The sequence below is a fragment of the Rhododendron vialii genome, chromosome 6a (genome assembly GCF_030253575.1).
Source record: "Rhododendron vialii isolate Sample 1 chromosome 6a, ASM3025357v1".
NCBI classification, from domain to species: domain Eukaryota; kingdom Viridiplantae; phylum Streptophyta; class Magnoliopsida; order Ericales; family Ericaceae; genus Rhododendron; species Rhododendron vialii.
Genome location: NC_080562.1, coordinates 2,800,088 through 2,872,176, shown reverse-complemented (window position 1 = coordinate 2,872,176; position 72,089 = coordinate 2,800,088). Strand labels below are relative to the sequence as shown.

Genomic DNA, 72,089 nt, shown 5'->3' with positions numbered 1-72,089 from the left:
ACGTGTATTCTTAGGAATTTGATTAAAGTCCTCTTTTTTAAGTATTGTTATTAATTCGTGCACGATGAATTTTGATTTTTTTTTGATCCGCGCACGATGAATATCAATCCTTGATCTTTTCATCCGCAGTAGTACAAATGAAATAAAAAAGAAAGCAAATTAAGACACGCAAATTAAAGAGCTCTTACTGTAAATATATTCACTCCATTGTGATTCAAACAAACAAAACGATACTAATATGGAGTCTTGGGTCAAGCCCTGTTGGTGGTTGAATTGGCCCACGAATTGTACGGCTGTGGAATGTGGAATGGGCTCTGATTTCCCCAACATGTTTACTAGACCACTTCGGGGCTTAAAAGGCCGTTCTGGCGCGGAATGGGTCTCTGATATTTCCCAAATGTTTGTTGGGAGAGTTTGTTCTTTTGGGTCTCATAGCCTTCTCCGTCTCTCTGTACACAATTTCCAAGGATGGAGCCAACGAGAAAAGCTGCGGCGGCTGCCAATATTGGAAAAAATTTGTAAGCCCCAAACCATATAGACCCGCCAATAAAATCCCAACCCAAGAATATAAATGTAGTGCCACTACCGTGCAATCGTGGGGCTGTCCATTGCCGTGCAAGATCGTTGGGTTTAGGACTAGTGACTGGTGTATGTTCAAGCATTTGATTCGATCCCAAACCTGAATCATCCCAAAAAAGTTGGCTTTTTTTTTTCCTGGTAAGGTTCACCCTTATGAATTCATGATCTACGAGTCTATGACCTCATACCAATCAAACCAAAACACTAACGACTAATTTTAATATTATATTACCATGTTTTGTACGTTCTATCATTCATGTTTTCAAGTTTTTCTATTATTCATGTTTCCTTGTTAGGTTGGGTCTCTTAGTCACCAAATATTATATCCTATGCAAAGGCATGTTAGTGTTATGTTTTTTATACAATGAAAAATAAATCATCTGTTAATAAGCAATATAATATATCATCCAACTTTTGGTTCGATCCCCTTTCCCCTTTTCCATTTTTAATATAATTTCATCTTTTGCCGAAAAAAAAATACAATATATCATCTGTTAAAAACCAAGTCTTGCTTGCATAGAGGCCACTTGTTATAGTCCGCATCACTAACTGTGTTAAGGAAAATAGAATCTCACATTGCTTGATAATGAAATGAGTGATCACTTAATAACATAATGGACTTCTCCACTCATTGCCGATTGGCTTTGAATTGAATATAAAGTTCTCACATAGTATTAGAGTAGCACTCATTTGACTCCACACTTTAAAAGTTTACAATCCGTACATCCCATGATGACAGACCAAGAGCTCAAACGCGGCTGCACATGAGGATGTTAAAGAAATAGAGTCTCAGCACATTGCTTAGGAGTGAAATGGGTAATCACTTAATAATATAAGGGATCTCTTCACCTGCACATGGATGTTATTCCCTTTGTATTATTTTTTTCCTCTAATGGGGCTTGGTTGGGTTGGGCTTACGGTGATTGTGAAATTGTTTGGGTTGCTTTTCTTCCTAATGGTTTTCAGTTTAATATAGTTCTGATGCTTGTACAGTGTACTCTCCTACCGCTAGACAAAAATAAAAAAAGAAAATGAAGACCAATGACGTGTTTTGATAATTAATACCCGCTAAGGACATGCTGAGAATATTTGTTAATACTAAAAATGTTCTTAACGAATATTAATTATCAAAACACGTCTTGACCGTCATTTTTCCAAATAAAAAATGGAAGGAGTAAAACGACTGTCCAAACCACCAACTTCTTTAATATGGACTTTCAATCTTGGGTCAAGGCCTGTTTCTCTAAAGCCCAACACTGTTTTTGTGAGGATTGGGCACTGAAACCCTCACATTTTTTGTTGGGCCATTTTGTTCTGGTGCTGAATTAGCTCCAACTTTCCCACATGTTTGTGTTTGTTTTTTGCTTTTTTGCCAATATTGTATACATCAATGGATGTTAGTGAGGTGTTAGTATATCAGTCCACGAGAGGTTTAGAGGCTGTTCATAGCCCTAAACCTCAAACTACCTCTCGCGGGATTCGAATCATGCCTCCATTGAGGAACCAACTGAGCTAAGAGCTCATTGGTCTCTCTTACATGTTTGTTGGGCTTTGATTTCCATCGTACTCCTGATAAATTTGATTTTAATTTTCACACCACTCTTTTACCTTCTGACTTCTTCTTTTTTTGGCCTTGTTCGTATTATATTTTTTAATTCTCGTTTTACAGACTGAACAAATATTTTGGGATGGAGAGAATACAAAACTATATGCCCTTCTTAATTCACCGTTCACGTCTGTAACGTAATTTTGTCATTTCACATAGAAAAATAGTGCAAAGATGTAAAATAGGAGTGCAAAAAAAAAAAATCCGGTATTATAATTGTTTTTTTGATCGGCTTCCCATAATATAATTGGTAGAGCTTTTTTTCTTTTACCATTCGTTAAACCAAATCTACTCTATCCTATACTAGATTGGCAATTTGGCATTAATGGTAATGGTGTGAACACTGAATACGGGGAGAACTTTTGCTCTTTAATATTTTTTGAATAAAGAGCAAGAATAAAACTTGTTTAAAGTCCTGTTTTCCCGATGAGGATCCCCCATTGTCACTCTATGCATCTCTCCACTGCTATTTATCAGTTGCTGGAAATAAAAAAGAAAGAACGGAATTTTTTTAGTAGACGAGATCAAAAGAAAAAGAAAAAATCTAGAACAACCCAAAACAACCGAGATAGAGCAATCTTCGGGCCGGAACGAAACGCGACATGGTGCTGAGTACCTCCGAGGTACGTACCGAATAAGGTACGATATTCGTAACACTGATATGGACCCCGTCAGTTTTAGAATAGCATGTGACAAATATATATGAATTGGATGCAACTAATTTTTTGGTTCTTTTTTTGGAATTCCTGCAACTTTTCGATTGATTATGTCTTGTAATCTATAAGGTTTCAATTTAATATCCGATTATGATAGAATGAGAGACTAAAAAATGGACACGAAAAGAGTACTAGTACTATTTTGATTCATGTGGGACCTTCGTTGAATAGTAGGGGTGCATGCCACGGCAGCCCTAGTTTCTGACTCGATCCTATTTTTGCAACACTTCAATTTAACATCTTACTTAATTGGCACCAAGAAATAGCAATTTGTCTTGGGAAAATTGTTTCTTGCCTTTGGAGCACCGTCACGCAGTACTACAGGTGTCTTCTCCAACACACATTTATATGTTCTCTAGTTACGCTGGTCACTCTCTCCCACTCTTTCCTCTTATAATAAAAAAAAAACATACAAACCGTGTCCCTCTCTCTCCAAACTTTCTCCCACTCTTTAAACTTTCTCTCTTCTCCGTGCTTAATTACATGAATATGTACGGTAAGTTGAATTCTTCGGTGAAGTTAGAAAGCAAATTCATTAACTTGATGATGGTGGGAGAGAGATCTTACAATTCGCAAACAATCATACAGTTACCAGTCAGAAATTAATTCACAACAAAATTTCGCTCTTCTCAAACAAATTCATTTTGGTGGGTTTCTCTCTCTAACTCTTCTCCCTCCCTCTCTCTCTCTCACTTGTATACATCGCATCTATGTACAGTAAGTTGAATTCTTCGGTGAAGTTAGAAAGCATATTCATTCACCTGATGATGGTGGAAGAGAGATCTTACAATTCGCACACAATCATACAGTTACGACTCAGAAATTAATTTACAACAAAATTTCGCTCTAGCTTCTCAAACAAATTCATTTAGTGGGTTTCTCTCTCTAACTCTTCTCCCTCTCTCTCTCTCTCTATCTCTCTCTCTCGGTGGCCATGGGGGAGGGGAGCACCAAGGCAGCCGCCTACACCTGAATCCGTAAAAAGAGATAGTTTGGCTTTCATTGAAGTTCATAATCCCTTCTCCCTATAAATTACTCTATTACTACTACCGTTTATCCATTTTTAAGAAAGAATTATTGCTATTTATCCGTACGTATTTAATTAGTTGAATTTGTTCAGTAAGTTAAATATTAAGAGAGAGTAAATTCATTCACTGATAGATCGTAAGAGAGAGAATTAATATTCCCACACAGTCATACAATAAAGTGTCACTCTTCTCGAATAAAACCCATCTTGTGGGTTTCTCTCTCTAACTCTTCTCCCTCTCTCTCCGGTTTCTTTCTCACACTAGCTAGTACATCCCACCATACATATTTGTAAACAAATTATATAATCAAGAAACAACTAGCTATAGTAATCAACCACACAATTATTGCACAACACCCTCTAACTATGTACCACATTCAAAACATCAATTCGGGCGCTTCCTCTCGTTTCTTGGGAAAGTTTGGAAATTTCTATATCATATCACTCGACGAAGCTGGTCAATCTTCCACCACAGCATAATTCGCTTCATTATATATCCATACCCCAACTTCACTTGGAGCATTTTGAAAGGAACTAATGGGGATGCTTACATAATTTTCATCCATCTCTAGCCAGTGAGGGGAATGTTTGAGGGTACTGGCACAAATAGGGCAGCCAAGAAGAGTCTTCGTAGAGTGTATCTCATCACACACTTTTAAGGTCAAGAAATGAGTGCTTTGTTTACAGTACATAAAAAATCTGTGGTGGTCGTGGGATTTCCAGATCAGCCTGTAGAAACCAAAGACTAATGCAAAGACAAGGGAAAAGATGGAGAATTTTATAGGGAACGATATACGAAGACAATTGAGCAAAACTTGTAGACCAGAAATTATCACCTGTAAAATTGCCGCTGTTAATCCTAAAAACTCAAGAAAGCCAATCCTCATTTTCTTCTTCTTCATCCATGAAAACTCCCGAATTGTGAACCCAATTGCCACTATAGCACATCCAAATGCGGCGAATATATAAATGAATCTGTCCTCGGCCACTTGCTCAAGCGTAGCACTTACACATTCGCACATGACATTCAAAATAGCACACACAAGATCAATCTTCATCTTCCTCAAAATTTTGAAAATACAAAGAAGAGTGGCCGGACCCCTTCGGCGAAGGCAATTGTGCACTGGATTTCGACCTACCATGCTCGCGGCTCTATTTTGGTCAGCTGATCCGGTTCAGATAATTAGGGTATCTAAAACAAAGATAGTTGATTTAGGAAGAGAGAGAGAGAGAGAGAGAGAGAGAGAGAGAGAGAGAGAGGGAGGGAGGGAGGGAGGAGGAAGAGGTGGTGGTGGTGGAGGAGGTGGATGTGGTGGGTTATCCAAAACAAAGAGAGTTGATTGAGAGAGAGAGAGGATGGGCTATCTCTAAAACGGACAGCCTTGCTATGTGGAATTGATATCAAGGCGGTAGAGAAAGAGAGAGGAGGAGGAGAAGGGGAGGGCTATGGCTGGGTGAGTATGGGCATGTAAATCAACGATCTGCTCCTCATTCACTGACGTGTCAAGATGAAAACTCTATTAAGACTGATACTATACGTAAAAGTGTCCATGAAAAGAAACATGAAAGAAAAATAAACGATTTAAATTCATCCATTAGAGATTGACACGGTACACAAAAATGTTCATAAAAAAATAAAAAAGAAATGAACAATCTAGAGTTTAAACCGTTCATTTCTCTTTCATGTCTCATTTCATGGACATTTTCTTGTACCTAAGCATTTTCCACATCTGTTTGATGAAGAATGCGTGGACAGGCTCAGTGTTTATTATTTCGGTAAAAAAGTTCGTTGACAACGACTCGTACTTTTAACGCAAGAAATTTCTTACGCAATCTAAACTGCCAACCCGCGGGAGAGTTTAGAACGACAGAATGACAAGAAGATTTGTGGCTGTGGAGCGTTGGAGAGAGTTTCTGTTTTTTTTTCCTTTTTTTGGATCCGCTGTGGGGAAAATTTAGAATGAAGATAAGGAGGGTTAAGATTAGGGATGGATATCGTATCATGTTCATGTCATATCATTTCGTGTTTGTGTCCGAATTCTCTCAATCTTAATCCGATTTGTTTAGCTTTTTGTGTAATCGTGTCGTGTCGTATTTATGTTTTGTGTCAAAAATAACTGACTCTAACATACTAACTTTGTGTTCGGTTCGTGTCGTGTTATCGTGTCCGTTCATAAATTTTCATCCTGTGTTATGTCGTGTCGTTTCATCTCGGGTTCGTGTCAAAATTCTCTTAACCCTAACTTAATTTGTTTAACTTTTCATGTTATCGTGTCGTGTCATATTCGTATTTATGTCAAAAATACGACAAACGTTGAGGTTAAGTGTAGGTGGAAAATATATAATTACGAAATTTTTTTTTAAAGCAAAAGAAAAGATGTATTTTAGATAAAGCAGGGTATTTCAGGTCAGTTTGCATGCACGTCAGATAAATTCTTTCAACCCCTTCCATCCTAAAAGTTAATGGCGATGAGAATCGAACCTGAGAGCATATGAAGAAACAAACTTCTGAGTCTTAAGCCAAAATTACTCGGTCAACCCGTTGGATCCCGTTCGTTTAAGAATTTTAAATTTTGAATTCTAATCATTATCTTATTTCTCTCGAATTATTATTCTCATTTTTCTCTATATATTCATTACCTACAAATTCTAAATTCTAAAACGAACGAGATCTTAGAGTTTGTGAAAGAAAGAATTTGTAAATCATTGAATAATGTTATTCCCGTTTCACTACGATAAGGTTTCGATAGATTGAACATTATTCACATTGTTCGGAGCCGGAGCCGGAGCCGCGCGTGACGTGATGAGTCCAACTGGTGCTAACTGGTGCTGACTTGGAGCAGTAGCGGATCAAAAAAAAAAAAAACGCGATGAAGTCCAACTGGTGCTAACTTGGAGCAGTAGCGGATCAAAAAAAAAAAAAAACGTGATGAAGTCCAACCGGTGCTAACTTGGAGCAGTAGCGGATCAACAAAAAAAAAACGCGGTGAAGTCCAACTGGTGCTAAATTGTAACAGTAGCGGACCAACAAAAAATAAAAACTTGGAGCGGTCAAAAGAGACGGGAGACCCCACTTGTACCACTCAAAAATATCGTCATCATTTTTGTCAGTAACTGAAGCTAGGAAATATCAAGAGCAGCTTCCCTCAGTTCGGAAAGTTTCCTTCTCAGATTCCGTCTTTAGAAGAGGAAAATTCAACAAACGAGCAAAAAGTAGTAAGGGGTGTTTGGAAGTTTATTTTTTAACTTTTTATTTTTAATTTTTTAGTTTTTTGGTTTTTTTTGATTAATGATCAGAATGTATTTTGAATCTGATAGAGTGTTTAAATAGTATATGTACAGAATATATTTTGTAGCATGAGTAGTGTTTAGAAAATATGTAATAAAAATGAATTATTGGATGATTTTTTAATAGTTGAATGCTGACTGGGTATTGCAATATCGGTGTAAAGAAACAAAACAGAGGATTCACTGTTCTTTTCTTTTTTTGGTCACTTTTCTGCCTTTCATTGCACTATGTTCTCACTTGCAAACTTCAAACCATGCGTGCGACTTCCTCCGGCAATAGAACACGACGGCGTTTGCACCAATGAGATCGTCTCCTCGATGCGCACAAAACCCAACTCTTAAAACTGATTTCTAAGCAGCTTCGTTCTCGGCAGATCTGAACAAAACCAGTACTTTAACGATCGTGCAGAGTCTGCGGACCATTTCTTGGTTGGACTGCGATTGCTGTTCTGAGATCGTCAAGGAGAGACGAACAAGACTTTGTGCTACAAATCGATTTTTGAGCTGTTTCAAAAATCTGACCAGAACGAATAGTGAACGTCAATTGCGGGTTCCATTAGTGGTGTTCCCTGTTTTCCAGTCGGCAGCTCCGGCTCTCTCTTGTCGTTTGTTTGGTGGAAGATGATGTGAGTAATGGACGAGAGGATAAATGTTCAAGACTGATTAGGGTTTTGTGGAATTATCCCAAAACATTGAGGGCATGGATGTCTTTTCACGTGGCTAATGCAAGAAAATAGAAGAATGGGAATGGGAAAAGCTCCTCCGGAGCAGTTTTTGGCTTTTTTTCTCCATCTTCAAAATCAAGAAATGAGGTTTGAAAACGAATAATCGGATACCCAAAATGAAAAAATGGGATTGTGAAAATGCAAAAACTACCTTGCCAGACACCCCCTAAGTAATCAACCCTTCATTTGAGTTAGTTACAAAAAAAAAAAACTTAATTTGAGTACTTTTCGAAACAATATTTTTCCAGTTTATTACTCCGTACCATTTAACAGTGATTATATCAATTTTCTATTCGGATTTTTTTTTAAAAATGTAAGGAGAATGCTGACTGGGTTTTGCAATATCGGTGTAAAGAAACAAAATAAAGGATTCACTGTTCTGTTTTTTTTTTTGGTCACTTTTCTTCCTTCCGTTGCACCACGATCTCACGCACAAACTTCAAATCGTGCGTGCGACTTCCTCCGGCAACAGAACACGACAGCGTTTGCACCACTGAGATCGTCTCCTCAATGCGCACAAAACCCAACTCTTAAAACTGATTTCTGAGCAGCTTCGTTCTCAGCAGATCAGAACAGAACCAGTGCTTTAACGACCGTGCAGAGTCTGCGGACCATTTCTTGGTTGGACTGCGATTGCTGTTCTGAGATCGTCAGGGAGAGACAAGCAAAACTTTGTGCTGCAAATCAATTTTTGAGCTGTTTCAAAAATCTGACCAGAACGAATAGGGAACGTCAATTGCCGATTCCATTAGTGGTTCTCTCTGTTTTCCGGTCGGCAGCTCCGGCTCTCTCTCGTCGTTTGTCTGGTGGAAGATGATGTGAGTAATGGAGGAGAGGATTAGGGTTTTGTGGAATTATCCAAAAACATTAAGGGTATGGATGTCTTTTCACGTGGCTAGTGCCAGAAAATAGAAAAATAGGAATGGGAAATGCTCCTCCGGAGCAGTTTTTAGCTTTTTTTCTCCATCTTCAAAATCAAGGAATAAGGTTTGACAATGAATAACCAAACACCCAAAATAAAAAAATGGGAATGTGAAAATGCAAAAACTACCTTGCCAAACACCCCATCAACCCTTCATTTGAGTTAGTTACAAAAAAAAAAAAAAAAAAAAAACTTCATTTGAGTACTATTCGAAACAATAACTTTTTCCAGTTTATTACTCTGTACCATATAACAGTGATTATATTAAATTTCTATTCGGATTTTTGTTTAAAAATGTAAGGAGAATGCTGACTGGGTTTTGCAATATCGGTGTTTTGGTGTAAAGAAACAAAACAGAGGATTCACTGTTCTTTTTTTTTTTTGGTCACTTTTCTTCCTTCCGTTGCACCACATTCTCACGCACAAACTTCAACCGTGCGTGCGACTTCCTCCGGCAACAGAACAAGACGACGTTTGCACCAATGAGATCGTCTCCTCGATGCGCACAAAACCCAACTCTTAAAACTGATTTCTGAGCAACTTCGTTCTCGGCAGATCTGAACAGAACCAGTATTTTAACGACCATGCGGAGTCTGCGGACCATTTCTTAGTTGGATGGCAACTGCAATTGTTGTTCTGAGATCGTCAAGGAGAGACGAACAAGACTTTGTGTTGCAAATCGATTTTTGGGCTGTTTAAAAAATCTGACCAGAACGAATAGTGAACGTCAATTGTGGATTCCATTAGTGGTGCCCCCTGTTTTCCAGTCGGCAGCTCCGGCTCTCTCTTGTCGTTTGTCTGGTGGAAGATGATGTGAGTAATGGAGGAGAGGATAAATGTTCAAGACTGGTTAGGGTTTTGTGGAATTATCCCAAAACATTGAGGGTAGGGATGTTTTTTCAAATGGCTGGTGCCAGAAAATAGAAAAATGGGAATGGAAAAAGCTCCTCCGGAGCAGTTTTTAGCTTTTTTTCTCCATCTTCAAAATCAGGGAATAAGGGTTGAAAATGAAGAACCAAACACCCAAAATGAAAAAATGGAAATGTGAAAATGTGAAAATGCAAAAACTACCTTGCCAAACACCCCCTAAGTAATCAACCCTTCATTTGAGTTAGTTACCCAAAAAAAAAACTTCATTTGAGTACTTTTCGAAACAATAACTTTTTCCAGTTTATTACCATTTAACAGTGATTATATTAAATTTCTATTCACATTTTTTTTTTAAATGTAAGGAAGGAATCGGCGTTTGGGTACGTCTCAGAATAATCCGTCAACCAGCCAAATCCAACGGCAGTGGAGGAACGAGGATCGATCTCTTACGACGGACGAGGATCGATCTCTTACGACGGACGAGGATTTGTTACTGGAAAATTCTAGGTTTGTGTACGCTTGCGCAACATACATAAACATTGAGAAAATTAAGATTGTGGCACCCTCTTACCAGGTAAAATGCCTGGGTTCAAGTCTTATCGCTACGAATTGCAGCGCCCTTTCCCCTATCCCCTCTTATCGATTGACCAAAAAAAAAAAAAAAACTATAGTTACCCCTTGCCGGTGAACCTGAAGAATTAATTGTGTTCTCAGGATTTTGATTAAAGTCCTCTTTAAAGTATATATTTGAATTCGTGCACGATGACTATCAATCCCTCTTGTTCTTTTTATCCGTAATACAAAAAAAAAAAAAAAAAAGAAGTAAATTAAGACACACAAATTAAAGAGCTCTACTGTAAATACTCATTCCTATTCTCTAATCCCTTTTGGGAGTCTGTGCCACTTTTTAATTGATTATATCTTGCAATTTATAATCTTTTAGGTAATTTTGAAAACACCGTTTAAAAGAATTCATTGAGATCTATAAAAAAAAAATTCATATTGCATATAAATAGTATTACCAATTAAAAGTTATAATTAATTTTTTATCCGATTGAAATAAGACGAGAGACGAAAGAATGGAGACGGAAAGAGCATATTCACTCCATTGTGATTCAAACAAACAGAACGATACTAATATGGAGTCTTGGGTCAAGGCCTGTTGGTGGTTGAATTGGCCCACTGATTGTACTGGTGTGGAATATGGAATGGGCTCTGATTGCCCCACTAGACCACTTCGGCTTAAAAGGCCGGTTCTGGTGCGGAATGAGCTCTGATCTTCCCACATGTTTGTTGGGAGAGTTTGCTCTATTGGGTCTCATAGCCTTCTCCATCTCTCTCTGGTTTCCAAGGATGGAGCCAAGGAGAAAAGCCGCCGCGGCTGCCAATATTGGAAAAAATTTGTAAGCCCCAAACCATATAGACCCGCCAGTAAAAATCCCAACCCAAGAATATAAATATAGCGCCCCTACCGTGCAATCGTGGGACAGTCCATTACCGTGCAAGATCGGTGGGCTTAGGACTAGAAAGTGGTGTATGTTCAGCAGTCCAGGCATATGATTTTTCATTGTCTGTCTGTGTCTTACTGAACTGTCCTCTCTACTATTGGTCAGTCTCACAAACAATTAAACCTGAATCACCCCCAAAAAGCTGTTATTTTTTTCCCGATAAGGTTCACCCTTATGAATCCATGATCTATGAGTCTATGATCTCATACCAATCAAAACAAAACATTGATGGCTGCAATATTTTTAATATTTTCTCTCTATTGAACAAATCATGATCGTAACGGAACCTTATTGATATGACGATCTCAAATTCACAATCAACACTCACTACTACAATAAACCATAAAGATCACAGCTATTAGTCGTGATTGTAAGTTTTCCATCACACTCCTGCTGTGATGGATTTGGGTGTGATTGTAAGTCACTCTCTTTTATCACGGTTATAAACCGTGATTGAAAAAGATAAACAATCACGGCCAAAAGGTGTGATCGTTTCTCTTTTATCACTGTTATGAACCGTGATTGTTTCTCTTAGGCGTGATCATTTATCTTTTCTGAGTGTGATTGTATGTCACTTTAGATCACGGTTTATAACCGTGATTGAAAGTTCCAAAATGATCACACCACCATAAACTAAGATAAAAAATCATTGCACGTGATCTTTTCTTTGTATCACTAGACTATCTTTTCTTGTCATTGCCAATTTTTGAACTCATGCACCCTTAGTTGATTTCTCATGCCCTTACCACTAAGCTAGCCAAGAACTTCTGTTACATTAAGAAAACAAAAATATTTATACTTACTTCCTAAATTGAGAAAACTTTTTCTTTTTCTTAAAATTTGCTAAATTTTTTGAAATGCAATTAACATGATATTAAAATATATAAAAATACATATATAAACATTGTTTTAAAAAATTTTAAAATATGACAATAGATCTTTTGTCAATCAAAATTAGTTGTTGGTCATTAAAAGATTTTCTTAGGGCGAAAAATTTAGTTTTAGCTAATAAATTTAGTAGACAATAGTATTTTTTGTTGTAGTGTGTGCTTTGTATTTTTATGAAAATTATCACAACCTATAGATTGTAACATTATAGACAAATTTTAGATTTTTTTTTTATAAACTAACCATTTCACATGGATTTTGAGTTTATATTGAATTTCAATTTCAATGGTGGCTTCTCAATTGGATTTTAATCATTTTCAAATAAGGCTAAGCCATAATAATATAATTACTTTTTTACTTAATGTGTTAAACGTATACTTGGAAGACATCCGAAATAACTAAATTTCACTACTACAATAAATCATAAAGATCACGGATCGCCCATGTGAAAATCGGGCACTAGTGGAATAGTTCGCCCATCATCGAAGAAACAATTGGACACTGATGGAACCCAGTTGTGGGATTTGCCTTCTCTCTCTCTCTCAATTTTTTTGAGTGTGAAGATGCAGATGAAACATAATTTTTTTTTGGGATGAGTGTAATTAGAATTTATCTTCTTACCTTTTGTAAAAAAGAAAAAAAAGGACTTTTCAAAGTTCGTAAACGACATCGCTTTTCTCACATAACTTTTCAAAGTCTGCCTAAATGAGTACTAGCCCGTCCACGTGAAAATTTAGACTGCGCGCCTAAATAGTTAGGCTTTTTATGTCACTGCAAGAGTGAGATCATTTATCTCACTTTTTTCCGCGTTAAATTGTTTTATCACGCTGCAAGAGTGAGGTCATTTCTCTTTTATCTCGTCACAAGGGCGAGATCTTTTATCTCATTTTTTTCCGCCCTAAAATCTTTTATCACGCCACAAAGGTGAGGTCTTTCCTTTTTTTATCACGCCACAAGTATGAGATCTTTTCTCTTTTATCTCGCCACAAGAGCGAGATCTTTTATTTCATTTTTTTTCGCCCTAAAATCTTTTATCACGCCGCAAGAGTGAGATTATTTTTCTTCTATCTCGCCGCAAGAGTGAGGTCTTTTATTTCGCGCTAAAACCCACTCTTTATCTCAGCTTTGGACTTAAACTGAGATAAAAAAATTTAACCACCACTCTTTATCACGCTTTCACTGAAAACTGTGATCTTTGTGAATCTCCTTAGTGTGACGCATATCTATTATTGTAGTAATGACTTACCTATCAACAGTGCTACTTGCACATATTTTTTTGCACATATCATGCACGTACATACATTTTTGTGAGGCCCATATCGGGATTCCACAAAATAATCCGAACCGCTCATCTTTTTTAAAATATTTTTTGAAGGGTTCTTATAAAAAATCAATACCAACAGATATCAGTAAGAGCTTTCTTAGAAATCGTAGGGCAAAACAAAATGATTCACCCTACGATTTCTGAGAAAGCCCTTACTGATATCCGTTGGAGTTAATTTTTTACGGAAACTCTCCAAAAAATATTTTAAAAAAATGAGCGGTTTGAATCATTTTGTTCCCACAAAAATATATGTGCATGCTATGTGCACAAAAATCTGTGTGGAAATCATTACTGCTTACCTATAGGGATTACTATGAGAAGTTTATACTATTATCTATGGAATTTCTGTCTTGGTATTGATTTCTTAGAGAGAAAATGTGTGTGTGTGTGTTTTGGTATCGGATTTGGAATAAATTCAAGCAAAGTTTCCGCCTCCGTTAGTATAGAAAAATAATATGTAGGGATTGTTCAATCAACGTGAAATGGATTTTTCTTTGGGATAAGTCCACCAGAGGTCACTTCTGCTAGGGGAAGAAATGGGACCGAGAGGGGCATTGAACCTGACTTTCTTGACTAATGGGAAGGTCTTCGTTACAGGGAGGAAATGGTTTCCAACTGGTTTGCTTGACATCGCCAAACGCCTACACTTCAGAAGCATCTTTGCATCAGTGATGTTTGCGCTTTGAGGGTGATTTCCTGAATTTCCTTCAGTGATGAGGCTGACAGCCACAAGCGAATCAAATTCAATGAACACATTCGCCTACACTTCCCATTAATGACAAACAAGGTTGTCAACGTACAAATTTAATGATGTTCTCCCCATGACATTCACCACTCAGCAAACTAACCTCTCCCACACGGCTGGGCTGACTCATGACCAGTACTCACCCGATCGAACCCCACCCGCCACGCCCCTAGCATCCTTCCCATCTTCTCTACCACTATGTCCTTCCTCTCTGGAAAAACATACATCCTTCCATAAATACATATACATGCATTCTAGCGCCATTGGCAATGATGGTTTTAGCCAGGGAGGGATAATGGTTAGGGTTAACATTACACACCCTGGGGTTACTCCAGTTCGAGCGGATGCTTAGGTTTTGGAAGTACTTCTCAAGGTTTGAGATTCGATTTTTCACCGGAAAAATACCCTGAAGTAAGTGGAGGGCCGTGACTGATGCAGACGCATTAGCTCCCCCGGAGGTTCGGATTGCGCAAGTGGGTCCATTTAGTGGTCTGAATGTAGTACGTTGTTCCTCCTTTACAAAAAAATAATGGTTAGGGTTAGGGTTTGAGTTGGGGTAAGGGGTACTGTTCCGAAGGTGGAGTGGTTGTGCTAGCTGTATCCAAAGGCAAAGCCGGTCTTGAGCTAAAGCTTTGTATTGCGGTTGGTCTAGGCCTCCAAAAAAATTTCAATTTCAGGAGTCCCTTGTTTTTTCACCCCTTATAGATCCAACGAAAGGGCCTCATTTTTTAATTTTTGCTCTTAAGGTCCTGAAAAGTCAAGATCAGCTCAATCCAAAGGTGCATGCCGGCATGTTAATTAAGGGGAAAAGGATACCGCGATATGCCAACGGAATCTACTGGCTTTCATTCAAGTTTATAATCAAATGACCCTTAAATCTCCCAAATTATTACACCCTTTTTGTCATTTTTGGCGGCAACATGATGGGGTGCTCCAAGTTGAATTTGTTCTACATACACTATCTTATTCTACTTCACCATCCACTACATCTTTTGTGGGGTTCACTCTGAGTCCCACAAAAATACAAAAAAAATACCCATAAATTTTAAAATATTATTTTATGAGGTCCTATAAAAAATCAGCTCTAGCGGACATCGGTAAATATTATTTCTGAATTCGTAGGGGCGAAATGGCGAAACTGTGCAGTTGAACAGTTTTGTCCCTTCGAATCTGGAAAAAATAATTACCTATATCCGTTAGAGCTAATTTTTTACAGGGCCTTATAAAATATTATTTCAAAATTTATGGATATTTTTTCATATTTTTGTGGATGGTGTAGTGGAATGAGATAGTGTATGTAGCATTTCGGAAGTTAAATAGTCCTAGTAGATAGGCGAAGTTTAAGAGAAAGAAAATTCATTCAGATGATGGTGGAAAAGATAAATTGCCATTAATCGAATTTACAACAAAATTTCACTCTTGTTGAACAAACCCATGTAGGGTTTCTCTCTCTAAATCTTCTCCCTCCTCAAAGCATGTACATCAAGGGATATGTACTTTAAATATTCAATAGTGCATTTTTTCTATTTTATCTACTCAAATCCCTTTCAACCTCACACTAATCCTCTCTATTATTATCTCTATTTTTATAAAATAGTATAAAATATTACTTCTTTCTCTCTCTCATTCTCACACACACACAGATTGAGAGGAGAGAGAAACGTGTATGAGTGAAACATAATAATAAATTATTGTTTACCTAGTGCACAATTGCTCGGTAGATCTACCGAGGTACCATTCATCAAGCAATAATTTTTACCTTTTATCGAGACTGGTGCACAGCTGTTTTTAAGTTCTCAGTCGGTATTATAGCTAAAAAGTGCAATTTACCTCACCTTGTATACATGCTCTCAGTCCTCTCTCACACTATTACATCACACGATACACACACACACACACACATATATATATATATATATATATATATATATATATATATTTATAACTGGACTACACAATCAACATGCAACTAATTAACCAACCTCCCAATCATCTCACAACTCTACCTGGCTTCCACGTCCAAATCACCAATTCGGACTCTTCCTCTTGGGAAAGTTCTGAAATTTCACTCACTGGATGGAGGTGAAGGTGAATCTTATGCCACATCTTTATTCACTACATTATATATCCATACCCCAACTTCACTTGGAGCATCTTGTAAGGAACTAATGGGGATGCTTACATAATTGTCATCCATCTCTAGCCAGTGAACCGCATGTTTGTGGGTACCGGCACAAATAGGGCAGCCAAGGAGAGTTTTCGTGGGGTGTATCTGATCGCACATTTTCAAGGGAAAGAAATGAGTGCTTTCTTTGCAATACATAAAACATGTGTGGTGGTGGTGGTGGGGTTTCCAGATCAGCCTGTTGAAACCAAAGACTATTGCAAAGACGAGGGAAAAGATGGAGAATTTTATGGGGAACGATATACGAAGACGATTGAGAAAAACTTGTAGACCAGAAATTATAACCTGTAAAATTGCCGCAATTAATCCTAATAAATCGGAAAAGCCAATCCTCATTTTCTTCTTCTTCATCCATTGTAAATCCCCAATAGTGAACCCAATTGCCACTATAGCACATCCAAACCCGGTGCATATATACATTAATCTGTCCTTGGCCACTTGCCCAAGCATAGCACTCACACATTCACACATGATATCCAAAATAGCGCACAAAACACCAATCTCCATCTTACTCAAAAATTTGAAAACACAAAGAATAAGAGTGGCCGGACCACTTTGGCAAAGGCCATTGTGCACCCGATTTTGACCCACCATGATCTCGGCTCTATTTTGATCTCTGATCCGGTCGTGGTAATTTGGGTATCCAAAAATACTTGTGGAGAGAGAGAGAGAGAGAGAGAGGTGGGCTGTATTTTCCTTGCTCTATTACTAACCGGGAATGTGAATTACACTAGTCCCCATTAAAACCACGAATGGTTACACGCTTCTTGGAGGTTTTGACCCCTGCAAGAGATTTTGGACAGAGAAGTGGAAGGATACCCCTGCGTTTAAAAGGGTGCCTTATTTGCAGGGCATGCAGGAAGTTTCATTTGGAACAAAACCTAACTTTAAGTCGGTCTCTGTGTGGGTGTTGGGTGGGGGGGGGGGGGGGGGGGGGGGGGCCGCATGTGGGTATTTCATGCACATGCAGATTGAGAGGGGTATAACCAGACGACAGAACTATCTTGCGCGTATCTCAATTAATTTTGGGGGTTTAAAATTAACGACCGAGCAGACCTCCAATATCCCAAATTTTAAAACGATTTAGCTTCCATAAAAATGAAACATGTGATTTCATGAAAGACACTTATTGCTTTCTGATAATCACTTCTCATATTATGAGAATTTTTGGTTACCTTCTCTTAGATGCTCAAGGGGAGACCGGTGGGCCCTAGTAGCCATATACGTGTGAGGAATTTTCACCTAACTATTTTTTGTTGTTGATAGGCATGCATGTGTTCACATATCAGTGTCTATAAGTACAGGATATTCTGTGCACGATAGGTTGATGACAATTGCCTTCGCAAAGACATTGACGCTCTATGTCTGCTGGCCTCAACTTCGGAAGCCGGCGGCTTTTGTGAGCAAAATATAATGGCGTGCTTTAACGCACAATTTTATAGTTCAAAAGTGTTTTAAACCGATCCTGAAATCTGAAAGAAAAAAAATAAAAGACTGGATCGATGACCTACACATATCGGATTGAGCTAATTTTTCACAAGCCCACTCAGTTTCTTTTTGAAATTATGGAACAACTCGAATCATCCATGCGGAACCCGAAATGAACCCCGCGTGTACCTGTCGGTACCGAATAGAACGCCTCTAACTTATATATATATTCTATAATATAAAATAGAGTGATTTTTTGTTGAAAATGTCTAGTAAACATATAAACGAGAACAAGCTCTACAACCGCTAGATCAATTCATGTTAAATTTATAGTCATCGAATCATTTCTTTTTTAATAGATACATAAAATATTCTCCTAATTAATCTATCTCTTTGTCTATCATCACTTTTTAGGCGATGTATGTCCATATAAAATGATATTGCCTTATATGATCAAATAAAAAAATGTCTCAAAATGATAACTGATGCTTTATGAAGATTACAACTATTTCCGTAGAGCAATTGGATAGTACAAGCAATTTATTTAAGTTGTAGACTATGATATATTCTGACGAGCATCCTCTAGCATAATAATAATACGTATACTTACGCGGTATCCATAATTTGGATCATGATTGAATAGTCCATGATAATATGCAGTCTTGGGTCGGGGCCTGTTGCTTCCTGAAGGCCCACTGGTTTGGATTGGGCTTTGATTTTGATTTTCCCTCATGTTTACTAGTCCACTTCGGCTTGAAAGGCCACCACTATTCTGGTGCGAAATGGGCTCCGATCTTGCAAACATGTTTGTCGGTCCGGGTTTGTTCTCTGGGCTCTCAGAGCCTTCTCCCTTCCGAACTTTAAAAAATTTCTCACCATTTATTAGCATATTTCTTTCTACTCATTACTCCAAAACTCTCTCCCGAAGCCCAAAAAACAAACCACGAAACTTTAGATAAATCTGATTTCCATAAGTGAAATGGTTTTTGCACTCTTGCATTCTTTTTTCGTATTTGTACTCATGTGAAGTTACAAAACTATCCGTACTTTTTGATTCACTTTTCACAAAGGAAATCTAGTTTTTTCTCACGTAAATAAAGATTAGCCCTTACCAAACTAAACCAAATAAAGCAAAGTCTAGTGTCTCAATCAATTAGGATTGGCTACATAAATCATGTTTTTTCATTGAGCTGTTTAGGGTTACCTCTTTACTTAGAGTTAGTAAACCTAAGTCATTTCATATCACGGTATCTAAAGTCAATTCAAATTATTTTAAATTTAATAAACAACTCGGATTGTTTATTTGAGACCCGTAGCGGGCCTCACATCACGATCTTTGTAGAATCCTTGCGTATAACGTCTACACAGACTTTTCACAAAAAAAATTGAGCTCGTTCATTTTGGGACTTTAAACTCAAATTTTTCTTTCTATGCACGATTTTCAATAAACTTTTTCTCACATTTCTCGATCAATTTTTTTCCACTCATTCTCCAAAATCCAAATCCAAATTTAAAATCCCAACACGAAAGTGCGATATTAATAGATACTCCGTATTAGAGCATTACGTAAGTAACGGTGTCCAATGGCCACCCAATAATTTTCCGTAATTAAGCACGTCGTCATCTCGCAGCAAGTACTACCGTGTTTCGTAGGGTCTTAGCATTAGACAGATAATGAAAACAAAGGCGAAACAGAGGGAGAGAACCCTAGGGTTTCTTGACTAGGGTTTACTTTGATCCCCTCGTGTACATATATATATATATTTGTTTTCGTCATCGATTGATCTCCGTCATCGCGTTTTCCACCTGTTAGATCGTCTTAGAATGGAAAAATCTAGCGGTTAATTTCCTGCTTTGACTGATTGTTGCGGTTGCTTGCTTCATCGATAAGTATTAGATTTGAAAAATACATATATATTCACAACAATCAAATCTGTATTTGTAAATATGCGAGGACTGCAGAAACCAAAAAAGGTTTATTGGGCTTCAGATGTAAATCTTTGTCAGGTAAAATCTTAGCAAATCTCCAACCTTTGCACTCTATCTTCTGCTGTTTTCGCTTCGTTTATAGTGACCGGTGAATTTAATTTCTTAAATTGAATTAATACTCTCGTGGAAAAAGTTGTAGCCGCCACCAGTTTATTGGTTTTTTCCGCCTATTTCGTGTCATTGTTTGGTTGTGTTCAAGTTGTTGATTTGGGGTAATGTGACTAATTCGTTGGGGTTTCATCGAACGGTAATATGGAATATGAATGAGCTCATACGGTCAAGCGTAACCTTAAAAACAAGGCGAATCATTTACTTGCAAGCCAATTCATCACATTCAGGCATTCAGTTTATTGGGTTTTTCCTTCCTCCTATTTTGTGTCATGTTTTGGTTATGATCGAGTTGTTGATTTGGCGTAATGTAACTAATTCCTTGTGGTTTCATCAAACGGTAATAAGGATTTTAAATGAGCTCGTTTAGTGAAGTGTAGCGTGAAAACAAGGAAAATCACTTAATTGCAAGCCAATTCCTTGAGCTCAGGCATTTGATGGCCGCTGTGGTTTCTTGGTTCGACATGGAGTTTGATGGTAGTTGAGGCTCAAGATCTTAAGAACTCATGAAAATAATAGGTGGAACAGAGGATAAGTTGTTTTTACTTAAGGGGCTCTCTACCAGTGAATAAGTTTGTTAAATTGGACTAAAACACTCGAGAGAAAGTTGTTGCTGCCATCCAGTCTATTGGGGTTTTCCTTACACTTATTTTGTGTCAGTTTTCGGTTATGTTCAAGTTGTTGATTAGGGGTAATTTTGACTATTTCATATGGAGTTGCATTGAACTGTGATAAACTTTTTTTCCCAGGTTTTTCTTTGGCATTGTATTTCATTGCTTAAGGATGCATCAGATAGCTCATCACGTATTATCCAAGAAGAGAAGATAAAGGGAAGGGGAATAAATTTTTGAATATCTGAAGCAATTTTAGTAGTGGCAATGGAAGCAATTTATTCACTTTAAACTGCTTGGAGAAAACAGAATTGATACAACTTCTATGCTGGTTAAGGAAAAGGATTATTTATAAGGAACAAAAAAGAAATGAGAAATTGCATTATTAGGTTTGATGGTTAAATAATGTATAGCTCTGAAGGACTGAAACCAATATAAGTAGAACGGATTAAGCAAAATATAATTAATTTAATGGCAGTGCTAGCTTGCAACATTGCAACACAATGTGGCCGCTGTAACGAAATACTCAATAAGTTAATAGATGAACCGTTGGAATTGCTTGGTTTCTGAGGCGCACTGGAAATATTTAGAACCATGTCAACTGCTCCCTCACCACCATGCAAAAAGAAAATAAAAAGCTGTAGGAGTAGAATCTTTAAATGGAAATCTCACTCTTATTGATTAATTCATATTAAATCAAGAAAATGTGCTGGTTTCTATATTGGCAGAGTGTGACATATGTTTCTAAAAAACTTAATATTGCAATTACTGGATACTCCCTCGCAGAAAACTGACTACTTTATGACCTATTATACACTAGTGCTGTAACACTTTACCAAGGGATGTACTTCAAAATTGTGCCTTCTTGACGGTTCAAGGTGGCATTGAAAATATCCAAGGATAGCCATCAATTGTGGAAGTAAGAATCTTGGGATGAATAAGTAGCATTTCAGGGGAAGGCAGAGTTAAAGATGAAGTCATGTGGGAGTAGATATGAAGGGACAATAGTAGAATACTCAACAAGGAAGGGACAACATTGAAGATCACTGCCGGTGTTTTCTTGGTGGATGGAGAGGGTCGATTGGGTCGCTTCCACTTAAATGATGTATTCCTATTTGGGGTTAAGTTGCGACAGGGTATTGAGACAGATTTGGTTGCCATAAAAAAAGAAAGAAAGATTGAATGATGGTGAATCAATGTTGAAAGAACTTATTGGAGGAAGAATGGAAATTTAGTGGACTTGTGTTGATGTACATGGTTTAACACTGACATGAAAGGATATTTTCCAAACTGCATAGTTTGTACATCATTATTGATTTCGACATTTCTAATTTTGTAAGTGTTAGAACCGTAGGTCTGAGACATAGCTATCAAATGTGCTTCTACTTTGTCAAAATATCTTTTGGGGAAAGAAACATTATTGTTTGCTCTTTGCAACGCATGTATGTAGACACATATCTTCACACAACAGATATATAGTAACATGTACATTAACCAAAATATGAACCTCGTTATGCATTTATACATCCTCATATATGGAGTCCCGGCTGTGTCACTTTTTGTTTTGATTGTAAGGGTTTTCTATATTGCTTTGTCTTTCTATTTGCCTTTGTACAAGGGTGATGCCCCTTTGGAATTCCTTGTGAATGTTATCACCAAGTTGCTCATGTTATGGCTAATCTGCAATTTTTTCCTATCATCATTTTTTCGTGAACAAGAAAGGTTTAGGGAAGTTGAATGCAACCTTAGATCTTACTTCTTAGGCTGTGAATATTAGAGCCTTAGACATGACCAGCTTTTGAGAAGGTATGTACGCATTGGATGGTATAGCTCATTGGCCAACGTCTGACCAAGTGCACAGAGAATCGTAGCACCTATTCTATAATCGTAGCACAGAGAATCGTAGCACCTAAAGGTGCATCTCTAGTTGATTAGTTATTATTGCAACTTGCAAGATGAAAATTCTGTTCTCATCACCCCTCCTTCATTTCCAGCTTTCCTTAATCCCAGGTGGTGCAAGAATTCCACACAAAGTGATGTTCTAGCTTTCTTTTGGCTACTGGAACTTAACTTCTCTTTTCGTGAATAGTTAGCATTCACAAGTTTATTGCTTCTGGTTTAGTGAACATATAGGTGGTTTACTTTCAATTCTGTCATTTGCTCATATGTCAAGTAAGCTAGAGCTACTTAATTAACTCATTGTGGTTGTTGCCTGTTGGTCATATTGTCTTATTTTAAGTGTACACTTTCTTCTCAACCTTCCTTGAAACCTGATGAATGGCTCAATGCGTTTGCATTAAACTACATTATTAATTTATTACCTTTTCTTCAACTTTGAGGGAGTGGAGGCAACATGATGGGGTGCTCTGTGTTAAGTACTTGAATTTGTTCAGTGAGTCAAATTGTTAGGTGAAGTTTAAGAGATAGCAAATTTGTTCCGTTGATACCTCAGCCCCTCTTTGGTAGATGGATATACATGAGATAGTGGAAGTGTTTTCTTGAGTTTGCACTTCACTGAGTTAGTTGCTTTGTCTGTCTCAAGTGAACTTCATTAACAAAAACTGCCTGCGGTGACTTCTTAGTTGTTATTTTCGTCACAGTTGATCAACCTATCTTTTGTCATGGGGTAGACTAAATAGTAAGTAGTTCTTTATGAGATTTCAGAAGTTCGAGCTTATATCTTTCACTGTTTTTTTTCTTCCTTGTTATCAGTTTTTTGTTTGGTGAAAGATCTTTACTCGTCCTTCTTTCTCTGATGTGCTTCCACAATTCGTGTCTCACTTCTTAATTCTTAGAAAGCTCATTTGTAAACAGGTTAATTTGAAAGGGGTAGAGAAGGTTGGGTCCTAAGTGGCCCTGCCTTGAAGGGATTCCACAACATCAAGAACTAGTGGATTTTATCTGTTTGCTTAATGGGGATGGTGTAAAATAAATCTAAGATCAGGCATTGCGTTATGTTGCACGTTCAGATTGGTATGGTAGACTAAGAGGGTGTTCTTAAATAGGTGAGGTTATTTCTCTCAGACGAGTCTCCTTCCCAAATTGGGTTTGGTACTCAGGATCATCTCCAAGCAAAGGCATCATGGCTGCCATCACCAACAGCAATTGGAGCTGATGACAATTTACCACCTGGCTTTGAAGGAGCTCAGCCTGCCAATCTATGGAGGAACAAGTTATCCCAAATCCCTCTCGTGAAATGGAGATGTCCACTCAGAGTAAGTTACTGCTTTTGTTGAATGCTTTGTGTTAGTCTGTCCTGTTGCAAAAATGTACTCCAACGGAATGAAGTTGTGATTGAAATCGAGGCCAACTCTATGGTACACATCCCGTAAAAGGTGTGTACCATATGTTTATGGGATATGTAAAAAGTACTGTGCTTATGCTCTAGTTATGACGTAAAATTTTCTTGGTTACGGGAAAAAAGAAGAAGAAAGAGCTCTTAGTGAATGCAGTTGTCAAACGAAATAGGGAATCCTATAGTCAACTCAAAGTAGGTACCGCTTCATTACGAGGCTAGTTGGTGTTAGTTTTTCTGCAAAGTAGTGATTTTGTTATGACTCAATTGGACTTGGTTACGAGTCGGCTCATAATTGTCTTGTTTATGAACCAAAGTAGCTGGAAATTTGGGTGCAGACGTAAACACCCTTCTGTGGCTGCATACTGTAGTCTTTCCTAAAATAAAATGCTGAGATAAATGTTTGTATGGATAAGTTTGGAAAAATCATTTTTGCATTTCATGTCGGTTGAATTTTTAGAGAAATCAGCATGGAAACACAATGGAAGTTTGAAACGACATATGGGATAAAGTGAATAAGAGGCTAATTCTTTGATTTTTTGTTTGGATGCATTTGAAAACATGAGATATTTGTCAATTTAAGTTTTATCCCGTTCAGCTAATGGGAAAAAGGGATTTGTATATCAACCATCAGACCCTTATCAGATATGTTTAATCAGTGATAATATGTAAGGGTGAATTGTTTTTCACCCATGTAGTTCTGAAACTTTCACGAAAGATATGACTATTGCTTAGTGGTCAAAATTTTACTGTAGTAACCTCTAGATTGTGGATTTGATAATGAAGATGGACACTTTTGTGTGTTTAATACCAAAGGTTAGGTATGTATGAAATTCTACCGTCACAGTCACTCGTTAATAGGTACACCTAAATGGGCTTACTTTTATAATAAGATTAAGGAGGTTGTTTTTTCTTTCTTTCTGTGTGTGTGTGTGTGTGAGAGAGAGAGAGAGAGAGAGAGAGAGAGAGAGAGAGAGAGAGAGAGAGAGAGAGAGAGCTAGAAATCTAGGAGACATTGTATTAGACAGAATTCCCGTGTGGTTTAGAACTTTGGAGTTCATTTCAGTGCAAAATAGTTGGCTCGTCAATTCTTGGAGGTATGTAAAGCAACTTGTGGTGAAAAAAAGCTAGGGATGTTGCAATTCTGAACTATTTCCACCTAGCTTGCTACTTTTCCCTTTATATTTTTTGAACCGTTTCTCAGTATGATGGTGAAAACCTCCTGACATGCGTGAGAAGTGAGAACTCTGGTTCAAGCCTGACGCCAGCAAATTTTTACAATTTATATTTCGAAGGTTAGATTTTTAAGTGACTTCGGTTATAGTCTAAAATAGGACTTCGTACCATATAGTCCATTGAATATCTGATGCAGTAGATCATCATAAAAGTTTTGGCTCTGATCCATGGTGAAAGCTGAAGTATAGTTTAACTTATTATACTTGCTTTCCTCTGATGTTGACAGTTTGTGTTGGACTTCAAGTGGCAAGTGGTTGCTGGGGAAGAAAGCAAAGAAGTAGAAATACAGAACCAGCGAGAGATGAGAGTGCTTGAGGCGGTTTATCCTCGCCCATCTGCCATTCCTCCAAAGTATGATGCCTCTTTCTCAAGGAAAACTTATTTTCTATGAATCTTTCGGAGAACAGTCCATTTTTGAGTAATCACCTTAAAGATGTTTTCAAATTCTCAAAAACTGTTTGTGGAAACAGATGTGATATGAGAATGTAGTGACTTTCTAATCAAGGTTTCTTTTTCAAGAACTTCCAAAAAAGACAAGTTAAAAGAACTTTCAAGCAAATAAGTTTCTGAAAAATTGAGTTTTAAAACTGTAACAGAACTGGTTCAAAGAAGTGCTGCCAAACATTTCTTCTTATCTTGATGCAGCCCTTCTGTGTTAACGGGCATTGAAGACTCTCGTGACAACGATCTTTCCACTCCTCTGATCCCCATCACTCCAGTTGAAGATGAAGATACAGTAGCGGACACGGCAGTTGATCCCCCAGAGGAAAGTACCATTCCCATGAACTCACTGTCCTCTGCTATTCCTCCTGCATTGCAGAGTGGTGCTCCTAATCATCCAAACTCTTCAGCCAATGGAAATGCCGCTACGGGAATCTTCCCCGGGGTGGAAGCAGACGTGGCAGCGGCTGCATATGCTGCCTTAACTGCAATTATGGCAAGCAATGACCAAGGAAGCCTGATCGACCAGGACTTGCTCATAAAAATCCTCAGCGACCGGGACTCGATTGAAAAATTAATTGCAAATCACAAAGCCGTGACTAACCCTCAGGCCATGCCCATGTCAAGGCCGCTGCCAGGGGTAATGTTATCGGACCCACCTCCAGTTCAGACCACTTGGGTAGAAGGTCTTGCACCACCACCGCCCCCACCCCCCTCATTGGTTGCTCCTCCAAATGGACCGTTTTATTCTCCACCACACAGGGTGGGATTGGTTCCCAATCCACGACCTCCTCCTCCTCCTCCTATGCCGGAGGCTATTTCGGTTCCCTCTCTTACTGCCGGAGCTCCGGTGGCCACGAAGGACATTAACTACTATAAGAGCTTGATCCAGCAACACGGGGGAGAAAGACAAGACAACCCTTCACAGTTTGGTAGAGCAAACTTACAGGATTCTATATATAGCCCTACACCAAGGGAGTTGAAACCCAAGATAATGAAACCCTGCATCTATTTTAACAGTTCTAGGGGGTGTCGACACGGAGCCAACTGTTCGTATCAGCACGACGTGTTGGCCCAGCAGCGGGCCAGTAGCATGCCGGAGGCCCAAAGTGCGAAGAGGATGAAGTTGGATAGGGAGATTACGGGTGCATAATGTTATGCAGCTTACCATCACTCTCTGTATATGTATATTTCTTTTTTTTCCAAGAGGAATTTGCGTAATTTCTGCCCCCGGCCTTTTTGTTTGCTCTCCTCTTTATTGGTTTTTCCAGGAAGAAGAACCAATTCAATTTATTTAATTTTTCATGTATGGAATGTTGCCTTGCTACTCATAAGTTGTGGGCGAGAGAGCCTTGATATCTATGTCATTCGTCGCACTAAAACGAAATTGCTCCAATTTTTCCTGTCAAGAAGTTTGATTTATCTGTTCAATTTGATGTCTGATCACGCTGGTATTTTTTGAGGTAAATAAAGTTGGTAGTATTTCTTAAGAGTGAAGTGGAAAAGAAACTGAATATCCAAAAATTGGCATTTGCTTAAATTCTGAAAGAGTTTGTTCTACAGTGTATTGTTTATCCAGATTGCTCTGTCAAATTTCTAAAAGGCAAAGCATATATTACCTCCATATGATTTAAGCGTTTGGCACACCACCTCCCTAACATTTACAAATGACCAATTCACCTCTTTGTGGTTTCGAACTAAAGTGTCATCCTAATTCCTAACATCGTTAAACGGAAGATGTCATCCTATGTGTACTATACATGTTTTTTCTTTTCTTTTTTATACTCTAACCAACACCCTTAAACTGCCTTTTAAACAATGTCAAATGTACCCCATTGTTCCTCTCTACCTAACAACTCTCTAACACACAATTTTTGAACTCTACTTTTACCACTTTTTGTCATATAACACGCAAAATCTTCAAGAGTCAAATGTGAATGCTCTTAGGATTTTTGGATAACGAGCTACTGTACTAATTGCACTCCTAAAAAAACCAACCATCAAAAAGTGAATCTCTCCATAAAAATTGGAACCCACACTTTTGCTGTTCAATTACAGAATCTTTGGACCAGGCTAATTAGCCCAATTAATTCAAGGCTAGTGATTTGTGAAAATATTTCCTTTTTTATTCACGTGAAAAAATACAAATAAATAAAGCAACATTCCTTGTAAATTAATTGGGCTATCAAAATCAGCAAGTGCTTTCATTATGTGAAGATCAAAGCATACAAGGACTCAAGGAGCAATTAGGCTCCCTGTGATTTGCTGGTGGAATTGAACCCTAGGATTAATTGAGATGTGCGTAAGCTGATTCAGATACCCGAGTTATAAAAAAAAAAGTATACGAGGAGCACATTGTGCAAAGGGAGATTTACGGGCTGGTCCAATTAATTGGCCCATATACTTCTTATTTTCCCAGAGCAATAACAAAAAATGCTACGTTGAATCAGGGAGAAGGTTTTGACATGAGGACAAGTGATGATTTTAGAAAACAAAAGACGATCAAACAAAACAAAATAAATGGTTCGCAAAACAATAATTTTAGTGTTACAGTGATGTTTATTTCAGAATAAAATTCTGATCTCTCATGTTGTGCATAGCATGGGTTTCTACTAGTAATTGATTATAAAAATTATAAAATACAAAATGAAAAAAAAGAAGGAAAAAACCCCTAATAACCTCGTCATTAAACCATATTACTACTGCCATAATCTACCCCTCTGAGAAGTCGATCACACTATCCAGGCAACCTCTATGACAAGCGAAATCGGCACACCAAATTTATCCGCGGAGGAGAGCCCTTAGTCCGGTGGTAAACAGCCCTTGGCATCCATATAAGAAAGCATGATCCGCGAAGCAAACAAACCGAGTGTGCTCTATAAGAAGCTTTCACTATCCTTTATCTTCACAAATCAGCTTGGTTGAGGAGAATTCGGGTCTGACAAAGGGGGAAAGCAAAGCGGGAGCCGAAGATACTAAACATGAAACTGGAAATTCAAACGTTTAAAACTCCACTTTCGTATTCCCCACTAGGGAAAAACATTAAGCCATAACTCGTGCACAATCCGCTGCTATGAACAATGGCATTCTATACTCACATCTGAAAATAGAATCCAGTGGTTCAGCTACTCCATTATCGATCTTCTCGCTGAACTCTATGGGGATCAGAGACCATGTCCATCATCATCTTTTCAGGCGCATCCTCCCAATTGCCAAATGTCTTCAAGTCGACCTGGATATGAGTAAGAAAATTATCAAAATGTTACCATGTTAGTCAGGAACGCAAATTAGATATCGTAGGTGATATGCTATTGTGTTGGATACCTTTCGTCTCTGTTCAGTGAAGAGTTGTTCTCTCTTCTTATAAGAAGTTTGCACATCTTTCGCAGTTTTACCCGCTAGTCCCCAAACTTCCACGTCCAAAATTAAAGCTTCAACAGGTAAGAACCCCTGCACCATACTCTCACTCAGATGTCATATTCTGAACTGCAATTTTGAATAATATATTGCAATATTTTCCCTGTGCTATGGATTTCTACCTGTTTTAGTATCTAAGAAAGAAACAGGGAAATCCACATAGAGAATTCGGTAAAAAACGTAGTCTCAGTTAAAGGTGATAGAAAAGGGACGTATAAAATCTACCCACTAGAGTCTCGCGTGGAGGAGAAGTGAGGGGCCAAAACAAATAGCCAGGGATCGAACCAAAACTTGGTCTCAAAAGGGGCCAAATTAGGAGAATTTTTTTCAAAAGATAATTTTCGGGAATATATTCTAGTTCTTGATATTCTGTATGATAATTTTGAGAAAAATTATGATTCTACTACAATTATGATACCACCATTCAAAAATCTTCTGTACTAGGCAATAAGTGGCGATGCAAATCCAGTAGCTTCTGTTAATAAAATAAACCTACAACCACTAGAGTGGCTTAAAATTTTACCTGATTTGGGAAAAGTGAACCAGGTTGGTATGTTTTATCAGCTGCATGATGACGAACAGTAACTTTGGCAAAATCTTCATCAATAAATATTCTCTCGTTCCCGACAGAACCTCCAAATGCAACACCCACAGGCTTTGGGTGCGGATCATACACTCTACCCTTGGGATGCAAGTGGCTGTACACAAAGTTCTTCTCCTTCCCTGCAGTGAATTACATATTAAATCAGTTTCACAGGGTCAGAATCAATATAGATGTTTGTTTAGTCAATGGTAGACAATTTCCAAACACAAAATGACAAGAACATAGTAAAGAATGGACCTAAAGTGTTCAATTTACATACCAGAAGATGGAAAGGCATTAAAGACTGGACTTAAAGCATAAAGACTGCCGGAGCTTCCATAGAACGTATCCCTGTTTTCGAAAGCTTGATGAGTAAGTATGCCAAGGATCCATCTCCTAACATTCCCATTATCATCAAGAACATCTCCCAAACTAGCAGCAACCAGAATCAGCATCGGACCATTATAACCTTCAACATTTGACCAAAATCGGTTCAAACCTTTTCCATGAAGAGATGACCTGAAAAGAAGTACAAATATATACTAAATTAGAATTTAATCTAAAATATCAAAAATGTCAAAGGAGAAATGAATGTAATGGAATAATGCTACGAAAAACTGGACTGAATCTGCAAAGACATCAAAAGATGCAGTTCAATGCTGAATGATAAGAGTCATAGACACATAAACCACAAAATACAACGTTTAACAGGTTTGGCAGCCAACATGCATCTTAACCCGGAAAACTTGTTATTAGCCCTTTCTTAATTGTTTCATTAGGACCTTTATGCCTAGCCCATCATTAGTGTACGTTAACTCGCATTCCCATCATGCTCCTGTAATATTAAGTCAGGGTGGGGGGGGTGCGCGCTTCCATGTTTACATCAAATGTTCAGTTGTATGAATCAAACAGCTAATATTCCAGACAATTAAGATTTGAGACATCGGTAATGTTCTTATCAAGCCAAACTAGTGATTGAAAAGGCAAGATATCGATAAGCAAAAAGCTAACACGCAACTCCACATGAAATCAGTTTTGTTTGTAGAAATTTTGCAATCAAATTCCTAAAGTAACTGTAGCAGCATGGCCACAGGAAAATGGATACACAAGAATAGATCAACAAGACAAGGAAGCAAACCGGTAAACTAGGCTTTCATTTGTTCCACCACCGTAGCTGGGGAAGCATGCTTTTATCATCTCTCCATGTAAAGTGCTTCTAAGAGTAAGGGAAATGGCCCAGGCCCTTCCTTGATTAAGAAGATTATTGTGGCACTCCACCCCAGGTGAACGATCAGGGACTGCTGAGCATGATGGCTGCATTTTCTGCTGATGATCAGATCAACAATTACCATCTTTGGTTTGAAAAGTACTCATGCTTAACATATCCAAAGTGTACAAAAGCAACAAAATCCCACTTCATGAATGTAAGCGTCAAGTTGAAAGGTACACTCCTAAGAAACAATCAGCACCAACAGTTTACCCAAGAAATTGTCAACCCAAACAACATTTATTTGAGAAATGAGGGCTCTAAGGCCTTGAACTAAAACAGGACCATCACTAGCGCAGGACAACAGACAATACCAATGTCTACTAAACAGAACAGGTTGAGAAGATTGGCATTTTAACCTATCTAGCTGATGAGTCATTTTAGCTAGAAGGTCTTTACATTCAAAAACAAAAAGTTAAATTGTGCTGTGCACTAAACCAAACCAAACCGAGCCTTATGTCCCAACCACTTGGAGTTGGCTACATTAATCATTTTCCTCCATTGAGCTCTGTTAAGGGCCACTTGTTCACACAAACCTACTATACTCATATCGTTGCGCACTACAGCATCTAATGTCAATTTAGGTCTACCCCTCCCCACAGCATTGCTACCCAAAGCTATCCTATCCGCTCTCTTAACTACTGCATCTCCTGGTCTATGGTAGACATGCCCAAACCACCTTAGCCTATTTTCCCTAAACTTCTCTTCTATGGGTGCTACACCTACCATCTCATGAACCGTTTCATTTCTAATCCTGCTCACTAGGTTTCTGAAAAATAAAGGAAGCACCCCCAAAGCTAATATACATTTATAAATTATGCAATAGCGAGGATGACCGTGATGTTCGGTGACCAAGCCACACTTCACAAAGTTTACAAAATTACAACGAATGTATGTAAATCAGTGACAGAATTTGGACAACATGGAAATAATATATTCACGCACAGTTCGGTAAAAAAATAAACAAAATCACTACCTCTGATCTAAAGGATTTCTCAATACTCCCATGAACGTATTGCATAAAGCAATCAGGAAGGCTGGGCACTGTTTTCAAGGCCCACATAAGAATCTTTGCTGCAGGTAGTTGCACATTGGTGCCCAAGATATCAAAATCCCATGGGTTGAAGTCACTGCCAACTTCACCGCTCCATGAAACAGCTGATAGCACCAAATGTCTCAAATCCGGAAGACCATGATGGTCTCCTTTCCCTCCAAAAGACTCCAAATCCTTAGAATTCCATGCCATGATATAACACAGCCAGAGAAGCATGAGTGCGTCAGCGGGCACTAAGAACCCACTCATCTTACAATCAGCATCATCGGAGTCAAACTGAAGTTTCTCAGGAAGGCCTGCCTTTACAACTGCCATTGCAAATACCCTGAATAATGCATTAAATGATGCCGAAGCTGACATCCTACCACAGCACTTCACATAACCTCTCAAGAACTCAATCCAACTGACTCCTCCTTTCTCAGCCAAGAAAAATACGCCAACCATAGAAGAACCAACATTACTCAAACATCCCTCAAAATTTGGTGGCATCGCAGTTGCTTCACTTGTTGGGTTCTCAAAAGTTAAGCTAAAGCATTGCTGAAACAAATGTAATGGTGTGTGAGACGCAAGAAAAGAAAGTAGAATTACCGCATAAATGTTGCGGATTCAACCCAACACACACAATTCTACGAAGAATAAATCAAGTATATACAGAAAGGAACGACACAGAGACTTTTACGATGTTTACCAATTGTGTGATTAGATACGTACATGGCTAACACCTGTTTTCACAGTCTATCGAACGAAGAAAGTGTGCGGATTACACTGGCTGCTGCGTACATGACGAATTTATACCCTAGGGTTCACATCACGAATTACTGTAATAGTCAGCGAACTGGATAACCAAAGCCGTATCAGGCTTCACAAACCCAATAAACTGGAAAAATAGACAGACAAACAAACAAGCAACAACTCACTCAAAGACTTCTATTTGCATCTTCAACAAACACCTTATTAATTAAAACCCCGAAATCAAGTTTTGAAATTGATAACGAATTTCACAAGTTGATGGCAAAATAAATTCAACCAAGTTTTGATTAAAGTGGAATCCCAATCTCCACAAGTTAGCCGTTTATAAACTACGATACAAAACAATAAAAAAGAAACTGTTTTTTCTTTAAATTAAACATGCTCAAATTGTGAGGTATTCGATTACCACAAAAACAACACAACAGGAAAAATACAGAATTTCGGTCATAACTCCAGGTTCTAATGAAACTTGAAACCCCAAGGTTTAAATTGGGATTTTTATTCCAATTCTATGGGCAATACAGAATTGGGGTTTCAGTTACCTGTAGAGAGTGGAGGGGAATGGTATTTGTTTGGGGATCGGCGAGTGAAGCGAAAGCCTTCTGGAGCATAGAAAGAGCTCCAGTCGACGCTGCCAAACTTTCCGCCTCCCTCTGCTCCACTGAAACTTGCTCGGTCGAAGACGACGCCCCCATCTCTCTCTCTCTCTCTCTCTCTCTCTCTCTCTCTCTCTCTCTCTCTCTCGTCCGTTTCTTCTCTTTTCCCTCCTTTCCTTTCGTTTCTTGTCTGTTTTTTTTTCCCGGAAAATTTTTGATTGTGCACCGAATAAAGCCGAATCAGCCGATCCTGAAATTTCAATCGGATTGATTCTAGAAAAATGCTAAGTGCAAATAAAATGGACAAAGAAAAGATCTCATTCCTCTTGATTTTACTCCAACAATTAGGAACTCATACTAAAGCCACTAACGGCACGCGGGATGCATTCGCACGAATAATTTGAGCCATTTAAAAAAAGAGAGATGCTATAACTACTAGGGGTGTTATTCGGTTGGTTCGGGGTGGTTTTGCTGAAAATCGATCGGGTTCGGGGTATGTACTCCCGGAACCGATCCCGACCGATATTAATTTCGGTTCGGTTCGGTCCGAGGTGGGTTCGGTCCGGTCGGGGAATTCGGTCTGACAGAATTGGGCCTAATTGGGCCAAAAGATAAAAAATTAAAAATGGGCCAATTTAAAAAATTTTGATAGTGGACCAAAAATAAGCTCATTCCACCTTCTTCTTCTTTTTATAAAAGTGTCTCTTTGATAGTGGGTCAATTTCACTTGTTTTATTTATAACAAAAGAAGTTTTTTGGCCCATATGGCCCAATCTCTTGTGCAGTCATCCACTGGTCCAAAAATACCAAAAATCCTTCATTTCATAGGCCTATTGGCCAATCTATCTTTGTTCAGTCACAAACCGCACATCTATGAGAAATTAATAACATTGAGTAATACTGTAGTAGCATACAAGCATTAAAAAAAAATACACCCATCATAATCCAGTAGCACCCAGAATTCACTTACACCCAGAATCCAGGGTGTTCCACTTACACCCTGAATCCATAGCAATAGCATACAAGCATAAAAAATACAAGATTACGCTTTCCCTTCGAGTTAAAGTCTCCAACATAAAACACAAAATACCAACAATATTTCAAGTTAAAGCCTCCATAAAAAAACACCACCACCATACTTCAAGTTAAAGTCTACCAAGTTCAAAACACTAATGCCAACAGAAAATGAAAGACTCTTAATTAAACCACCATGTTGTTCAATTCCCACCAAGCTCCACAGCCAAAGAAAACAACAGGCCCAAGTTACACCTTCTACTCTCATGTTCTTTTTGTAGCAAAACTGCAAAAGAATGACAATGATACAATTAAAAAATGAGAGGAACTTTAGTTTTAACTTGTAAGAAGAAGGGAAATTACTTAGCATAAAAAAGGAGGCAAAGATAAACCAAATTAGAGGATAATCTCAATACCAAATCAGTAGCATGAAATTCCAAAGATACAAGTCAGAATATAGAAAAAGATTTGCGTTTGGACAATGCATACTACTGCTACTACTGTGATCACTGTAAGTTCCATAAACAAATGGGCAGTGTTGCGTGGGCGGGAAACCGAGATGGAGCCAAGTTATAAGGTTTCGGTCATTCATTGAGACAGACAGATAAAACCATGACTTGAAATGAAAGTGCTTAAGGGTCTGGCTCCATTAGCAGAATTCTGTTTCGGAATTGCAGAAATCATTGCATTTGACTTTGAAGGCCTTTCACAATACTAGAATACTCATTGGCAAAACACATGTAATTCAGATTTTGGACCGAAGTCGAAGTGTCCGTTGTAAGACAAACCCTTTGATGCTTGAGTGTATGTTTCAATGTTTTTTTCTCCTCCTCATACATGACAATGATTTGTTTTGCCATCGTAAGCCTACGAGGAGGATTCCACATTGGTTGAACAACACTAATAAATTCTTTGAATCCTTCACCCTCGACAAATGAAAAAACCAACTCATCAATCACTACAAGAAAATTGCATTGAGTGACGAATGAAAATCGTCACAAATTGCATGTTTTTCGTCACAAATAATATAGGTGACAAAAAAAAATTTGTCGACTAAAGGTTGTCAAGGATTCCTATCTGATGACGAAATCTATTTTTCGTCACCTATAGTGCCTTTTGATGACGAAATATTTCGTCACCAAAAAGTGAATAATTGGTGACGAAATTTTTTTCCTCGCTTATTGTGCTATTTGACGATGAAAAAATTCGTCACTGATGGGTCACATCGGTGACGAAAATTTTCGTCACCAATATAAGAAATCGGTGACAAAATTTTTCGAAAAATCCTTCTTTCTTGCTCCTACTGGGTTTCGAACCCGAGTCCTTTGAGTTTTTTCACATAAGCCCCGACCAACTGCACCACACACACTTTTCAGTAAATATTTGAAATATGTAATATATAACATATATGTTTAACATGAAATATATTTCGAATGTAATTTTGAACCTTTAAACATTAAAATTAGCAATTTTGATAAACATGAAAATTGTAGGCAATTGAGTTATTGTTCAAACCCAATTTGAATTATCTCAATTGGAGTTTTTAGAAAGAGTAATGTCCAAAATATATTTAGTGACAAAGCGCAATTCATAAATTTCGTCATGAAAGGTACCCAGTTAACGACGAAATATATTTTTCGTCACTGAAAGCGTTAAAATGGTGACGAAATTATTTTTCGTTACCAAAGTTAAGCATTTGGTGACAAAAAAAATATTTCATTATTAAATTGGTCTCATTTGGCGACAAAATATATATTTTGTCACCAAATAATTATCATTGGTGACGAAAAATAATTTCGTCACGTTTTTTAAGCTTTCAGTGACAAAAAATGTATTTCGTCACCAAATGGGTATATCCTTTGGTGACGAAAATATTTTTTTTGTCGCTAAACAAGTATAATTGGTGACGAAATTATTTTGTCACGGAAATTGTTAAAACAGTGACGAATTTATTTTTTCGGCGCCAAATATACTCATTTAGTGACGAAATTAAATTTCGTCGCCACTTTTTCGTCACCAATTTTCATTTTTCTTGTAGTGAATTATTATCATTCTCGCTAGTGCCTTTTTACAAGCGTCAACACTAAAGGCCACAGGCACAAGATTTGCACTTGTTTCACCATTGTGTTCTTTCTTTTGAAAACTAAGGAGTTTTTGCCTAGAACCCATAAATTTCTTACTTGGTGGATATTTGGTACACTGATACGCGAGATGATGAGTTAGCGATTTAGTACAATTTAACTTCGAGTGATAAGCATAATCTGTTCCACACCAATTACATGTAGCCCTAGGTTTTGGATGACCTTCCGGTGTAATAAGTGTAAAATGCTTCCAACATGCACCCCTTTTTTTGGGACAAATAATCTTCTTTTTTTCAGACTCATTGTTAATTTCAGGCATCAAATCATCATTTAATTCAGCATTTTGAGGGATATCAAACTCAGCACCTTCATCCTAATGTCATCCATCTAACACAGCAAAAAAAAAAAAAAACCAAAATAATCACAATCTAATTTTCATGTTATTCGTACACTAATCTAGTAATCTGATTTTTAGTCAATCACCTCATGTTAATGTGAAAATTAAGCAATATGTAAATTATAAATACTAAACCCATTAAACTCGTGAACTATATTCAACAAAAATCTGATTTTCAAGCCAATATAGGGTTTTGAGATAGAATACCTCATGCTCATGGTCAGACATTTGTGATGTGATTTTGATAGTGATTTTTCCCCTTCCTCACACTGGCCTCTCTGCATACACATAAACAAGACAATAATTTGGAGAATAAAGCACTAAAATTCCAAAAAAAAAAAACGTAAATAACAGTGCAACTGGAGAATCTATGGTGTGGGGCACTGGATTTTTTGAATAAACAGACAATCAATCCCCAAGAAACCCTATAATAGCTATCAATCCTCAAGAAGTAAAGCCTAAAAAAATAGACAATCGCCAGTCACCACAAACAATCGAAAGCAGATCTCAAATTGGAACTAACCTTAGTAATGAAATAAGGTTTTGGAGACAGGGGAAAAGAAAGCAGATCCCGAAGCCCTCTCGAGTCCCGATGAAGTAGAACGCTGATGGCTCGTGTTGAAAAGTGCAGAACGCTGATGGCTCGTGTTCGACGTGTTGGGATGGGGTGTTCTGACGGGTTTGGGGTCTGAAAAATGGGGGAAAATGAATATGTAGATCAGAAAAACAGGGATGGACGAGAGAGAAGGGGAGATGAAGAGAAGGACAACGCCGAAGGGAAAAAAGAGGCAAGCGATGGCTAGAAAAGCAAGTTGGGGAGAGAAAGAGAGAGACGAACCCAACAAAGAGGTGGGTTTCGATGGTGGTGGTGGGGCGGCGTCAGTCAATGATTATGGGAGAAAGGGGAAAGAGGAGCCAGAGAGAGAGAGGAGCTCTAGAGCAAGGGAGTTGGGCTGCGTGTGTGCCTGTCTGTGTGATCTCTGAGTAAAATGAGATGAGAGTTAGAGATAAGAGTAGATTTAGGGCTTCAATGGACGGTAAGATTTAAATGGACGGTCAAGATTAATCTGAGATATATAAAAAAATACAAAACACATAATCGGTCAATTCGGTCTAATTTCGGTTCGGGGTGGTTCGGTCGGTCGGGGTTGTTCGGTCATGTCGGTTCGGTTCGGTCCGGTCGGTCCAGATTTTACATAAACCGATACCGAACCGAAATAAGTTCGGTCGGTTCGGTCCACCCCGAACCCAAAATTTTCTGCCGGCAGCCCGACCGAAGACCGAACCGAACGGTCGGTTTTTTCGATTTTTTTCGATCCAGTCGGGTTCGTAACACCCCTAATAACTACACCCAAATTTACACACTCAAACACATACCTTCTCAAAAAATACAAGTGTCTCACACACATTGCACACATATTGTGTATAAGACCCTTGTGTTTTATGATTTTATGAAAGGATGTGTATTTGGAGGTATGATTTTGGGTGTGGTTAAAGAATATTTTGTTAAAAAAAATTGTGTCGACCTATTAAAAATTAGTCAACCCAATATGCTTCGGTTCTTGAAAAATTATCTCAATCCTATAATAAATAAAATTTTCATTCGCATAATCGCACAGAAAAATCCAAGAGAAAAGGGGGGTCATTGTTATGGTACTCTTTAAACCACGGGGAGAGCTTGATGTAATTTCCAAACGTGAGGGAGTCAATTGTATTTGACAGATACATTGGGGATAGTTTTGGTAATTTACCCAAAGTTATTTCACAAGTAGGGGTTCAAATACGGAGGGGTGAGAGTTTTTACATGGAGAATTGAACACTTCGTACAGCGCCTAGGATCATTACAAAGACGTGACGGAATGCCACTAATGACTAACGAGTTTGACTAAAATTACACATGTTGTGTTGGCTAATAAAGACTGTTAGATATTTTGACACTTTTCGAGATTATTCAAAATTTTTATTGGTGTCTTTATTATATCAATTCCATTTGATTGTAATGGATAGGTTAATTAAAGGGTAGTTGCACGCTCGATACTCCTCCCATTATCTGCGCCAAGTTAACCGCTACAAAATTGATCCAAGTTGACCGCTACGAAATTGATCCAATCGCGTGAGAAGTAATTTGCATTAGCACATCATGCATATTTTTTCCAAGATCCGAAATTTTATTCCTGTGCGTTTCCCTTTCTTATAAAACTCTCCGAAAAATTTGTTTACCATATATATACATATGCACTCCGTATATCATTATCGTGATAATATTCTTTTCGTAGTATAAAAAATAAAGATCGCACGTTTGCCTTTTCAAAATTCGGTGATATTTTACTTTCCATTCATGCATCTGTAAAAGACTTTCGTTGGAAGGGAAAATAGTAGTATAAAAACAGGGGTTTTCGTCACTGGGTTTTTTCACCACTGAGGAGTTTATTTTTTCGGCAGCAACCTTTTGTTTTTATTATGTTCTTGCATCTAGAATTCTTCGAACGTTTTGAGTTTGTCTAAATCACGTTTCACATCATATTATTTATCCATTCATTGTTCGTGATTTTTGGTCCCGTCTGCTGTTATGGCCGAATCTTTTGGAGATTGATTCGGAGCCGTTTGAATCCGGAGATCGGGCGTGAAGTCCGTGGTGCATCTATTGGATCTTGAAGAAGCTCTGGGAGCATCGGAGATTGGCAAGAATAGGTAAAGGCTTGGGTAAGGTTTTTGCTATTTCGCAATCTGTACTTCTTTTCGATTAATAGAATAAAGCAGTGGTATTAGGCCGTGGTTTTAGCTTAGGGTTATTTAGGACCCTAAGTTTTTCCACGTAAATCGTGCGTCTCTTGTTATAATTTTTATTCTACTGCAATACTTTATTTTTTGGTTTGGATTAATCAAGACTGTTAAATTTGGAAATTGGTAATTTTTATTAAAACTCCTATTCACCCCCCTCTAGGAGTAGATTGAACGCTTCCGCATAATTTCAAAAACGTCACATCTTTAGTAGCATTCTGTTGTGCTTGCTACCGTGCGATTTGTAGTGAACATGCTCAATCAATCTCTGTGTATGGTTACAGGGCTACCCCGGAGAGGGATTTTCGTGGAGTCAAAGCTACCGTTTGAAGGTTCCCAAATTATTACTACTCATCAAGCAGTGGTAAGGTGTGGTTGGGGAGTAGTAGTATGGTTGTTTTTGGTTTGTAATTTATTATAACGAAGCTCAGACTTGTTTGGGAACGGTAGTATTGTGGTTTTTAGTTTGTAATTTATAACGAAGCTGAGACTTGTTTCCTTCTTCTTTTTTTCCCCCTCTCATGCATGTAACTTATATCTGTGTTTTATGTAGTTTATTAAATTTAGAAAACCTTCCAAGTTCCAACCCACTGAACCCAGTATAGCTGTGTAGGTGACTGACTATTAAGCACTGCGGTGTTATATCTCGAAAGGTAAAGTAGAGGATTCAAGTATGATTATCCAAAAAAAAAAAAAAAAGCATGCTACGAGGGGCCAACCAAAACATGGGACTGCCAACTAACGTTGGAAGGATCGTACCAAAACCACCCCACCAGCTAGAGGCCATATTCACTTGCGAAAGCAGCGAAAGTGGAGCAAAAAATAAATATACTTTAGAATGAAGCAAGGAACAAACTAACAGCCTACTCATGGCGGTTCTGATGTTGTGGGAGATGGAGTAGATGAAGATCGCTATGACTATCTGCAGTATGCACGCTTGTTTTGTTTTTGAGAAATTGTAGCCAAGACATGTTGAATCTCTCTCTCTCAAGATAGTAGCCAAGCCATGGTGAATCTCTCTCTCTCTCTCTCTCTCTCTCTCTCTCTCTCTCTCTCTCTGTGTGGTGGGTTTGGGGCAGCAATATTGGTTTTCTCCACCTCCATGTGAGGAGGTTCTTCTCTCTTTCTGCTCTATTTCCTTCTTTTTTTTCCCTTTCTTTTCCCCAAATCTGAGTCATAAATCTTACTCCCCAGATCCGCTATCCTCCTCTGCCGACTATCCACCGTCCTTCCAAGTTGCCGCTCAACCTCCACCTCACCCCAACGTGTCTCCCCCCTGCCTCACCCCTTTGCCTTACCGCTCTCTCCACCGCCTCACCAGAGCGTTGGTGAATGGGTGGGTCAGATTTCCGGGTCTTGGAGCTGGTGGTCTGTTTTCTATGATGGTGCCGAAGATTCCAGTAGGTGAGATTCGACGCGATCATCGTATATGCTGGTGGTTCATTTTGTGTTTGTTTTCTTTTTTCTGTTTTCTGTTTTGTTTCTGATTTCTAGTAATAGCTGTTGATTTTGATTTCTAGTATTGGCTGTTTCCAGCAGTTTTGTTGCAGATTGATGCCCCGGGATGTCCTTTGACCACCGTGAATGCAAGGTATTCATCAGTTGTAGCCGGTGTCTTGCTTCTCGTATTCAGAGCCCCGCATGACAGCGTGGGCTCGCCCCGGAGTGGCATCCGGTTTCCGGCGTGTCACTTGGAGGGGATAATACGGAGTGAGGTCCGGATTTCCATCAGAATAGTTTATCCTTGATTTGAAGATTCGTCATTTACGGAAAATCTGAGCGTATGTAATTACGACTCCACTATGCCGATTTGTGATAGTGAACACTAGGTTTTTCCTTTTGCTGGTATTGATATATCTTTTGTGGGTTGGATTTGTGTAATGCTGTTTATTATTGTTGAAAATCATTGTAAGTGCCGCAAGGATTTATTGAATGAAATTCTGCATTTGAGATCCAAAAAAAAAAACATGTTGAATTTCAATAGATTCTATATCATCCACATAGCAAGAATTTTAACTTTACGAGCTTGAAACTCAACTAAAAGATTATCCAAAGGTAGTGCATTCCATGCCTATCACACAAAAAAAAAAAATGAGCTTCCCCAAAGAACTGGGTAGTAACATAGTAAGTATGATGTATGAAAAAGTGAATTGAGAAAAAGTAAGAAAGTAAATTCATGTGGATAAAGAGAAAAAAAAAAAATAGATGGTAATAAAAGGAGGGTGGATATCAATTCCCATTACTAATTAACTTTTGTGATCTCAACATCCGTTTTGTTCCACAACTCCTCCTCTTGGGGGTTCTTAAGAATGACATTTTCTCATATGGAAAGGTGAGTCTAAGCTATTCAAATTCTAGTCAACTTTAAGCAATGAAAGTTCTGCTCATCTCCAAGCCAAGTCCTTTTGCAATATAAAAGCTTTGGTCTAAAACAATGTAGTACAATGTATGTTTAATCTTTGGTCATAAAAAACCAACGTGATCGGCGCACTAGGGCTCATAACAAAACCGGGGTTACTTGTGAAATTGATATAATTGTAACCCAAAGCGAAACAAGACTGCAATACATTAGGACGAATGATGGACAGTTCTAGGGGTCTTACTGTGTCAGGAATGTGTTGGAGCTCAAGAACGGCGAGATTATGCAGCTATCTGATCTAAACCAAGCACCTTCGCAATGGTGAAAGTCTCATCCCAAAAATAGACAAGGACGTCCGCCAGAACATCAAAATCCACCATCTCCGGCCTAGGGCGACATTCGTGGATGAAGAGACCATGGCACAAACAAAGGGCATACTTCGCCTTTCACCACGAACTCAGTGGACTAAGAGCAATCATAAATAGTCTTGACTGTTGAGAAAGTAGAGTCAGGAATAAGGTTAATCTTGAAGTTTCGAGATTCTAGTAAGATAAGTAACAAACTGTGAAGCAGTGTTCAAAGAACTGGAATAGGGTTAATCTTCAAGTTTTGAGATTCTAGTAAGATAACAGACTGTGAAGCAGTGTTCAAAGAAGAGGACAAGGCCAGGGGTGAAGAGATTCGGGAAGGTGTAGGGTGGATAATGGAGGATTTTGGAACGACGATTTGGGGAGATGCCGGGCAAGAAGAAAGTTTGTTAGCCCAAAGGTTTCTATGGAATATCTTATTGATTTTGATGATAACAAAATATATTTTTATTGAAAAGAAATATAATTAATATTGTGATATTTGGAATACCTTAATGTTTATTTTGTAGGATTTGGTTGAAGTACACATGGACACATTGCTACACCAAATCACTATCTCAATAGTCAAGATAAATTGAAAGGAGGAAGATTAAGGACAAATCTTCTCCTAACTTTATTGGCTAGTGAATGCTTCAAATGAAAGGAATTATTGGTTGCTCGATTTGTGAGATTTAACTCCAACAGGTAATGGAAATTTCCATATTACATGGCTTGCAAATTAGTGGCAAAGAAAAGGAAACCAAAGAATTGATTGGCTACTAGAATATATTCTAACGGCTAGTACTGGATGGAGAATTGGTATATTGGTTTCAAAGTTGAATAAGGAAACAATTCAGAGCAAGATTTATTGACTACACAAATTGCTCCAACGGCTAGTGGAGCTGCCTTCTATTATCTCGTCACTCCAGCATAAATAGAATCAAAAAAGAAAAGAAGAAGTAAGACAGAAAAGCAAGAAGAACAAAATCAGCATTTATCATTCTTTATCTGTCAACTCCGTGCTTACATTTTGAATATTAGTTTGAGTGTTGTTCTTGAGCAAAAAATTGTAAAAGGGATTGTACACCCTTATTCATACTCTTGTGAGAGTTAATCTTTTTGTGAGTGATTTTGGAGAGAAAATCACTTGGTGATTAGGTGTCACTAGCACCGGAGTCAAAACTAGTTGGATTAGGTGTGACTAGCACCGAAGTCAAAATTAGTCGAAGCGATTGGGGATAGATTGCTCGTTGTAAAGGTTGTCTAGCACCCGCAAAGCTAGAAGATTGTAACTATTGGAGATAGTGCAGCAAATCCCGAGTTGGACACTTGGGGAGTGGACTAGGCCGTGAAGTTGCGGACCGAACCACTATAAATCCTTGCGTTCGATTCTCTCTTCTCTACTCTCTTTACTTTCAGTTTTGCATATCTATATCACATGAGTAGAATAGAATATCATTGAAATTATAATTGTAGTTGAATAGATTGCAATTAGTTTTTTAAAATTCCGCGTTATATTTGAGATACCCAATTCACCCCCCTCTTGGGTTGCTATTTGGACCAACAAAGTTGGCGGATTGCCCTTTGGGCAAAGGCAAAGGAGGAGGTCGAGTTCGATCAGAGGAGGTGCAACATTTTCAGATATGTATGGCGCAACATTGTCCAACAACTTTGCCATTACACTTACTCGGGGTGAACTCAAACGTTAGTAATAAAAAGTTACGAAAACTAGTTAGTGGAGAGACAGGTTAATAAGTGAAGATAGATAGATAGATAGATAAAAAAAATGAATATTAGGATTGTGCACATAGGGTAATTAGTGGAGGGAGAGAGAGAAAAAATGAGAGTAATAATTAGAGAGAATTTATTGGGGACTGTGCACAAAAAGAGGGGATGGTTTTAAAGGCCCAAACCAAAGAACCCATTCATATTTATACCACTCCATGGACGGTTCTGGATATTTTCTATAATATTTAGGTAGTTTTTAGATTTACTAAGTGTGATTTTTTTTACTTACAAAAGATATTTCTTAAGGATATTCTAGATCTCTTCTAGAAAACTCCATGTACTTGCATGCATAACTAGGGACGCTTTATATCTCATAGCTTTGCATGGAGTATATTTTTTCCATTTGACTTTTGTTAAATCCCAATTGAACCGAAATGTGTAACAAACTACAAATTCGAACAGAAAGGTTTTCTAGGCTCGATTTGTTTCATTTTTGCCAAAAGCTTACGAGGATGTCCCTCTGAAAGTCGAAGTCTACCACCTTCGGACTAGGGCAATATTCGGGCAGGAAGAGAGCATGGCAAGAGCAAAGGGCGAACTTAGTCCCAACCATAAACCCGGTGGACTGTGAGCATAAATCACTTAAAATCGTGATTTGCGAGGATGAAGGGTCGGGGTTAGGGTTAAATCGGAAGTTGCGAGCATCAAGAAGAAGAACAGCCTATGATAAACATAAATATTGATTTAATTTTTTATATATACCTGTTAGTGTAGTCTCTTTTAGAAACTCTAATTCTTAGATTCTAAATCTCAAAATCTAAAATTTGTTAATAGAAAATTTCGGAAGTAACTAGAAGGTCTTGTTACTCACTTTTTTTAGCTTGTAGAGAATCAAAATGAAAACCCTCCAATCTTTGTTTGGGTTGGGAGAAAATTCAAGAATACCCTATACTTCTATATGATCACAAGATTCATAACCACTGTTTTATATGGCCGAGCAAAAAAAAACTAATTCTGTTCTAAGCATCAAGTAGAAACTCGTACTGGCCTATAGGTACTTTCAAGTTCGTTAAAGAAACTCAATTACTTCTTATTCTTGGTGAAGAACAAGAGGCAGGAAGTTACCCATATTCGACTTCCTTTCTTGCTAGGTTCACAGTCTTCTTACTCGTTTCCTCTGTATCAAGAGCCCTGTTGTTGGAGTCAAAGACGAGTCACTTCCTTCTTGCCCTTCTTGTTGCTCTGACATTCTTCTTCTTTCTTGTTATGGTTGAGAACAGAGGAGAGATTGAGAAGATTTGAACACAGAGAGAGAGACGGGGAGATGAAAGCTATATAGATGCTAGTGAGGAGTAGACGGTTAAAACGGTTAGGGAAGAGCTTTTTCAGTGAGAGAACGGATGAGAGAGAGGGATGGGAGATGAAAAATGATCTCCTACATCTAACACCCACGCCTTTTATATCCCTATATCTTTTTATCACACCTACACTCCCTCATGTCTCAATCCTTTCACTTTAGTTCTCAATTCAACTAATCACCCAATAAACCATATTTTCCAAATTAGCCCTTAGATAAACATTTCAATAATAATAAAAAATACAGGTCTCTACAAGTCCCCTCTTTTTTTAGTTTCTTGATACCTTGTTTAGGGATAAAGTTTTTTCTTGATGTACTATTTCTTGGATCTATAATATCATTTGTTATCGTTTTGGCAAGAAAAAGAAAACTACTCAAGATCAGCTTATGTTTGGCTTGATTAAAGCTGAATTGAGATCGACTCAATTCATAAAGAAGCTAATTAAGCTCAATTTTTTTTAAAACCCTTAAAATTTCAAATCAAGCTTGATCAACCGCCCACACGGCTTGTTCAGCTCATTTATTAATACCTGATTCCGAAAAGATGATCTAATTGCAACAGAAAACAGAGGTGAGGTTACAATCTCTTTACCATCAAGTCTCCCAAAAAGTAACGAAAAACTGAAAATAACCCATCAGTAAGTCCACAATTATCATGTGAAGAATTTGGCATCAATCAAAAAAAAAAGATGATAGCATTTATGTTTATTTATGTTCAAGCATCAACTATCTTTTTTTTATTTTTGATCATGGTGCTTGAACTATCACATCCAAGTTTTTTTTCTATAAACTATCAATTGAATCAATTTAGTCCTACAACTACAAAATTTTGGTCTTAAGGTCCATTCTGTCGCCTCCCCATTAAATTGATTGATTATGAAACTGACACTCTTGAAGTTTTTTTATGATCTCTGCAAATTTTGTTAAGGTTGAAGAATAGATTTTCAGACATTATTTGGCAATGTTGCCCTTGCCCATGAGGGATTGATAGCATTCACTATTTTTTTGGCATTACGTAGGACTGCAAATGAATCGAGTGATCATTTGTGAACTGTTCAAAACTCGATTTTGTAAAAACTCGTTCGAGAATGATTCGGCTACTACACGAAATGAACTTGAACCTCAGTTTTAGGCTCGTTAATAAACGAGCCAACCTTAAAACTATCAGCATTCGGCTTAATTAGGCTCGCAAACTTGGAGTACGTGTATGTGTATATAGCAAAAGTGTAATTGGAAAACGTAATACATCGTATGGCGAAAATGTTACTATGTCTTTTAAATGGTAGTATTAATTTTGCTACGCTATTTATGATTTTTGTTATTCCAATTCTGTTTTTTGTAAATTCTTTTCGAGATTTGTGCTATGCATTTTTATAGTAGGCTGGGGGAACCATAGCACTTCTTAATTTGGCTGTAAAATTCATTTTTTTATACCCCGAGTGCAAATCGACTAGCTAGTTTACGCGTGCCTCAACTAGTTTTAAAACTCTAAACTTAACAATAAGAAAAACCTCGAGCTCCAAAATAAAATTTTTACTTGGCGGTGAAAATGGAATGCGTGAGCTCGGGGTGATACGTCACTTGCCTGTTTTTGCATGTAAAATCAAGTAGTATTACTCGACAGTAGAGTCTAGAGTACTCCTTTTCTCTCTTCATGATTTCCCATTTTTATACTAGTAAAAAAGACTACGAACGCTTTCTGACACAACTCCAGACACAACTTTGTTTAGAGTCATCCGATGTATGTGAGTTCATGTGCATCGAATGGCTTCGGACCCAATTGTGTCCGGAGTTGTGTTTTAAAATTGTGTAACTGGCATTGCTCGTAAATTGGTTGATGAAACTAACACTCTTGAAATTTTTTATGATCTCTGCAAAATTTGTTGAGGTTAAAGAATAGAGTTTGAGACATTATTTGACAATATTGCCCTTGCCCATAAGGGATTGATAACATTCACTATTTTTTCTCCGGTTGAAAATAGGGCTACGAATGAACTAAGTCATTCATGACCATTCAAAACTTGGCTCGGTAAAGACTCGTTCGAGAATGATTCAGCTACTAAATGAATTGAACCTGAACCTCAATTTTAGGCTCGTTTAATAAATGAGCCGAACTTGAACCTAGCAATGCTTGGTTAGGCTCTTGCACCTAGAGTGTGTATGTGTGTGTGTAAACTTGAATATGCATAGAGTGCATAACTATTTATCCAAACCCTTGGTTGGATTTCATTTCCCCTCTCCCCTATTATTAATAAAATGTTACTTTTGTCGATCAAAAAACTAGTTATAAATTATATATTTAAATAGTAGGAGTAAAAACTATACTTATAACGTGGACATGCATAAACTTTTACAAGTACTATAAACTTATATGGGTATATGTTTTTACAAATACCTGATATTTTTTGCTCATCAAGACTTGTGAACAATTTCGAGTTTGAAATCAAAATTAATTAGGCTCAAGCTGGGCTCATCAAATTTTCATTGAGCTTAAGCTCCAACTCGAATTTGCTAAAAAACTTAAAGAGCAAACTTTTTAACATTCTAAAGCTTAATGAAAGAATTAGAAAAGTAAAAAATATAAGGCTGCTGATTATGTCAATCCTTTTTTTTGTTAACGTCACTCCCCTACAAGTGTATTTTTGGTGCAAAAATACACTTGCAGAGGAGTGGCATTAACAAAAAAAAATGGCAAAATCATTTCGCAAATATAAACCCAAATTCTGTTGCAAAGCTTGTAAGCAGAGCCTCTATTCTGTTTCGGATTTCGGAATCATACGGAACGAAACTTTAAGATTGAGAAAATCCTTTTCCATCTCCTTTTGCACTGACGCTGGTGGAGACTGAATAAACTCCTCGTCACAGGCAGAGTGCCAAGCCTCTTGGGCCGTTAGGTCTGCACATAAGTTAGCCTCCCCTAGTACACTACAAAACTCATATTCGCAACCCTTTTCCATCAGCGCGCAAAAACTGCGAATGATATCAAAATTGGGGTGTGTTTCTTCTTCTTCTTCTTGGAGGAGCTCGAAGGCTTCACTTGAATCTAACTCAATGATCACACGTCGGAACCCCTTCTGTTTGGCTAGCCACAATCCTTTCCAGATGGCCAACAACTCAGCACGAACTGCAGAACATGAGGCAACTCGGGCTTGAAAACCCGTGATCCATGTGCCCCTTTGGTCCCTTACCAGACCTCCAATAGTTGCGTGCCCAGTATATTGTTGGACTGATGCATCTACGTTTATTTTCACCCAACCCAGTGGCGGGGGCTGCCAATTCCGTATAATGAAGGCTAATTTGTTAGTCCTATTTATACGTCTACCTCTCATCATCTGGTCCAAGGATAGGACCAGGGGAAGTCTAGTGGCGGCGACTGCCACGACAAGTTGCTAGGGTAAAATCTTGGTTCTGTTCTTGATCCATTTGATAAGTTTATACAAGGGCATAGCCAATAAGAGGGCACTAATTCCCCACCTAATGACTCCCAGATATTCAGTACTAATCCCAGTCCAAATCATAGTCTTTACCATAAGTGCAGCAATCCAGAAAAACCAGTCATGACAGCGAGAACTATATCAAGGCAAAGTTTAGCCCGAGCCTTCATTGTTGTCCACAAAAACTGTGGAAAAAGAGACACGATATGAGTGAGATTTCCCAGCCAACAAGAACCATAATTATGGACAATCTATGACATAGTTCAGGAAATTAATGCTTAATAGTATCAAACTGTTGCAGACAAAAACAAAACAAAAAAACATGCAGACAGATATAATTGAAATTTCACATGCAGACAAATAATTTCTCCTTAGTCACCAAAAAAAACAAAAAATACTAGTAATAATTTCTCCTTTTATCTCATTTTGCTTTTAGAAGTTCACGCGTCATTCTGGATATAACACGCTCTAACTTGTATCTTTCCCTTCCCTTCTCTTGGAAAGATACAATGATTAAACTGTATCTCGTATTTTGGATTGTTAAAGAGGTGAAGAAAAATTACCTGCAATTTCTGGGGAAAACCTACACGGGAAATCGCTCGACGTACGATTCTGAACTTCGACTTCCTCTTTTACTTAAATTTTTGTGTATGGTAACTTTCGAATGCCAGTTTGCTTCTGTGCTTCCGATCAAACAGAAAGTAAAACTAAGGTACGTAGCGTCTACTTATAGATAGAAGAGAGATGTTTTTCATAGTAATCCTTCCTTAGTCAGGAATTGAGTAGCCGAATAGGAATCAAACACCCCAATGCTGGCTTGTGGCAGTACTTCCGAACTATTGTATGATTTCATGTCTACTAGTTTGATTGGAACTGGGATTAGGCCTTTTAACTTTTTTTGATAAGTACATTTGGCCTTAGTTTAAATAGGAATGCAAACATTGGATGAAAATTAAGTGCATAAATCCGGAGTCATCCAATGCACGTGGATCCCACATGGTAAATGCGCGACTAGTACACATTGGACGATTCTAGACACCTCTGTATCTAACTTTTGGTTCCACGTCATTATTTGTAGTGTAAAGGAGAGGAAATTAATTTTCGCACTCCGGTTTTAATTACCGACACTCCACTTTATGTATTGATCATGTGAGATTACAGAACAAAAAAATGGAATGTCATTGACTAAAAGTTGAATGTCAAAATCACATCCCGAAATTGGGTTGCTTTCATTCAGATCCAAATTAAAATTACGGGGAATTGTGAAGCACTAATTTTCATGAAATGAGCTCATGCTATAATCTCATAATGTTCATATCCCGAGCCCATGATTTTGGCTTTTGGGGCGTTTGAGAGCCTATTTTGGGGAACATTTCTGTTTTTTCCTTTGAACTGAACTATGCTACTGGTACAGCAAGAGCTATACAGACAGCGTGTACAGTGGACTTTTGGGCCAGTCTCGGGTCTAACAAAGATAATCGAAACCGCTCATTTTGTTCAAAATATTTTTTTTAAGGTTCCCGTAAAAAATCAACTCCATCCGATATCGTGACGGGCGTTAATGAAATGTCCATATTTGCTAAATTGCTAGCCTAAATTTTGAAGCGAAATCTGACATTTCATAAACGCCATTAATGATATCGGATGAAGCTGATTTTTTATCGAGACCCCAAAAAAAATATTTTGAACAAAACAAGCGGCTCCGATTATCTTTGTTGGACCCGAGACGGGCCTAAAAACACGATGTACGCGTTGTCTGTACAGCACTTGCTGTACCAGTAGCATTAGGGCTTTGAACTTGCCGAAAAAATCACTTCGGTCCTTTCTGGTTTCAATTTGGACAATTTAAACCTTGGATTTACTACTCCCGTTTCAATGTTAACCCCGTGGTGACTTCCATTTAGTTTTTGGACGGAAAAAATACACATGCCTTGCACGTGGGATAATGGGAGGGGTACAAAAATACACGTTCCAGTGGACAGTATCGAACTATTTTTTATTGTATTTTTCAGTCAAATAAATAGGAGTATGATATTTTGTCCTAAAAAATATGATTGTGAGAAAATTAAACTAAAAAAGTATCGCGAACGATATCCGGTTACGGGTTGCACTCGGCTATGAATGTCATCTTGCTCTTCTCCGATCTCACTACCATTTTCTTTTTTAGCAACACCATTTTTCTTTTTGCTCTATGTGCTTTCGCATCTTCCACCAAACCCCTCTTCGATCTGGTATTGCAGAATTCAGCATTTGAAACGGGCTCTTTCATGTCATCACTCGATTTCAGCTCATAACACGAACCGTGCATATGATCATATTCCCTAACAGCGGTGCAGTCATGACATGGATGGTTGTGTAATGATGAGGGTAATACTCCCAACGAGTAAGGAATAACCAATCTGCATGTTCATTTCTTATCTTATTAACAAAAGAACGTATTCCCAAACGGCAAGTTCATCGCACAGATTTTTATCTTACTGAACCTTCATCGAAAACTCAAAAGAGTTCGTGTATGATATCAGTACTGCAATGGGTTAGTGGGAATCCGGTTTGGAAAACTGAGACAAGTGAATGAAGCATACAATCAGAACAACAATCTCACAACAGTCACACGTACTTAATAGTAGAGTACTCTATAAGGCCAAATCTAAAAACCAAAGCTCTGAACTACTGTAATCTGAAGATTCAGTACCTACATCACTTGCCCTGCTTGAGGTTCTCTTCCGGGAGAAATAAGACCACAAATTTTTCAGAATCCACCAAGCAAAAACGACTCTACGAATCACTTTGGGCAATCCCAAGCATAAGCACTTTCTGACATCGATCCATTAGCACCCGGAATGGTGGTGGCATTGTTGAGAAGCTGCATTCCCTCTTCGCTCATCTTCAGAACTTCAGAAGGAGATAGAATTCTAATGCAACGAACACAGCTAATGAATTCCCTGCATTGAGACATAATTGGAGGAAATTAATTCAATGATGATGTTGATTCATCTTGAGTGTTTCTACAAATATTTTTTGGAGGGGAAAATCAAAATGACAACGAAGACTTACTCCCAAGGATCGTCGCCAACAAGGAGAACATCATTCTCGAAATCCACGTAAACTAGTTTCCAACCAGAAGTTCTGTCAATGAGCAGCCCCTCAAGTCCAAACATGCATTCGATTGCAGAGCGCAGTTCATCATAATTCTTGAATCCCGAGACATCAATTGACCTCCCAACAGATCCAGCCTTCTGAATCTGCAAGCATTGTGCATTCGTCACCAGGGACGGATAACAAGATTCATGAAAGAGGATTCAGATATGCATGATATGTACATGGAATCAAAATCACAGAAATTTTGGTTGTATTTGAAGAGGATTTCTTGATGGAAAAGCAAAGGTCAGGGAAATACACCATAAACGAAATCTCGTACATTTTCTTTTCCCTCGACAAATCTTGATCCTAACAGACTGTAGTTGGATTAAGGATTCATAGAGGAATTTTGCACATCTTTTCTTTCCCTTCCATGCACAGCCTTAAACAGCAGTCATGCCATGAGAAGTACTTAACAAAACTAAAATAGAAAAGAAAAGGCTGGCACTTGATAGCCATATAGGGCAAAACAAAAAATCCTACCATGGCCTTAATCTAGGCGTAGCAACATGGGCTGATCTCTCATTTCCCAAACACCTACTTTTATTAGCCGTTTAAAATTGGTATTTCAAATTCTATAAAATCCTTACCTTTGTATAGGTTCTCACTGGCGGAGCCGCTTGTTGCCATGTGTTGTTTTGCAAAAGACTACCATCGTCAAATTCTACATTGCTCGACGATGCGCCACCGGAGCTATCCGGGAACTCTTGCAAGGAGAATACCCGAGAATCAGCTAGGCTAGCTGATGTTATCTGGGACTGAACATCCTGGCTTGAACTAAAGTTGCCTAATAAACAATTTGAGGGATTTTGAAAAGAAGCATCTTTCAATGGGCAACAAAACTCATCGAAAACAGCGCTTGAAACAGAAGGATCGACCACTGCGCTTCCTCCGCTGCTACCATCAAAGTTTAGACAACTATACAAATCACTTGAATCATATCTACTACTCTGAAGGCTATAAAGATCCTGCTGAGGCAATGGAGCAAGTTGGTTCGTCTGTGATAAAGACCTGAAATTATTTAGCTGGTGGTCCCACATGTCGTGGCCAACCGAAGATACAGTAGGCTCAACTGTTTCTGAATACACCGCTGATGACTCTTGCTTTCCGAAAATGGATAAAGGTCCCTGCGATCTGAGAATTCCAGTGTTCATGTTCCAGTCACTGGTGTCCGCATACGGAAGTAACCCATTGAAATTAGTACAATCTAATTGGTGGGAGTCCACCCATGGAGTAGTCTGCAACTGCGGCAATCCGTGGTTTTGGTTGAGTAATGTCAGCTGATTAACAAGATTCTGCTGATTCACGGAATTTTGAGTCATTTTGTCTTCATTACATTTCCCTAAAGAAGAAGTCAACTGGCTTAGCTGATCAACAACAATTACAGGTTCTACTTTCGATACTTCAGTTTGTGTTAAGTAGTTTGGTTTGGTGGAATCAGTTTGGTCGAGTTGGATTTTAGGACGATTTTGACTTTCTGACGAAGTATTTTCAAGCTGTGGTTTCTGCTTGACAATCGCTTGTGTCGGATTCGGGGTCTCTAGAGTTGAAGCTCCCTTAAATAAAGAGTCTTGGACAGGTGGCACAGTCCCATTGGTGACATTTTGAGGTTTCATCAGCATCTTGAGAAGTTGTTCAGACCAGAGGCTTGAAATTGAGGGATAAGGAAGTTCCCCACTTGGGTTTTCAGGAACCCGTACAAAAGGCCTCTTTATCAGCATCTCCCACTCAGATTGCTCTCCTGATACGATTATAGATGTCATTCCATGAATGTATAGAACCTTACACACTTCGACGATAGAATAAAAATGAATTTACCTAAGTAACCAGCTTGTAGGGGTCGTTTGAAACTTGATGTGAGAGAAGGAAAAATGAAAAGACTTTCGGGAGTCTCAATTTCCCAGGGACTAACTCGGTTGTGTTTTTCAGTACACCCAGTTTCATCCCATTCTACCTATATTATGAAAAAGAAGTTGCACATCAAAACTTGGAGTTGGGACAAATTGAATAAATCTAGCTGAGGAGTCGAACAGTGCACCTGAAGATTGCGCCATTTGGAACCAGGCCACCGCAGTGGATCTAAGTCACTTATACCAACAATTGTACCCATATATCTGCAGAAAAATGAGTAAAATGACACCATATCTCCTCGCCAATGAAATAGTTATTTCATGTAAAACACAGATTACCCATTAGAGCACTGATTTGGTACCAACATGCATATATCAAACATAAACAATTGGAAACTTGTTTCCTAATCTTTTAATCACTATAAAACTGTTCACTTTTTTTCCTGTCTTACGTTTCACCTTTAAGAAAGATATGAACTTATTGGTCTAAGTCAATATATAATCATGGACAGGGCAACGGCGAAAAGGATTCACATAGCCAATCCCAAGTGATTCAGACATGAAGCTTTGTATGGTTTGGCTTCATTCCACCTTTTATCCGCTGTTGCAGTATTGATATAAAAAAACAAACCACAAAAGCAAAAAGGGAAGGCAAAAACGAGGCCTCCAAATATAAGATGGCCTCTAGAGACAAGCCTATGGTGGCCCACAGAACAAAGAATGAGGAGAAAGTTACCTGCGTTTGCCCGAGTCATCAGTTTCAAACATCATTCCGAACCTCATACCAACTGAGAGTTGAGTTCCATATACATATTTTCGATATTTGGCCAAAGGAACAACAAATTCTGAAGGACATGCCCTGTAGATAAGTAGAGATCACATAACAATCATGAAATCAAACAAGGTGCCAAAATACGTAAAACAAAAGGCTCGGTGTACAAAGAACAAATCAAATGTACCTAGGATTGTAGAAAATCGTAAAAGGGCTTCTATTAGCAGCAGCATGGGCTGCAGCCGCAAGTACCCCAATGTGCATGCTATCGGCAGATAGGACTGATGATGGCAAATTAGTTTGTTGACGGTTCGCACGCCTAACACCCAGCATCAGTTGTGATTTTTCATCCCTATTACAACAATGTAGAGAAATGATGTCATTCAAATAAGTCCCTAAACAGTAGAAGCCGAATTATATTCTATATCTTCTTTTGTAAAAGTTTCACGTGGCCTTGAAAAAGATTTCTATATACCTTATGAACAGAACAGCATCGCCTGCTCTAAGCCTCTTTGCACCAATAAACATACTCCATCCAGTTGTCAGGAGGTGTCTCTTTGGCTGCCCTAAATAAGGTGCAAAAAGAAAATTTAGAAGACAAACAAAAAGTCCTAGGGAAGAACCAACATAAAAAATGAAAAATCGTCGCTAATGTGTTGTTAACTGATGACTAAGGTAGAAACAAAATGAAGCATGCACTTCTTGAATTGGCCACGTTGGTGGCAATCAAGCAGACAAAATAAATAAGAGAAAGAAAAAACTCTAAAATGAAGATATAATAAGAATCCTCACCGCGGTATATATGACGAAAAGTCCAGGTATTTTCATGCAAGTCGCGGACAACGAGCTCTTGAGTTGGTGGTTGCATTGAAAAATCCTAAATAAAATAGAGAACAAAATACAAATGAATTTGTTTTAGATTGAATATTACATTCCTCAATCCGATGGCCACCATAGCTAGTACAATTGTCTCGTTCTGAAAATCGGAAAACTCACCAATGGCGGAAACAGCTTTTCTGCAGCCCTACGAGGCACTGAGAAGCCACCATGCGTACTCGTATCACTTGCAGTCAAGGTTTTGCAGAAAAATTCACTTGGATGCTTACTATGCTTAAATCCAAAGTCCGGTATTGGAAAGACATCTTTTTCCTGATCCGCAAAAAAAAAAAAAAAAAAAAAAGATGTAAATTTAACATCAGCAAAATGATGACATTTCCAGATATCACATTTTCTACTTGAAACATCAAAAGTAGTCACATGAAGATTATGAATGATTAAACAGAGCAGAACTTACGGAGCTGACAGGCTGAAGGCTCATCTGGGTATAGATCTCATCCGTATCTTTGTCAGACTAAAAACAAATAAAAGAACCAGTGAGACAACGTTGAAGATAGTGAGCAATATAAACGGGGATACATTGGCTTGTGTTGGCCTGTATCAATGAATGAGGAAATAATTCAACTGCACCATACATGTAGTGTAACATTGTGAACTTGGCACAACAGCTGAGGTGGGAGATTTGGATAGTTGGGGATTTGTGAGGTTGCAGTTCTATTAGTCGAAACTGCCACCTGGTATGACATAGAGATCCCATTAACTTTCAAGCAACAAGTATCTGGTGAATCGTAATACAAAAAAAGGAAACAAGTTGTCTGAAATCGGCATGAGTTCCCTCACGGAATTGCTTGCAAAAAAGAAGCTGCCACAGAGCAAATCCCTAGACATACAGGTTATTTCCAATGCCTAATTAAGGCAAGCAAACATGGCCTAACATTACATGGTCTCCATTAACAAAAAGCAAGATAACAGCAGAAGCCACTACTCAACAGCATAGATGACCATAGCTCATTAAGATTAGTAAGCAAAAAAAAATTAGAAATACACTGTTTTGAACAATTTAGAAAGATGAAATGGAGAGCACAAATTGTAGTCAATCGCTTCAAGACAAAGACTGAGTCAACTCCTTTAATTCAAAAAATAAGTTTTAGACTTTACAGGTCAAAATACATGCCAGGGACAGGCCATTCTCTCACAATGCATCCCCTTAAATTAAAAAAATAAGTTTCAAATAAGTACTTATTTAAGTTAGTAGAAAACCCCTGAATTTCGGTAAAAAAATCCTGGTACTTCAGTTAGACTGTTTAAATTGTTTGGAACTTATGGAAACGGAAAGAAAAGAAAGGAAAGTTTAAAAATTTCCCCTCCCTTGTTTGGTTTGAGAGGAAGAAGAGAAAATGACCAAATGATTATTAGGAATAGTAAAATTTTGGGAAAATGACGGCCAAGAACGTGTTTTGATATTTAATACTCGCTAAGGACATTTTCAGCATTAACAAATGTTCTTAGCTTGTCCTTGTCCTTGGCGGGTATTAATTATCAAAACACGTCCTAGACCAGTCATTTTCCCTAAAATTTTCTCTCTAATATCTCACACTTTTCTACTTTATTTTCCTTTCCTTTCCAGTTTCCACAAGTTTCAAACAGGGCGAGTTTCTAATGTGGATTTTCTTTTGCAATTCAACAGCTTTAATCCCATAAATCCCAAGTTAATAACTACCAAACTAAATGGAAAATAACTGAAAAAATCTTATAAACAGAAGGAAAGGAAACCTGTTCGCTGTGTCCTTGTGGGAAGTAATACACTAGGCTTCCAACCAGCGGCAAGTTCACCAATGGGCCGGCGCATGCATGCCACAGCTCTGAATTCATCGGCTTCCGAACCCCTGAAACAAAACCATGACCAAACCCATATTAGACATACAGAAATAAGAAAATGAAAGATTTATCTGAAATTTCTTGTTTGGAAAATTTCCACACACACACAAAAAAAAAATAGCTATCACTAATTTGCAGGGTGAGATTATTAAAAGGCCATTTGCATTATCAAGTTTAAAATCAAATACAGATCAACAAAATTGAAACAAGAACAGTCCAAAGGGACTGACCAGAATGATCCTGCATTTCCTTCAACAACTTCATTTCCTCAAATAGAGTTTGAGCTCCGGAAACCAACCCTCCTGCTTTGCCTTTCTCTTCAAAAGAACCCATGTGGTTTCTTGCTATTTCCACACCAAGAACACAACACAAGAACCCATCTTTACATCAACTAACCCCTTTGAACATCGAAAACCCAAATCCCAAAATAGCATATTTCCATCCAGAACCCTACAAAATTCCTCAAACTCACCTCAGGAAACCACCTCCTTGTTCACAAGACTCAAACTTCAGCACTGAATCAGCTCAATAAATGGGAAATAACTATTAACTAACACCCACTTCAGCTCATCAACCGACCTCAAGAAAATGACATAAACCCGGGGAGAAAGATCCAAAGAAATGAGCAGAAGAATCCAACTGGGGTCACCAGGGCATGCCCCAAAAATCCAAAACCAAGGAACAAAAACTGGGGAAAAAGGTATACTGAAATCTGAGGTGGGGCTCTCCCTATATCAAGACTCCATCAGAAGAGAGGAAAAAAATGGTGGGTCAAGCTCATAGTATCAAAGCACGCCGAACGAAGAAGCATGAGTGGTCGGATTATCGATTTGCTTTTTGGCCCTATTTCCCCTTTTTTTTCTCTTTTCGTGTTTTCTTTTAGCTCATAGCGATCAGCAGGTGACAAAAGAAATCGACCTTTCGATGAAAGAGTGTCATAATATCGATTCCCCCCTTTCTTTGGTTTGCTTTGCTTTGCCCCTTCTACATCAACATAGTTCCAAAAATTTCATCTTTTTTCCTCTCCCTTTCTCTCTCCTTCAAACTGGTTCTCTCTGCTTTTGGGGTTTTCCTCTCTCTCTCTCTACATGCTCTCCTGGTTGCTTGAAACGGGGAAGTGTGCACGCTCTTATCCTGCGCTCACACTTGCTGAATATAGTGGTTCCGTAGCAGCTTTAAGTTCTGATACCGGTATGAATTTTAAAGATTAAACAAATTAAAGAAAGAGCAGGAAAAAAAGCAGAGAAAGGCTATAGGAACACGAAAACGTACACGTAAAGTTCAGGGAGAAGGAAATACTATACTGCAAAGAAGAGGGAATGAGTCAGAAATTAAATATTCTTAAAGAGAAACTCGTTGTGTATTAGCAAATGAATTTTTTTTTTTTTAATGCATATTGTCCCCTGTCAGATAACACACCTCATATTAATTTATACAGTAACTCGTACAGCCGTTTTGCACACTTATGCATGAAGGTTTAAATGATTTTAGAGTTACTTGCAAAGAAAATTGAACTCGAGACCTTAAAATATAGCAAACTCCTAAATCACGAGTCAAGACCACATAGTCAATCTCATGGAATTAGATACTCTAAAAGAGAAACTCATTGGGTAGTAAATGATTTTTTTTTGGCAATGTAAAGTGTTCAGAACCAATTTGTGTTCACCTCAAATTAATTGCTACAATTTTTTCCACAGCCGTTTCGCAAGCAACCCCAAGAAATACTAACAGAAATAGTCGAGGAACCAAACCCTTAAATCATAATATCATATGCCAAGATGCCAAACCATTGGGATTTGTATATGAATTTTTATTTTTATTTTCAATAAAGAAAGAACCAGGGAGAGTGGTCTAGACGTCTAGTCAAGGAAAATGGCTACCTGCTGAAAAATGACAAGGTGCGGCGCATTTTAGCACGGAAATTACGAGGAGTCTCTTTCGGATGTGTTGAGGATCCCGCAAAACACACAATTCCATTGAAAACAAATCAAGCGATGCATAAAATAATACATCGAATTTCACGTGATTTTTCGGCTATTCCTTTTATTTCAAATAAGTTATCCGGTCGAGATACGAAAGAAAATGGTATTTTATCAATTAAAACATCAAAATTTTCATCAATAGCAAGAACTATTTGATATTTATTAAGTTGCGAAAATTTTAGAATTTCAATGAAAAAGACGTTATTTTGTAAGTTATTGTTTAATTATTTTACGAGGTAAGTTGTATATTTGAAATGGAGATAGTATGTAAGAGGTGCATATCCATGAATCATGTTAATTTTTCACTACGCGAAAAAATTTAAAAAATTGTATGTACAATATGAATTACATTACTATTTTTTTTAACTATGTTTAAATTCGATAAGTTTTCATCGAGTCAACTCCAACATGGTCAATGAGTCATACTCTCTCCGTCCCAAATTCTTTGTCCTCTGTCACTATTTATGTCACTCTAATAATTGGCTATATTTTTTAATTTATAATATAACTTTTTAATATCAAATATAGATCTTATTTGATAGATCTCAAATAATTCTATTTAATAAAGTTTTTGAAATTCGTAAAAAATATTATAGATTATGAGATATAGATAATTGTTTGAGTAACACAAAATCATATGTTTTTTTTTCGAATCAATACTCATTCACAATAGCAATGACAACAAAGAACTCGCAGAGCGTGTTGGCTCCATCTGGACCATTCATACTCTATAATAGATGGCTCAGATTTCATCTCAATCGAACAAATCTCAATCGTTCATCCGGTCATTGCCGAGATAAAATATGAGCCGTCTATTGCCGAGTATGAATGACCTGAATGGGCCAACACCCGACAGCATGGTCCCTCGTTTCACAACACAACAAACATTTACTTACGTTCACTCACAATGAAGCGAATCCTACACACACTAGACACAATAGAAATGGGTCTCATACATACTGAAATGTCAAGTGTGTGTAGGACCCACCCTAGCCTATTATAGTGTGTGTGAAACCCACCACTCATATGAGTGATGAATGTGTGTTTGGGTGTGAAAATGGATGCGTCCCTAGCATCACTCTTATAAGTGAGTGTCTGTAAATATTTATTCGTTTGTAACTTTGCATGTGGCACAATAGTCAAGTGTGTCCTGAGTCTTTTCGCGAGCTTTTCCCACTTGATATTTGACCCTTTCTCACGCGTGTAATTCACGACAAATTACAGGGAGGTGCACGTTAACGAAATGTGCCACGTGTGCCTCTTTATTTAGTAGTAAAACTTTAGGTGCAGTTCACTGCTCCACGATGAATATTTCTTTTTATACTCACAACGTATCCGCAGTTTACGCGCACCTCAATTGATTCTGAAAGTCCAATATCCCCGTCTATTAGCGGGATTTCATTTAAAATTAAGAAAAAAAACTTGGTATGGATTGGCCTCAAAGAATTAATAGTACTTGAAAAATTTCGAACTTGTACGTGCTTAAGAAATTTTGAACTTGAAATCTTAAAATGAGCAAGTTGACCACCAAACCAACCCTCCGGATTCATGCCTTGATGTATTATCGGTTCAAGGTTGCATCAAATCATCGAAGGTAAAAGTTTATCGATCAGCTACTGTAGATTCTTCCTACATGCATGTAAAATTGGACTGTGGAGGCTGGATTCGTATTCCTACTAAAGCAGATGAGGAATTTTTGGTTACCACGTGACAGTATCCATTAGTGATTTCAATCGTCCACATGTGTTTTGAATGGCTCAAATTTATTCTCTCTTTCTTCCCTCACCTGACTATTCTCTTTCCTCGTTTTATCTCGCTAAAGTCTGAACTGTTTAAAACACATTCGGAAGGCTGGGATCACAGATGGGATACCACGTGTGTTACCCACCCGGACCCAAAAACTTCTCACAGCAGATGACTCTGAGTCTACAGTGCTCGATATTAGCTACTTCAATGAAAGAGAGTCTTATTTTATGTTAAGCCTCTATATATAAAGAAATTCTTAAATTTCCCATCGAAGACATTTTTTGTGTTATTATAACGCTTTTGATTGCAATAATAACTCCTAATTAACACTTAACGTCAAGAAAGTTGCAGGCCTTCCAACTTTAACAACGTTGACCTAACATTTGTCAAAAGGAAATAAAAATAAGATTTAAAAGATGAAAAATTCTAAAATCAGTCCAATGGGCTGACAATAATAAGTGTGTGAATGTATATTAAATGGTGTAAAAAGTACACAGAAATATGTATTTTTCTTATCTTCTAGTGTACTTATCGTCAGCCCAATGGGCTGACAATAGCAAAACTATTAAAAGATAACCACATTTTCCCCTTTGTCTGGTTGGACCAAAAATTAGAATAATATCCTTTTTTTTGTCTTGGTTGCGTGTAATAAATGAACAACCGGATAGACTCGTGCTTGTGGGATCTCATGTCCCAAAAAAAAAAAAAAAAAGCCTTTATTCTCACCCGATTTCAATGCACTAGATGTAGAAAGATGGTTAATTAGTACTATTTTTTAAGGTGGACTGAGTTTTTTATGTGATTATCACAAAGGTGTATCCACCCACTTAATGGGATTAGAGAGGAAGATTAGCACTAACAACACGTAAAATAAGTACTCCACAAAAAGATATTTCTATAAAAAATCTGACGTACAAGGCCGGTGTTTGTTTGTCAATATATAATAACAGCATATTAACTGTGCACAATGAACTGAAGGTTGATACGATGTATATGATAAAATACAAATGCGGGGTCTATTTTTTTATCGTCAAATTGAAACGTCAAGTGGAATTATGTACTTATCTAAGAGTATCACACATAAAGTATTGTTTTAGTTAAATATTTGCTGGGTTGGATATAGTATATATTTGATCGATATTGACTTTTGGGAATTAATATGGTCCCCTTTATTTGATACTAAAAAGTATCATAAATATCATAAGGTCCCATTTATTTTTAATCTCATGGATTACGTAGTCTATGGATATTTTTTTACAAGTCAAATACTCTGTCAAACTGGCCTCTATGTATATATGTCGTTGATTGCAAAACGAAAACTATTACCGTAAGATCAGCAATCTATTTTAATAAAGCACATCGGCAGGCCGATTCTAAATTTTTGATGGTGCGAAATGAACTTTCTTAAATAAAGCCCTCTATATAATTCACATATAAGAAATGTAAAGAGGTGAAATCAACACTAAAGGGGAGTGTTATACATATTAAAAAATATGATCTCGAATAAAGAAGCATGATGATCATTCGTTTAATTCAAAAGATATTACTTGGATACATATCACACTTTTCGCATTTTTTTTGGCATTTGTGATAGTTAAGCTCTCATACTTATCTTTGTCTAGGCATAATATAAGAGCATAAAAAGTATAAGGGTACCGAAGTAAGATAAAATTCGAGGGTCTAATCCAGCTGCATCCTCAGGAGATATGTCCAAAATCTGCCATAATATCGCTATTTTTATTCGCCCATGATAAGTGGCACAAATTTTGTCACAGCTACGCTCAATCCGGTAATAATTTATACTAAGATTTTAAGCTTTTGACCAAAAAATAAAAATCAGGCTCGTATCATTAAATAATAGATGGACGTACGGCAAATGCATGCCCCTTTTCTTTTGGCTGTTTACTACCGGCAAATGCCTTTGACAATGGGAAACTTGTACAAAAGAAAGAATAGTACGGAGTATATGGTAGGGTTTTTTTTTTCTGTTTTTTTTTCCACAACGATACCAGATGGTATTATTAAAAGTCCAAACTATACATCAGATGGAAGATTTGTCCCTAAAAAGAGGACCAAGCAACCACAACGGATGAGACTCAGTCCAACAACTATACTCCAAACCACTTAGTTAAGCTAGTTACTAAGGTTTTGTTTGGTTTCCATCTTTAGATATTTTAGTTTTAGTAGTGGCCTAGTGGGTGGGGAGAGAAATAGGGTAATAATTGGAGATGTGGTAATAAGTAAAGAGAGAAACTAAAGTAATAATTTGAGAAAGAAGGGTAATGAATTGAAGAAAAAAATAGAATAATGATTAGAAAACAAAACAAAATTAAAATGGAAAACGAACAAAATCTAATTAATTATTGGAGTCACCACGTATTCGATTTTTAGTAACTTGGGGTTTAGTAATTAAGTTGGCTACGTAATTATTCACTTTAATAGACAAACAGGAGAGGGTCAGTCAATCATCGCCAGAAGAAAGAATTTGTTGTTTCTTTTTTTTTTTTTGGCTAAGCTTGTTTTTTCTTCTTTGTAATAGTGCTGGTGACTTTAGAGAATTAAGTCTACGTCCACCGCTCAACATTCACCGCTCTCAGTTTCAGTGTTCAAAAGTATTTTAGACGGTCCTAAGTTTAAAAGACTCTTTCAATAAAGTTTTTTTTTTAAAAAAATTCCGATTACTAATTACCTAGACGAGCGGTGAATGTTGAGTACTGGTGGGCGTAACGCCGCTAGTGATTTTATCGTACCTATTTTGTGGTATTGGACATTTGTCGCAAAAGGTGATTCTCCTGTTTGATGTGCTCTTCGTAATAGGAGTACTTAATACTTATCAAATTAAGAAAACAAATTAAAATTTTTTATCGTGACGTGCGGTAAAACTCTCCGTTCTCGTTTTCATTATTCTTTCTTTACGCTAGCTCTCACTTTTAACCATCGCTTTTAGAAAATTTAGTAGTAGAAGATGTTTTCCAATTATGTTTTCACTCCCGTTTTCTTTTACGGTTACACACGCAAGCTGAGAACCCGACTTGTTAAATTCAATGAGCTCGAGCTCAAACTCAATTCGAATGCTAAAAGAACATAGCTCACCTCTGATTGGAGCCCATCTACACAACCCAAGCTATGATTAGCTTAATCTCAGTTTTTTTCCACCAAATGTGCTAAAAAAAAAAAATTTTGTTCTAGCTCGATTTGCTTACTACCGAGCCCAAGCGAGTCGAATATTTCTTATCCCAGAAGCCAAGTCTCCAACTGCTCGCGAACAATTCGGTTTTTGTTTGCCGCCTTAGTTAGATCACGAGTACGAGTATGGCGATGAATGTAGCAATTTGAAAGGTCAGCTGTCAGCCACCCTAGCTCATTGTATTTTAGCTGAACAGCCCCATAAGAGAAAAAATAACGCAAAACCGTTCACATGGGTGACCTTTTTAAATTAAACCAGATTCCGTATTGTCTTTCTCTGTTTTCTTTATTTTATAATTGGCGTATTGCACTAATAGGAGGAGCAGGTGAAACGTTTTCGATCCAACAAATGGAAAATCAACCGTTTCTTCTTTCAAGCGCACGGCGACGACATAGCTTGCGAGTTGTGAGGAAACGAGATCCACACGTGCACAACTAAAGGACCGCATTTTACGTACCTCCGAGCATCGATACATGCCGAATTTATACTCAATAGGTCCCGAATCATATGCATTAAAAAACCGCCGGAAATAATCCAAAAACCGTCGGTAATAGACCGCTGGTAAAGCAATAGTCGGGAAAACAAAACGGTGGTAACAAACCGCTGGTAATACAAAAAACGGCATTACAAAACCGTCAGAAATATTACCGCCGGCAATAAAATGGGCGGTAACCAACTGGGCTAATCCGCATTTATACATTTTTTATTATTATTTAAATTTCAACATTTTGAAAGGTGCAATAGTTAATAATTTGACGAGAGTAATGATATGTACTAAAATATATGTACTGAAAAGAGAAATGAAATTAACGGAATCTTATGGGACTAATTAATGACATTAAGATTGAGAGTACCATGCACCCTACTAGTATTAAAATCCAGATTTCTGAGACCATAATAGGTTAATACTGAAATCTCAAAAGGTATGAAATCTTATCGGACTAATAATTAATGTAGGGATTAATACTGTCATGATATGCTTCTAGCATTTACTTTAGAAATCATTTTATTTTAGAAATTAATCAATTTGGCTCGTAAAAACCTTAACCAAATACTGAAGATTTGATCCCGTTGACTATATAGTATGAATATTTGATCCCGCTGACTATATACTTAATCAGATACTCAAATCAGGTCAAATAAATGGTCGATGATAAAAAGGAACATAACTTTTTCAATTTCTAACTCAAAAGGAGGATATCCATTGCCGTTGAAAGGATAAATTAAATACGCTAAGGTCCATTTGTTCTTTTAGTTTTTAGTATCTCTATTATAAAACAGAAGGGTGTGGAGACAAATTGTTGGAATGACTTAGATTCATTGGATCCAATGGCTGTAGTGCATCTTTTCACTTCCCGATTAAGTGCACATGATTTTCACCTAAATCACACAGCTGCTATGCCCTTCCAACCGGAATGCGTAGTGCCGTAGGCACAGGGTAACACTAGTATATATATAAGACTCCTTACCATTAGGTTCACATCAAAATCAAGAATCTTGGAAATTGGTTGTGGATACCAATTTTTTTTTATGATCGAGTAAGTACATTTTGTACTTCTCTTATTAGTATAACCTAAGTGAAAGGGGATATAAAACTAGCTACTAAATCTGTTTTGATATCAGCAAATCTAAGTGATAAATCCAAAATACAAAACACATCATTAGAAATAGATTATTGTATCGACAGCTCAGTACTGTTAGAACTGCAAAAATTACGTAGACGCACATGTAATATCTAGGATTTTTGGCCGATCCAAGAAAAAATATATCTAGGATTTATTTGACGTTTTAGCGAAAGAAAGAAAAGAGAAAGAAGGATAGCTGAAACGAAAAGTCTAGAAAAAATTAATTGGCCTTAAGATTTTGCTTTGTTATTTTCTCTCATCTTTCTGAACAACCAAACAATAGAAGAGATTCGGTGTCTCTTTTTTCTTCTCCTTTTTATCTTCTCCCAAGCGTAAATCGTAGTACGAAGTAGAATGAAAACAAGTTCAACAGTAATGCAAGTTGAAAAAAGATAAAAGGCCTTGGTGTTGTTTAAATTCAAATTACATGAGTAAAAATGGATATCCGTGAATTTATATCAGAACAAACAACCAAAAAAATAGAACAAACAAAAATCCAGCACCGTCTTCTCCTCCATTGGACCTTTTAGTCACATAATTTTTTAAAATGGTCTTCGCTCTTGCTCACAATTCTCGTTTTATGCTCGTGCTTTTAGTTCTCACACTCACAAATTGCAGTTTTTGAGAGGTTTTTAAAAGACGCATTCGGACTCACGCTCTTGCATCCGCACGCGTATTATGTGTTAGTGGTGGACTGTCGCCGCTTCCGGATTCCGTCAACGATAGACCATCATTGTCTAAAAAAGCAGTTAAGTGGTGAAAGAGAACCCGAAGATAGGAAAAGGAAAGGAACGCACAAACAAAACAAAGGTGCTATACAAAGTTACGAACAGATTGTTAGCTCAGATCTTGCACATGTGATTTGTGGAGGGGCCATCTCGGGTACCACAATAATGATTTGTATCGCTCATTTTTTTTAAGATATTTTTTTAAAGAGTCCAGAACAAATCAACGCAATCAATATCGATCTGTAAGGTCTTTTTCAAAATTCATAGAGTGAATTTGTCAATTTCTCCTTATGAATTCTGAAAAAGTTATTACAAATATCCGATTGAACTAATTTTTTACGGAACCCTATAAAAAAAGTATTTGAAAAAACATAAGTGATTTATATCATTTTTATAGGACTCAAGTTAGGACCCACAAACACATTTATGCAAGATCTGTGCTAAAAGATCCGTGCCATTAGACTTTATGGAACTCACACAAAAACTCTTTCGATTTTTTTAACTCTTTTTTTACTTTCTTTTTTTCCACGGAAAACTCTTTTTGACTTATTGAGTCAGCTTTTTGTGAGAATTTTCAGCTAATATTCGATTTTTGTCACACTTTTTTCAGAGTTTCTTACTTTTCCAGTAAGCTAAGGAAAATACTTAAAAAAAAGTCTAGTGGGCTTTTAAGGTGTATTGAAATGGCTTTTTTTCTAAAATATTGTGTACATCAGCGATAATTAACGAAATGTTAGTAAATTAGTCCACAAAAGGTTCCGTGAAAAAAAAAAAAAGAGCTCACAGAAGATTTCAGAAATTATCCATAGCCTTAATCTTAAGGCTCACAATGGAGCTCAAACCCTGACCTCCCACGTGGAGGATATGAGTTATCAATTGGGATAGGAGCCATCAGCCATTGGTGTATTGAAATATCTGAAAAGTATAAAATTGTGCGAAAACATATAGAAAAGTGTAAAACGTGTATTGGAGTTCGTATTTTTTGCCACTTTATTTATTTTGCTTGATGAAAGCCCCGTAAACTTCCGACGATTGGCAGGACTTCAGAAACTAAAAGCACCGATCCCGGATGTACACGTCATTATATGAAGTGGGAGCTACAAATTAAATTAATCAACGGCATGGATTCATGTGAATGTGAGCAGATGTACGGTTAAGATTTTGACGCTGAAATCGAGTGGCACGCGGAGTAGGGGAATCGAACTCTTTTCTATGGTGCATGCTTTTCGATGTGTGGACGACGGCTTCGGGACTTAAACAAACACGCCGTAATCTCAGCTTCCCCGCACATAATTCCTGGCTCTGTAAACTCGATATTCTCATCAATTCCTCCTTAGTTTCCAACACCCGCCATTGACCGACGCGTGTTATACATGCACAGCGAATACTTCGGGTGCGTTTTCACTGTATTATTCGACTATTAGTAGTCGATAACAGTAGTCGAGTTGTTTTTCCCCTTAAAATGGTATCTAGTTGGTGTATGCAATAAAATTAACCTATCTAAAAATTCGTAAAAACATGAAATTTTAGTTTATTTTTAGTTGAAATGCTCCGTCTATGATTGAAGCCTAATCGCATCAACTAACTCGGTCTGGTAGGACTCCTTCATCTCAATAGACGGTCAAGATTTTGAATCTCGTCACCTAAGTGAAGGTGGTATTCTCCTTCTATTAGTTGAGATTATTTCTCTTTTTACTTTGGTTGTGAGATGGATTGGACTTACAATAAAATTCTAAAATAATTGTATTCTCTTTGTTATGTTAAAAACTAACAAAAGAAACCCGGTCACATAATCTTTCGACGTGACAAAAAGAAAAACTTTCGGTCTACACTGTTGTTCTCAACCCTCGTTTTTGCAAATTTTTTTTTTTAGAGGTATAAGACGTTTTTAAAAAATGATTTCATGTTCGCATTAAACATCTTTTACGTACGTGCCCATCACGTGGCCTATATATATAGTCATAAAGGAACCTGTACAACTTATCTAGAAGATCAATCGTATCAAAAAATTTGAATATCGAATTCTACTAATACATGCAATTGCGATGTATTTATCTTTACAAAATAAATTACCATATTATTTCACCAAAAATTCACACCTTTTTTCTCTTTTTAAAAATACTTTAGTAAGTATTTTTGCTAGTAGATAGTTTTCCAAATTTTCCTTCTGAAAAATCACATGTCACTGCTTAAAAGTTGGATTTGTTTTCATGTCACTGTCACAGTGTCACTAACAAAAATCTTGCACGACGCTAGCGGCAAAATGCGAAAGAGAGATCAGTTACATTCCCAATTCGATGTTTTGATTTCGTGCAAGCTTCCCACTCATATATCACCAATCATGCATGGTAATTAAGTCAAGAGATAATCATGATCATCAACACAAACTAAAAGTTTCCCCGAACAGAACACTAATGGATTGGCCAAGTGCTCTTAGCATGAGATTTAGGTATTCAGATTTGATTCTTCTTACCAACAACTCTTGAGATCACCATACTCTTACACGTAAGCATGTGAAAGAACCGTGGGAGTGACTGTAAGAATTCGCTCGAAGAGCGAACTAAGCTGACTCGAAATACCATGCGTTACCTAAAAAGTGATGGTGGTACATACTACATAGTCCCCACCAATAGTCCCCACCAATAATCTTGTGGGATGGATCGATCGATTAGGCATTAGATAGGGAATCATGCTGTGGTGGGGTAACTGTTGATACGTTTTGAGCCTGCGATAGCAACCACCCACTTTCTTTTTCACTTACCAAGGGAAGAAAAGAAAAGGGAAAAGAGAAAAAGGAACCGCCCTTTATAAAACGCACTTAAACGAAACCGGGTTTGCCCAAAGTTAAATCATGAGAAAGCGTTGCATATTCGAATTCTCTTTCGGCCGCTCGAGGATTTGCTCGATGATTAATTTCAGGGTCTCAAAATTAATTGAGGAGCAAACGGTGCTGTCCCGGACGTATTGTTAGGGAAAAACAAAAAAAAAGCACGAAAAGGACAATAAAAGTGAAATTAATTAAAACCTGCAGACAATAAAATGGAGTGTGTATCAAGTCACCGAGATTATATGTCGTGGAGTGGTTGCTTTTGCTGCTCATTATTACTGTAATAACACCAGTCAAACAAGCAGCCCCCACTTTAAATGATGGGGTAAGGTATAATTAACTACCTTTAATGCTTTTGGGATTTATTGCCATTAAATGCTACGTAATCAAAAGGCAAAACGAACACGCCAATATGCATTTATTATTATTAGAGTCCTGCTATTGGTACAAACAAAAGGGCGTACATACATACGGTGTACACCGCCATGTGGGGCCCACTACGGATCCCACGCGAAGAATTCGGTCCGTTGGTAAATTTTAAAATATTTTTTTCCTAGTGGTTTAGCGAAAAATCAGCTCAATTGAATATGTACAAGTACTTGATCCGATCTTCTAACTTTTCTTTCAGATATTAGACAATGAAAAGTTAGAATATTTGATCAAGTACTTACACATATTCAATTGAGCTGATTTTTTGCACGGGCACTCAGAAAAATATTTTAATAATTTATTAACGGACCGGATCATTCATGTGGGACCCGTAATGGACCCCACACGGCGCTACACACCGTATGTGCACTCTTTCATCCGTACTCTCAGCATTTCTGTTATTATTAATGCCCTTTAGTTTTCATCATACTAATTGATAATCTTAATTAACTAGCGAGAGTCAAAATGTTCTTCCATTACCATCTTTTGCTGCCTTTATTACGTCCAATGAACGAAATGCTAATCCAGGTTGTTTTTTAATCATTCATTTACTACACTACTTTTTCCAGGACCCCTGCTATGGGGATACACAAGATGTACACCGCGCTCCGTGGGACCCACACAGTGACATAAATGATTATAGCCGTTCATTTTTTTTCCAAACATTTTGTATACGGGTCCTTGTAAAAATTAGCTCGGTTAGATATCGGCAAGGGTTTTTTGCTCAATTTCCTGTCAGTAAATCAAGCGTAGGATCGAACAAGCCCTTACCGATATCTTATTGAGCTGGTTTTTTACAAAGACCCTTTAAAAAAATGTGTTAAAAATATTGAGCGGCACCGATTATTTGTGTGAGACCTCAAAGCAGGTCCCACGAAACACGGCGTACATTTGGTATACCCCAAATGGTGTACCCATAGTTTTATTGTTTCTTCGGAGATATTCCAGAAAAAAAAAAAAACAAATCAAGCAATTTGGATTTTTTCCCAATACACTATCATTTTAAAATGATCAAAATAATCAAAATACGGTATCTCAAAGCATGATCGGCGCGTGTCTAGACTTTGTTCTAATGCACACCAATCGCTCGTAGGTGCAGAAAAATATTGAAATCAACAATCATCATGGCATTATGTAGTGATTAAGAGAATAATATGCTTCGTAAGTTGTAACAAAGAATATCGTAGCTTGTACATTTTTTGACCTTTTTCTTTAAAAAAAAAAAACACTCCAGTGAAGTACTATTAATTTTCCTTTCTCAAGATAATCAAATGAGCCTCGAGTAACAAAAACCCTCGAGCTTATTGAAGGTTTGTCCGATTATTTATTTCAGAATCTTAATATTACTGAAAATATGCATAAATTGACTCATATATCCATTGGGTTTTTTTTTTTTTTTTTAAATTTTTCAAAACTTGGTAAAAACAAAAGTTCAATATTGTTAAATAAAAACGAGTGAAGAGATATTCCCACTTCACTGGTAACAACTCACACTCCAATTTTCGGTAGTAATTCTTTTTTCTTTTTAAGTCAAAGGTTCGGTATATGTTAAAAGTTTCTTCTTCTTTTTTTAGCAAGGGTCCAGCACTGATATGCAGTACCAGTACTCTTTAATCATCCAAGTTCCTAAAGGGTGCAACAACTTTACGAAACAAACAAATCATTGAGATTATAACCCACATTATACCGCTTCATTAGGGTAAAAACAAAATAATTAATGTGACAAATCAAGAAATCGACTCATGATCTATATGCGTGATGGGGTGGGGTCCACTTGCATAATTGATTGTGAAAGAACCTTTTGTATCCAAAAAAAAAAAAAAAGCACAAAGGGAAATAAAGTGAAAGAAACCAAAATTCGGTCGTAACCTAGATAATGAGAATCTCTCAGAATCAGGCTGCAAGAGAGAAATCACTTGTGAATCCTTTTAATCCCGTTGTGAATGGTACCGTCTTTGGCCAGACCAAGTGGGAGAATAGTTGAAATGCACGTAAGTTGATTCAGACATTTCTGATAGTCGGATAAAATAAAATAAAAACACACAAAGGGAGATAAAGTGAAAGAACTCAAAATTCGGCTTGAACCTAGATATATTAAAAACACACACACACACAAAGTGAGATGAAAGAATCCGAAATTGGGCTTTCATAAGTTTGAAACTTGACAATTTTTTAGGATTAGGCCGCGAAAGAGAAATTACTTGTGAATCTCCTAATCCCGCTAAGAATGGTCTGGCCAAAAGCAAAAAAAAAAATTAAAAAAAACACAAAACACAGAGGGAGATAAAGTGAAAGAGCCCAAAATTGGGCGTGACGAGAGAAGGGAACATAAGGACAGTTCTGGGTGTAGTGATTTAAGGGGACATTTCCTTGTGTATAATCTGATGAAAATGAACTCCATTTTGTCTTCCACTTCTGTTATTTTTTTGGTTTT

General features: G+C 37.6%; 3 protein-coding genes and 2 long non-coding RNA genes across 10 annotated transcripts; 2 read left to right on the top strand and 3 right to left on the bottom strand.

The window, feature by feature from the left end:
- The first annotated feature begins 19,443 nt into the window (after window positions 1-19,443).
- Window positions 19,444-26,887, top strand: LOC131328854 (zinc finger CCCH domain-containing protein 6). The gene is made up of 4 exons (XM_058361814.1): window positions 19,444-19,818; window positions 23,525-23,734; window positions 25,277-25,401; window positions 25,696-26,887. Exons 1-4 carry the CDS (start codon window positions 19,759-19,761, stop codon window positions 26,642-26,644), a joined length of 1,344 nt encoding a protein of 447 aa, XP_058217797.1. The 5' UTR covers window positions 19,444-19,758; the 3' UTR covers window positions 26,645-26,887.
- LOC131328855 (uncharacterized) lies at window positions 19,458-22,551 on the bottom strand. The gene is made up of 2 exons (XR_009200558.1): window positions 22,429-22,551; window positions 19,458-22,393 (listed from the first exon to the last, which is right to left on the bottom strand). It is a non-coding gene; the product is annotated as an uncharacterized LOC131328855 (long non-coding RNA).
- Window positions 26,888-27,979: 1,092 nt separating the features above from the next.
- LOC131329552 (uncharacterized) lies at window positions 27,980-33,386 on the bottom strand. 6 transcript variants are annotated; one of them, XM_058362728.1, is made up of 8 exons: window positions 33,307-33,386; window positions 33,105-33,270; window positions 31,735-32,349; window positions 30,630-30,814; window positions 29,772-30,010; window positions 29,432-29,631; window positions 28,816-28,941; window positions 27,980-28,723 (listed from the first exon to the last, which is right to left on the bottom strand). In XM_058362728.1, the coding sequence occupies exons 2-8, from the start codon at window positions 33,255-33,257 to the stop codon at window positions 28,625-28,627; spliced, it is 1,617 nt and encodes a 538-aa protein (XP_058218711.1). In that variant the 5' UTR covers window positions 33,258-33,270; window positions 33,307-33,386; the 3' UTR covers window positions 27,980-28,624. The 6 variants fall into 6 exon arrangements, with proteins under 6 accessions (XP_058218711.1, XP_058218712.1, XP_058218717.1 ...); XM_058362729.1 differs by having other exon boundaries at window positions 33,105-33,260; window positions 33,294-33,368; XM_058362734.1 differs by lacking the exon at window positions 33,307-33,386 and adding an exon at window positions 32,501-32,608 and having other exon boundaries at window positions 33,105-33,244.
- A 6,618-nt stretch (window positions 33,387-40,004) lies between these two features.
- On the top strand, window positions 40,005-41,299 carry LOC131329412 (uncharacterized). The gene is made up of 2 exons (XR_009200757.1): window positions 40,005-40,835; window positions 40,971-41,299. It is a non-coding gene; the product is annotated as an uncharacterized LOC131329412 (long non-coding RNA).
- Window positions 41,300-51,205: 9,906 nt separating this feature from the next.
- Window positions 51,206-58,442, bottom strand: LOC131329446 (auxin response factor 5). Its single transcript, XM_058362551.1, has 14 exons — window positions 57,362-58,442; window positions 57,027-57,139; window positions 55,889-55,987; window positions 55,711-55,767; window positions 55,413-55,565; window positions 55,209-55,293; window positions 54,892-54,982; window positions 54,604-54,768; window positions 54,381-54,503; window positions 53,833-53,908; window positions 53,613-53,748; window positions 52,385-53,535; window positions 51,711-51,898; window positions 51,206-51,598 (listed from the first exon to the last, which is right to left on the bottom strand). Exons 1-14 carry the CDS (start codon window positions 57,462-57,464, stop codon window positions 51,439-51,441), a joined length of 2,700 nt encoding a protein of 899 aa, XP_058218534.1. The 5' UTR covers window positions 57,465-58,442; the 3' UTR covers window positions 51,206-51,438.
- Window positions 58,443-72,089: the final 13,647 nt, after the last annotated feature.

Bases quoted from the DNA above. Each gene is read 5' to 3' on its own strand.
- LOC131328854 (XM_058361814.1), top strand. From the start codon at position 19,759: ATGCGAGGACTGCAGAAACCAAAAAAGGTTTATTGGGCTTCAGATGTA. The intron at 19,819-23,524 runs GTAAAATCTTAG...GTTCTTAAATAG, and splicing joins CAGATGTAAATCTTTGTCAG to GTGAGGTTATTTCTCTCAGA. The intron at 23,735-25,276 runs GTAAGTTACTGC...TGATGTTGACAG, and splicing joins AATGGAGATGTCCACTCAGA to TTTGTGTTGGACTTCAAGTG.
- LOC131329446 (XM_058362551.1), bottom strand. From the start codon at position 57,464: ATGGGTTCTTTTGAAGAGAAAGGCAAAGCAGGAGGGTTGGTTTCCGGA. The intron at 55,768-55,888 runs GTATGGTGCAGT...ATTTGTTTTTAG, and splicing joins TTCACAATGTTACACTACAT to TCTGACAAAGATACGGATGA. The intron at 54,983-55,208 runs GTGAGGATTCTT...CACCTTATTTAG, and splicing joins TTTTCGTCATATATACCGCG to GGCAGCCAAAGAGACACCTC.
- LOC131329552 (XM_058362728.1), bottom strand. From the start codon at position 33,257: ATGGGGGCGTCGTCTTCGACCGAGCAAGTTTCAGTGGAGCAGAGGGAG. The intron at 30,011-30,629 runs GTTTGCTTCCTT...ACTTCTTTTCAG, and splicing joins AATGAAAGCCTAGTTTACCG to GTCATCTCTTCATGGAAAAG. The intron at 29,632-29,771 runs GTATGTAAATTG...AATTCACTGCAG, and splicing joins TAATGCCTTTCCATCTTCTG to GGAAGGAGAAGAACTTTGTG.